Source organism: Lynx rufus, unplaced genomic scaffold (assembly GCF_022079265.1).
Source record: "Lynx rufus isolate CCGP_SWC_20201006 ecotype Redwood Valley unplaced genomic scaffold, mLynRuf1.p SCAF_3, whole genome shotgun sequence".
In the NCBI taxonomy this organism is placed as follows: Eukaryota; Metazoa; Chordata; class Mammalia; order Carnivora; family Felidae; genus Lynx; species Lynx rufus.
The window spans coordinates 164,745,947-164,818,035 of record NW_025814845.1 but is presented as its reverse complement, the minus strand read 5'-3'; the positions used below and the strand labels follow the sequence as shown (position 1 = coordinate 164,818,035).

Here is a 72,089-nt window from a genome sequence, read left to right as displayed (position 1 = left end):
AACACTGATCCAACTCAGTGAGCTAAATAGTGCCACCACGTGGAGAACCAAGCCACTACCCCCAGCTGTGCTACCCTGCGCCCTGTAGACACATTTCCAGTAGTGCAATTGCACCTGAGAATCAGAGCAGCAGGCTCCTCCTCCAGAAGACCAGCACAAACCCCTCACCCACACCAAGTCTACTGATCATAGTGTTGCAAAGCTTCAGCTCTAGGGAAAAAAGGATTTAGCTTCCTTTGGGGTTATTTGTTTGTTGTTTCTTTGTTTCCTTTTTTTTTTTTTTTTGGTCTTTGTTTTTGTTTTTTTTCTTTATTTTTTTATACAGAAAGAATATTTTTTTATTTTATTATTTTTAAAATTATATATATATTTAATTTTTCAAATTTTTCTAGTTTTCTTTTTATTTTCTACCTTTTTTTTTTCTATCAAACTTCTCACAGCAAATAGACCAGAACACATCTAGGATCTGGCTTCCTTTATGTATTTTATTTTATTTATTTTTTCTTTGATTTTTAAATTCCTATTTTCTTTTATTTTGCTTTTTTGGTTTTTTTTCTCTTTCTCTCCAAAATGACAAGACAGAGAAATTCACCCCAAAAGAAATAACAGGAAGAAATGAAAGCCAGAGATTTATTTAGAGATAAAGTAAGATGTCTGAACTAGATTTTAAACAACAGTTATAAAGATATTAGCTGGGTTTAGCTCTGGGCTGATGGCTCGGAGCCTGGAGCCTGTTTCCGATCCTGTGTCTCCCTCTCTCTCTGCCCCTCCCCCGTTCATGCTCTGTCTCTCTCTGTCCCAAAAATAAATAAAAAACTTTGAAAAAAAAATTAAAAAAAAAAAAGGGGGCGCCTGGGTGGCGCAGTCGGTTAAGCGTCCGACTTCAGCCAGGTCACGATCTCGCGGTCTGTGAGTTCGAGCCCCGCGTCGGGCTCCAGGCTGATGGCTCGGAGCCTGGAGCCTGTTTCCGATCCTGTGTCTCCCTCTCTCTCTGCCCCTCCCCCGTTCATGCTCTGTCTCTCTCTGTCCCAAAAATAAATAAAAAACTTTGAAAAAAAAAAATTAAAAAAAAAAAAAAAAGATATTAGCTGGGTTTGAAAAAACCATAGAAGACACTAGAGAATCCCTTACTGCAGAGATAAAAGAGCTAAAATCTAGTCAGATCAAAATTAAAATTTCTAAAACTGAGATAAAATCCCAAATGGAGGCCATAAAAATGAAGGTGGAGAAAACAGAGGAGCAAATCAGAGATATGGGAGTCAAATTATGGAAAATAATGAAGTTGAAAAGAAGAGAGAAAGAAAGGTCATGGACCATGAAGGCCAACTTAGGGAGCTCAGTAACTTATAAAAATGTAGTATCATTCATATCAAAGGGATCTTAGAAGAAGAAGAGAGAGAAAAAGGGGCAGAAGATTTATTTGAACAAATTATAGCTGAAAACTTCCCTAATCTGGGGAAGGACACAGACATTCAAATCCAAGAAGCACAGAGAATTCCAACTAAATTTAACAAAAGCCAATCATTGCTAAGACATATCATAGTCAAATTCACAAAATACACAGAGAAAGAATCCTGAAAGGAGTGAGGTTAAAAAAAAAAGTCCTTAACCTAGAAGGGAAGACAGATCAGGTTCACAGTAGACCTGTCCACAGAAACATGGCAAGCTAGAAAGGAGTGGCAAGATATATTCAACATGCTGAATGGGAAAAATATGCAGCCAAGAATTCTTTATCTAGCAAGATTATCATTCAGAATAGAAGGAGAGGTAAAGATCTTCCCCAAGAAAAACTAAAGGAGTTCATGACCACTAAACCAGATCTGCAGGAAATTCTAAGGGGAGGGGGGCAGTCTCTGAGTCGAGCAAAACAAAGACGAAAGCAACAAAGACTGCAAATGACTAGAGAACATCACCAAAAACACCAACTCTACAGGTAACACAATGGCACTAAATTCATATCTTTCCAATAATCATTCTGAATGTATATGGACTAAATGCTCCAATCAAAAGACATAGGGTATCAAAATAGATAAAAGAAAATATTCATCTATATAATGCCAACAAGAGACTCAATTTAGACTTAAAGAAACGTGCAGATTGAAAATGAGGAGATGGAGAACATCTGTTACCCTAAAGAACATCAAAAGAAAGCTGAGGTAGCCATACTTATATCAGACAAACTAGATTTATTTTATTTTATTTTATTTTATTTTATTTTATTCTTTTATTAAAGTTTGTTTACTTATTTTTAGAGAGACAGCAAGGGAGTGGCAGAGATAGAGAGAGAGAATCCCAAGCAGGCTCTGCACTGTCAGCCCAGAGCCCAATGCAGGCTTAAACTCATGAACCATGACCATGACCTGAGCCAAAACCAAGAGGTGAATACTTAACCAACTGAGTTACACAGGTGCCCCTGACAAACTAGACTTTAAACCAATGACTGTCATGAGAGATGAAGAAGGGCATTACATCATAATCAAGGGGACAATCCACCAGGAAGATCTAACAATTACAAACGTTTATGCCCTCAACTTGAAAGAACCCAAATACATAAATCAATTAATAACAAATATAAAGTAACTCATTGATAATAATACAATTAGGAGACTTTAACACTCCAGTTACAACAATGGACAGATAATCTAAGCAGAAAATCAACAAGAAAACAGTGACTTTGAATGACACACTGGACCAAATAGACTTAACAGATATATTCAGAACATTTCATCCCAAAGCAGCAAAATAAATATTCTTCATGAGTGCACCTGGAACATTTTCTAGAATAGATTTCATACTGGGTCACAAATCAGCCCTCAACAAATACAAAAAGATCAAGATCATACCATGCACATTTTCACATTACAACACTATGAAATCACAAGAAAAAATGTGGAAAGCCGTCATATATATGGAAGTTAAAGAACATCCTATTAAAGAATGAATGGGTTAACCAGGAAATTAGAGAAGAAATTTAAAAATACATGGAAGCAAATGAAAATGAAAACACGACAGTCCAAAACCTTTGGGATACAGCCAACACAGTCTTAAGGGGGAAGTATATTGCATTTCAAGCCTATGTCAAGAAGCAAGAAAAGTCCCAAATACACAACCTAACCTTACACTTAAAGGAGCTAGAAAAGGAATGGCAATTAAAGCTTAAAGCCAGCAGAAGGGAAATAATAAAAATTACAGCAGAAATAAACAATATAGAATCAATCAAACAAACAACACATAGAACAGATCAACAGAACTAAGAACTGATTCTTTGAATGAATTAACAAAATTGATCAACCCCTAGTTAGATTTATCCAAAAAGAAAAGAGAAAGGACCAAAATAGATAAAATCATGAAAGAAAGAGATTACAATCAACACCACAAAAATACAAACAATTATAAGAGAATACTATGAAAAATTATATGCCAACAAATTTGGCAATCTGGAAGAAATGGACAAAGTCCTAAAAACTCACAAACTACCAAAACTGAAACAGGAAGAAATAAAAAATTTGACAGACCCAAAACCAGGAAAGAAATTGAATCAATAATCAAAAACCTCCCAACAAATAAGAATCTTGGGCCAGAGGGCTTCCCAGGGGAATTCTACCAGATATTTAAAGAAGAGTTAATATCTATTCTTTTTAAACAATTCCAAAAAATAGAAATGGAAAGAAAACTTCCAAACTCATTCTATGAAGCCAGCATTAGTTGGTGTTTTGTTTTATTTTGTTTTGTATTAAATATAATTTATTGTCAAATTGGGGGAATTCTACCAGACATTTAAAGCAGAGATAATACCTAAACTTCTCAAGCTGTTCCAAAAATAGAAAGGGAAGGAAAACTTCCAGACTCATTCTATGAAGCCAGCATTACTTTGATTCCCAAACCTAACAGAGACCCCCCAAAAAAGAGAACTACAGGCCAATATCCCTGATTAATATGGATGCAAAAAGTCTCGACAAGATACTAGCAACTCGAATTCAACAGCATATAAAAAGAATTATTCACCACGATCAAGTGGGATTCATTCCCGGGCTGCAGGCCTGGCTCAATATTCGCAAATCAATCAATGTGATACATCACATTAATAAAAGAAATGATAAGAACCATATGATCCTGTCAGTCAATGCAGAAAAAGCATTTGACAAAGTACAGCATCCTTTCTTAATAAAAACCCTCGAGAAAGTCGGGATAGAAGGAACATACTTAAACATCATAAAAGCCATATATGAAAAGCCTACAGCTAATATCATCCTCAATGGGAAAAACCTGAGAGCTTTCCCCCTGAGATCAGGAACACAACAGAGATGTCCACTCTCACCAGTGTTGTTTAACATAGTGTTGGAAGTCCTAGCATAAGCAATCAGACAACAAAATGAAATAATAAAAGGCATCAAAATTGGCAAAGATGAAGCCAAACTTTCATTTTTTGCAGATGACATGATACTGTACATGGAAAACTCGAAAGACTCCACCAAATGTCTGCTAGAATTGACACATGATTTCAGCAAAGTTGCAGGATACAAAATTAATGTACAGAAATCGGTTGCATTTTTATACACCAATAATGAAGCAACAGAAAGACAAATAAAGAAACTGTTCCCATTCACAATTGCACCAAGAATCATAAAATACCTAGGAATAAACCTAACCAAAGATGTAAAAGATCTGTATGCTGAAAACTATAGAAAGGTTATGAAATAAATTGAAGAAGATACAAAGATATGGAAAAACATTCCATGCTCATGAATTGGAAGAATAAATATTGTCAAAATGTCAATACTACCCAAAGCAATCTACACATTCAATGCAATCCCAATCAAAATTGCACGAGCATTCTTCTCTAAGCTAGAACAAGCAATCCCAAAATTCATATAGAACCACAAAAGACTCTGAATAGCCAAAGCAATATTGAAGAAGAAAACCAAAGTGGGAGGCATCACAATCCCTCCAAAGCAGTAATCTACTACAAAGCAGTAATCTACTACAAAGCAGTAATCTACTACAAAGCAGTAATCATCAAGACAGTATGGTATTGTCACAAAACCAGACACATAGACCAATGGAAAACAACAGAGACTCCAGAATTGGACACAAAAATGTATGGCCAACTAATCTTTGACAAAGCAGGAAAGAATATCCAATGGAAAAAAGACAGTCTTTTTAACAAATGGTGCTGGGAGAACTGGACAACAACATGCAGAAGAATTAAACTAAACCACTTTCTTACACCATACACAAAAATAAACTCAAAATGGATGAAGGACCTGAATGTGAGACAGGAAACCATCAACCCTAGAGAAGAAAGAAGGAAAAAACCTCTTTGACCTCAGCTGTAACAGTTTCTTAGCTGACACATCTCCAAAGGCAAGGGAATTAAAAGCAAAAATGATCTATTGGGACCTCATCAAGATAAAAATCCAGCATTACTTTGATCCCAAAACAGACAAAGACCCCAATAAAAAAGAGAATTATAGGCCAATATCTCTGATGAACATGGATGCAAAAATTCTCAACAAGTTACTAACAAATCAAATCCAATAGTACATTAAAAGAATTATTCACCAGGATCATTGGGTTTTATGGGCTGCTGGGTTCATTCAATATTCACAAATCCATCAATGTGATACACCACATTAATAAAGGAATGGAGGGGCACCTGTGTCTCAGTTGGCTAGGCATCCAACTTTGGCTCAGGTCATGATCTCTCAGTTTTCGAGTTTGAGCCCTGCATTGGGCTAGCTGCTATCAACGTAGAGGGTGCTTTGTATCCTCCATTCCCCTCTCTCTCTGCCCCTCCTTGTTTATTCTATTTCTCTCTCTCTCTCTAAAAATAAAATAAACACTTAAAAAATTAAAGGATAACCATATGATCTTTTCAATAGATGCAGAAAAAGCATCTGACAAAATACAGTGTACATTCTTCATAAAAATCTTCAACTGGGGCACCTGGGTGGCTCAGTTCGTTGAGCATCTAACTCTTGATTTCAGCCCTGGTCATGATCTCACAGTTTATGACATCCAGCCCCACATTGGGCCCTGCACTTACAGTGCAGAGCCTGCTTGAAATTCTCTCTCTCCCTCTCTCTCTGCCCCTCCTCCAGTTAAATGCGCATGTGCTCTCTCTCTCTCTCTCTCAAAATAAATAAACTTTTTAAAAAATCCTCAAAAAAGTAGGACAGATGGAAAATAGCTCGACATCATAAAGGCCATATACGAAAGACCCACAGCTAATATCATCCTCAGTAGGGAAAAACTGAGAGCCTTTCTCCTACACTCAGGAACAAGACAAGGATATTCACTCTCACCATTACTATTTAACATGATACTGAAAGTCTTGGCCTCAGCAATCAGACAACAAAAAGAAATTAAAAAACATCCTAATTGGCAAGGATGAAGTCAAACTTTCACTATTTGCAAACAACATGATACTCTAGTAGAAAACCCGAAAGACCCACAAAAAATTGCTAGAACTAATACCTGAATTCAGGAAAGTTGCAGGATATAAAACCAATGTGCAAAAATCTGTTGCATTTCTGTACACCAATAATGAAGCAACAGGAAAAGAAATCAAGGAATCAATCCCTTTTACAACTGAACCAAAAACAATAAAATACTTAGAAATAAACTTAACCAAAGATGTAAAAGATCTGTATGCTGAAAACTGTAGAAAGCTTATGAAATAAATTGAAGAAGATACAAAGATATTGAAAAACATTCCATACTCAAGGGTTGGGAGCACAAATATTGTTAAAATGTCTATACTACACAAAGCAATCCACATATTTAATGCAATCCTTATCAAAATACCACCAGCATTTTTCATAGAGCTAGAATAAACAATCCCAAAATTTGTGTGGAATAACAAAAGACTCCGAATAGCCAAAGCAATCCTGAAAAAGAAAAACAAAACTGGAGACATGACAATTCTGGATTTAAAGCTATCTTTTAAAGTTTTAGTCATCAAGACAGTATAGTACTGGCACAAAAACAGACACACAGATTAATGGAACAGAATAGAAAACCCAGAAATGGACCCACAACTATATGGTCAATTAATCTTTGGCAAAGCAGGAAAGAATATTCAACGGAAAAAACACAGTCTCTTTCTTTAACAAATGGTGTTGGGAAAACTGGACAACAACCTGCAGAAGAATGAAACTGGATCACTTTCTTACACCATAAACAACGATAAATTCAAAATGGTTGAAAGACCTAAATGTGAGACCTGAAACCACAAAAATCCTAAAAGAGAACACAGGCAGTAATTTCTCTGACATTGGTCATAGGTTTGTCTAGGTTTGTCTCCTGGAAAAGGAAGCAAAAGCAAAATAAACTATTGGGATTACATCAAAATAAAAAGTTTCTGCACAATGAAGAAAACAATCAACAAAACTAAATGGCAATTTCTTGAATGGTATAAGATATTTGAAAATTGCATATCTGATAAATGATTAGTATCTAAAATATATAAAGAATTTATACAATTCAACAGACAAAAACAAATAATCAAATTAAAAATGGGTGAAGACATGAACAGACATTTCTCCAAGGAAGATTTCCAGATGGGCAACAGACACATGAAACGTTGCTCACCATCAGTCATCATCAGGGAAATGCAAGTCAAAACTACAACGAGATAATACCTCACACCTATCAGAATGGCCAAAATGAAAAACAGGAAAAACAATAGGCATTGGCAAGGATTTAGAGAAAAACGAATCCTTAATGCTCCATTGGTGGGAGTGCAAACATGTGCAGCCACTCTGGAAAACAGCATGGAGTTTCCTCAAAAAGTTAAAAATAGGACTATGCTAAAATCTAGTAATCATACTACTGGGTATTTATGCAACTAATACAAACTACTCATTTAAAGGTATACATGCACCCCTATGTTTATTGCAGCATTATTTACAGTAGGCAAATTACGGAAACAACCCAAGTGTCCACCATTGATAGATGAATGGATAAAGAAGATGTGGTATGTATGTATGTATGTATGCTATCTATGTATGTGTGTGTGTGTGTGTGTGTGTGTATATAATAGAATATTGCTCAGAAATTAAAAAGAATAAAATCTTGCCATTTGGAATGACATGAATAGAGCTAGAGAATATAAAGCTATGCAAAATAAGTCAGAGAAAGACAATACAGTATGATTTCACTCATACGTGGAATTTAAAAAACAAAACAGAGGAGCATAGAAAGAAAAGGAGAGACACACCAAGAAACATACTCTAGATCATAGAGAACAAACTGATGGTTACCAGAGGGGAGGAGATTGGGATACGGGTAAAATAGGCTATGGAGATTAAGGAGTGCAGTTGTTGTGATGAGCATTTGGTGATGTATAGAATTATTGAATCACTATATTGTACACCCCAACACTAATATAACATTGTTAATTAACTATACTAGAATTTAAAATAAAAAATAATAAATAAAATAAAAAGATGCACAGATTGTTAAACATTGTTTCTGGGTGTGTCTGTGAGAGTGTCTTCAGACAGTGTCAGTAAAGAAAATGACTTTTACCCATGCTGGTGAGCATCATTCAATATGATATGTGTTAATTGTTGTGTGTCTCAATAGAACCAAAAGGAAGACCTATATGCTTGACCTGAGACATTCATCTTCTGCCCCAGAATCCCTGGTTCTTGGGCTTTCAAATTCAGATCAGGACTTACACCATTGGTACCCAGTTTTCAAGCCTTTGGACTTGGAATGACTTCTATCACTTGTTTTCTAGGTTCTCTTAGAGAACCCTGACTAATACAGTGCTCTTCAAATTGAGAATATACCCTTCTATTTCTAATTTTTGGTGAGTTTTATCATGAATGGATACCAAATTTTGACAAATGATTTTTCATCCTCAATTTTTTTATGGTTGCAAATAATTTCAATTAATGGACATACGTATTGTTCACAAATTTGCTATTAAAAACAAAACTGTGATGAGTGGCACTATGCTAATATCTTTTTGCAGATGTGAATCTTCAATATAAAATTCTTAGAAGCAGGGATACTGGAAAAGGATATGCATTTATAATTTTGATAGGAATTACCAATTGCCCTCCATGAGAATTGTACCAATGCACTGTCTTGCCACAAATGTAAGAGAGTTCTTATTTCCTTTCAGGGTTGCTAACAAAGTGTATCTTTAAACTTTATAATTTTCCCTATATAAGTTCATATAAAGTGGCTTTTTGGTTTTTTTGTTTGTTTATCTCTAAGTATGAGATACTATCTTTCCATCTGTTTGAGGGTCTTTTTACATTTACTTTTCTGTTCCCATTTTTTGCCCCTTTTCCCTCTTTGCGTGTGTGTGTGTGTGTGTGTGTGTGCGCGCGCGCGCGCGCACGCGCGCACACGCGCGTGTGTGTGATTTAATTGATTTTTAGAAACTTGTTTTTTAATATCAATTTTTTTCAGCAATTTGTTATCTTTTGGTTTTTCTTTTGGTATGTGTGAAATTCATATTTCAGCTAATCTTAAGTGGGTCACATTTTTTCCATTATTTTTATAAGATTTTAGAAATGTAACATGAGAAAATACGGAAAACATTGTAATTTATCAATTCCTTTGAAAAATCATCTTGTGGAAAGATGTCCACTTATAATAATAGTGATCTATTCCTAATTTCTTTCATAACAAATATTCAATATAGCTTGAGTGTGTCTTCTTTCACCGGTATGAATAAAAAGGTATCATCCTCATTCACTCACATCATACCTTTAAGGTTACAGGAGCGGTAAAGATCAAGGAGTAGACTGATACTGTTTGTGTATTTAATTTACTTATTTTGAGCGAGAGCACAAGTGGGGGAGGGTCAGAAAGAAGTAGAGACAGAATCCCAAACAGGCTGTGCAACATCAGTGCAGAGCCCGTTGTGGAGCTTGAACTCACAAACTGTGAGATCATGACATGAGCTGAGATCAAGAGCCAGATGCTTAACCGACTGTGCCACCCAGACTGATACTATTTCATGTATATGGAGCTCAAATGTGCCCTTAGAGTCATGATCACCTTAAAATGATTAGTGCTCTAGTTTCAAATAGAATGCTTCATACCACTGATAATATGCTTGTCATTGGCATCTTAGCCCAAATTCACATCTAGAGGAATCCAAGGACCTCGTTTTATAACCCAGACTCTCCAACGTGGGGCTACTGAGAGATTAATTTTCTAGCCCTTAGATAACAAAGTGCTGAGTTCACAATGATGACCTCTTTATTTAATCTCTACTGTCATTGCTCTTGGGTATGACACTATCTCACATGATGTTGGCACACACAGAAAATAGTTATTTTTTTCTTTTAAAATTAACATTAACTATAAAGTGTTAAGATATGAATATTTTCCTTCCTTCTTTCTAACTTCTGCTTTCTATTTTTTTTAACCCCAACTCAATTCACCCTATCTTTATTTAGCTTTTTTAGGTCAGCGTCTCAGTTCCTTTTTGTTTTCTTCTTAGGAAATATGGGGAAATCTTTTCCTGAAGCTAATTATGTTCATGTTTGTTACATTCTTGAAAAATACATTTTTTTAGTGAAGGAAAAGCTTATGTTTATTTCAGTGTAAAAACAATGTAAAAAACAAAAAAAGCAAAATCTAAAACTACAGCATCATGAGAAATACATTTTAATAAATTAAAGAATATATTTTTAGAACATCCTAAATGCCCTGTTCCCAGAAAGAATGAATACTGGTCAATTTCTTTTTTTTTTTTTTAATTTATTTTGAGAGAAAGAGAGACCATGAGAGGGGCAGAAGAGTGAAGAGGGAGAGAATCCCAAGCACGGTCCACACTGTGCAAAGCCCAATGCAGGGCTTGAACTCATGAACCACAAGATCATAACCTGAGCTGAAATCAAGAGTCAGATGATTAACTGACTGAGCCACCCAAGCACCCCAAATGCTGGTCAATTTCAATTATACCCATTACTTGTAGAAACCTATAGAGGTAGAGATAGGGTGAAGTGAAGAGTCTCATTCATTTAAGCTACTAGTCAGAGTTTGAAAAGTTCTTATTCCTTTGCTCATTTGTTTTGTTTCTTAAATGAAAGACAAGCCGAGAAACAGACTTTTAACTATTGATAACAAACTGATGGTTACCACAAAGGAGGTGTGTGGGGGATGGGTGAAATAGGTAATGGAAATTAATGAGTCCACTTGTCATGATGAGCACTGGGTAATGTATGGAATTGTTGAATCACTATATAATATACCTGAAACTAATATAACTCTGTATGTTAACTATACTGGAATTAAAATTTAAAAAATAAAGAAAAAAGTATTCACGATAGTCACCATCCATTTATTTGTGCAACTATTTAACAAAGAGTTGTTAATATAAATGTAAGTATATTTATTTTTATACTCTGAGGGTTTTTTTTAAGTAGATATATAATGTAATCATTATTATTAAAGAAGCCCAGTATCCATCTCAGAAGGCAAGACAAACTATGTAAATTCATTTCTGGGAAAATAGAATGATGGAGGCAACATAGAGCCAGAGCACAAATATAACAGCATTTTCTAGCCCCTACTTCATAGCCAGATACCTCCCGCATCTTTAAATCTTACCTAATTTTGGTGAAGGACAAGGCAGTAAGTAAAGTCAGTGCTAACATGTACAGTGCCTTTAAATGAATTACCAAAAAAAAAAAATGCCCACTGTGGGCAGCTGAACTAAAAAAAGGCATCCACTTCTGGGCACACGAAGCATATGAAGATCCATGTCACACATAGCTTTCCTATCTACTCCCATAAGCCTGCTAAAACTTGCCATAGGTACTATGATCCTAGCACCTTACAAATTGCCTGCACGTAGGAGATGCCTACTAAAATTTGTCAGCCTAAAGTGACTCTACACTTTCCTTCCTCTGTACCTCCAGCTGTTAACAATATCATTTGTTACAGCTCAACACCAATGAATTATTTAAGTGACAGAGATGTCAAGGTTTTCTGATTGAGTCCCCACTGAAACCAGTGAAGCTTTCAAAAAACACCAGAGACTCCTGTGCACTAAACTTTACTGGGAAAATGTTTGGCCAAAGGTGCTACCAGACACCACACTATGAATGCTAAATTTAGCCAACCACAGATTAATCCCTTCTCCCTATATCTCAGGAATACCTCCATAGGGGCTGAGGTGCAAGATAATAGGAGAAACAGACACATGGCAGAACTCAAACGTCTCTCTTTTCCATCCTGATCCCTCATCTATGAGTTGTTATTGTGTATTCAGGCCTTTTTTTCCCTTAGGAGAATTTTTTCCTGCCAATATATTTCTGGTGGACCATTCTTATGTGCACTGACATGCTCAAACAGGCTTAAAACTTAGAAGGAAAACGATGACTTTGAAGCCAGACATGGGTTTGAATGCCAACTTGTCCACTTACTAGCTATGAGTCTCTAATTTCTAAGTTACTTAATTTCTCTTCTTCTCAATGTACTCATCAATAAAGGGGAGATTAAAATACCTTTCTTAGAGGACTTTTGTGATAATAAAACAAAGTGACTTGCACAGTGTGTGGCACATAGATGATGCAGAGAAAATGGTATCTACTATTTTTATTAAAGCAATATCTGAACAAATACATGCTACATTTATGCTGACTGATCCTAGTGGTAATGTGGTAATGGAAGAAAAAAGATTGATGGAGGGAGTTCAGAACAGTGAATGTAGTCATTAAAGATACAGAGAAGATACGGTGGTTATTCTAGGCAGGGAGAGCCACATGCGCAAAAATGTGTAAGTTACAGTAAGAAGCTTTGTTTGGAGAAAGATTAAGAGCCCATGCTGTCTGGGGCAGAGCTTCCATATTAGATTAATGAAGAATTACTTGGCTGAATTAGAAAAGTATAGGAAATACAATAATTTATTATCTACTTATCCACTTCCCTTGACTTGCAGTTTGGACCATTATATACCATTAAGGGGCTTAAAGAACTCCTAATTTCGATTTAGCTCAGCCTGATTCTGGAGATGGTCTTGGGATTACACCTCCTGGCAGCCACATTCTGGTAGTGTGAGCCTGGACTTTATGCATAACATTTCCTCAGCTATAATGGGGCAATGATACCAATATCAAGGATTATTATAAGGATTAGAAAATAAGATGCATGTGAGGGCCTAGAATCATAACTTCTAGATCTCAGGTGCAGATCATATGCCAACCCTCAGAATCTCATCTATGACATGATTTATGCCACCATACTATCCCCTTATAAGAAAACTAAGACTGTAAGGAAAATTTCACCATTCTTGGCTTACGAAGTCAAATTTCATTAATTTTATTACTGATCTTATTCCCTTAAACAATTTCTTCTGTTTTGTCCTAAGAATGAGTTTCATTTTTATTGTGAAATATTTGTGTATTACCTTTCACTAAATAATTGCCTTAATTTAGCAATTAAAAGATTTCGAAGCCTAAAAAAGAGTCTCTCTAGACTCTTTTGGAACCCTGTCAAAGGAATGGGAAAGGTCAGAGGAAGAATTTAGGTTTAGGTACTACCCTTAATCTCACATCTTAGGCAGATTTCCATAGTAGGTCCAGAAGCCTGGGATGAGAAGGTAAGACAAAAAAACAAAAACAAAAACAAAAACAAAAACAAAACAAAATCTTGAGCCATGATAAAATAAGGAAATCTCCACGAGAACTTTTGTGCAGGTTTTCTGAGTTTAGCCTGTTCAGAGTCCAAATATGCCAAAAAATTAATCATTATGAGTAAATAATCTGTGAGGATCATAGAACAGATTTGCCAATGTGACTTGATGCAGAAAGGGCAGCCTTTACAACAAATACTGTTGGAACAATTTGACTATGTTAAATAAAAGAGCAATCACCACCATAACAACAAAAACCTCTATCCATAGTTTGCACTGTATATAAAAATTAACTAGAAGTGGGCTAAATGTAAAATGGAACAAATTGCACATACACATATGTGCATGCACATACCTGCACACATATTTGTTCACATAAGGCAATAACAATTTAAAGTTTTGTTGTTAGTAGAGAGATTAAGTTTTGAGTAGAGGAATGGGATGTTATACTATATTCTGAAAAGTTCATGTGGTTGTTATATTATTACTATATCAATGGGTAACCAAGGCAATTGCAGAGAAAGGGAAGACTATTGCAATAATCCAGGTAAAACTTGATAGTGATTGCATTAACAAGAGTAAAAAATGGTCAGATTCTGGATATACTTTGAAACAGAGTTGGTAGGATTTCTTGACTTATTGACTATATCTGTGGGGGAAAAAAAGGATTCAAGATTAAATTCCAAGGTGTTCTTTCTGAAGAACAGGAGGAAGGAATTTGCCATTAACTAGGTGTGAAAAAATAGGAAATTAGTAGGTTTTATAATCAGTAGTTATGTTTTTAACATGTTAGATTTTAAATGCCTATTAGAAAGCCAAGTGGAGACATTATTTTTAACTTTATTAAGGAATAATTGACAAATATATATCTTTAAAGTCTGCAATGTGATAATTTGATGTACATATACATTATAGAATAATTACCAAGATCAAGATAATTAACACACCATCACCTCAGATAACACAGTTAACTCTGTGTGTGTGTGTGTGTGTGTGTGTGTTGAGAATGCTTAAGATGTACTCTCAGTAACTTTCAAGTACACAATACCATATTTTTAACTATAGTCACTATGCTGTGTACTAGATCCCTAGAACTTCTTATAACTGAGTTTCCAACTGGGGATTTTTAAATTTTTTTAATGTTTATTTATTTTTGAGAGAGAGAGAGACAGCATGAGCAGGGGAGGGGCAGAAAGAGAGAGGGAGACACAGAATCTGAAGCAGGCTCCACGCTCTGAGCTTTCAGCACAGAGCCTGACACAGGGCTTGAGCTCACAGACCATGAAATCATGACCTGAGCTGAAGTCAGAAGCTTAACCAAATGAGCTACCCAGGTGCTCCCCCCGCCTGCCCCCCTACCCCCCCCCTCCGCCCCCCACCAACTGGAGATATTTAATTAGCAATTGGGTATATGCAAGTCTGGAATTTAGAAAAGAGATATAGGTTGAAGATATAAGTTTTGGATTCATCATCAGACACATGGTGATTAAAGCTATGGAACTAAATTAGGATCATTTTGAAGAAAGGGCTGAGGACTGAACACTGGCACACTCAAACTTACAAAGGTAAGGAAGATGAGCAGGAACAATCTCATTGAGGAAATTGAGAATGAGTAGATAAGTAGAGAGGAGGATAATAAATAGTTCCAGAGATTAATGAAAAAGTGTTTCAAGGAAAGAGCAACTAGATGGATCAAATTATGCTGGGAAATCAAGTAAGCAAGAGGAGAATTACCATTGGGCTTAGCATCATGGTAATCTTAATAAGAGTAAGGTTGGTAGAATAAAAGTGACATTTTGATTAGACTTTGAAAAAGGGGGAGTAGAAAAAGTGAGTAAAGACAAATCAGACAGTTTTGTCTTAAAGGAAGACATAGAAATAGAGATGGACTGGGATCAAAGAAATTTTGTTTTGTTTTTAAGCAGAAACTTTTATAGTTTGCTTTTGTGCTGACAAAATGATTTAGCAGAGAAGCAAAAACTGAGGGGCAGAAAAGAACAGGGACAACATTAGAGCAATGTCTGGGTAGGAGATACACAGGAATATACAATGAATATACACAGGAGATACAATGCAGGAATTGGCCTTAGATAGGGATAGGGAAAACATCTTATATCAGGAGAGAAAGCAGAGTACATGGACATAGTAGCAGGGAGATTGGTAGATTGAGGAGTGGAATACATGGAAGTTCTCCTTATGATTGCATCTGTATCTTCAGTAAAATAAGAAGCTAAGCCATCAGCTGTGAGTGAAAAGAAGTGAGGAGTTATTGAGGGTTGAGATTAAATAATCATCTGGGAGAGTAAAAGAATGTTTGTAAACGTAGAATTACTGAGCAGTCATAAGGGACATTTTAAATGACATGGTGACAAATTTAAAGCGAGATAGTGACCAGAGATGTGTGTGTGTGTGTGTGTCTATGTGTGCCTGCACACATGCACTCTCATGTACATATTTGTGTGTTTCCAGTCACACTCTGCTGTTCAGATGCAGTCATTGAGAAAGTGATAATTTGGATTTATTCAGGGTTTGCATTTTGCTGTAGGAAGTTCAATTCAGGGACAGAATGGCAAGGACCTTGGAAGTTTGGGTAGTAGAGCAAAAGTGATGTTGGGCCTTAAAATCTGAGTAAGGATCAAAGTGAGAATATGTAAGGAAGCAAGAGATGGATAAATCAATGAACTGGAGGTTCAAAAACATTTGAAGAATTGTTGGGGTGGGAACAGTAGATTGATTAGATAGAAAGACAGGAAGTAGTGGTCAAAGACGGGAGAACTTGAAATGGAATATATAATCACTAAGCAACATCCTGTCATTATAGATTAATTTGAAATTACCAGAATTTTAGATAAATGAAATAATACAGTATGTACTCTTACCTGGCTTCTTTCACACAGCCATAATTATTTTCAGATTCATTCATGTTTTTGAGTGTATCAGTAGTTCACAATTTTTTTTTACACATTCACATGTTGATAATTACTGGGCAGCTTCCAGTTTCCAGCTAGTACATATAGATCTGTTAAGAACATTCCTATCAAGTCTGTATGAACGTATGCTCTCATTTGTCTTTGGTAAATTCCTAGGAATAGATAGGCTGAACTATATGGTAGGCATTTGTTTAGCTTTTTAAGAATTTGCAAAATTGTTTTCCAGCATCCATCTGTTTCCTTCTGTTTTCCAAAAGTCTTTCCCTAATGAACAAAAGAGAGGTTATGTCTGGAACATTTGTAACTATCTGTCTCTAAATATCTTAGGAGGTTACAGATTTTATAAAACCATACTTATTTTAGTTTAAGGTAACTATGAAAGCAAAATATATGACGCATATCACTTAATTTTTTTAATTTTACATTTTTTAAATGAAAGATCAATACAACTGACAAACCTCTATAAAAACTGACAAAGAAAAGAAGACACAACTAGAAATATCAGAAATGAAACAGAGAATATCACTAAGGACATAAAAGATATCAAAAGAATAATAAATACTATAAGTAACATGAAACACAATATTTTTATTGAATTACAGTTGACATGCAATGTTACATTAGTTTCAGGTGTACAGCATAGTGATAGGACAAGCATATGTATTATACTATGTTCACCATCAATGTAGTGACCATCAGTTACCATGCAACACTAGTACAATACCAATGACTATATTCTCTGTACTGTACCTTTTATTCCCCTGACTTTATTTATTTCATAAGTGGAAGTCTATACCTCCAGTTTCCCTTCACCTACTTTGTTTATCTCTCTATCCTCCTCACCTCTGGCAACAATCTGTTCTCTGTATTTATGAATAAGTTTCTACTTTTTGTTTGTTTATTCATTTGTTTTGGTTTTAGATTCTGGATATATGTGAATCATATGGTATTTGTCTTTCTCTATCTGACTTACTTCACTTAGCACAATATGCTTAGTCCATCCATATGGTTGCAAACAGCAAGATCTCATCCTTTTTATGGTTTCCAGTGTGTGTGTGTGTGTGTGTGTGTATGTGTGTATACTCTCTCTCTCTCTCTGTCTATATATATATATATATACATATATATATACAGTATATATGTATATATATATAGTATAGTATATATATATAGTATAGTATACATATAGTATATACATATAGTATATATAGTATATATATAGTATAGTATAGTATATATAGTATAGTGTATATATAGTATATATATACTATATACTATATATATAGTATATATACATATAGATATATATATGGTAGATATATATGGTTGTGTATATATAGTATACATATATGGTGTGTGTGTGAATATATATATCTTCTTTATGCATACACACACACACACACACACACACATATATATATATATACACATTTTATTTATACATTTATTTATTGGTAGGCACATGGGCTGCTTCCATATCTTGGCTATTGTAAATAATTTTGCAATGGCATAGAGGTGAATATATCTTTTCAAATTAGTGTTTTTGGCTTTTTTGGGTAAATACCCATTTGGGGTACCATTGGATCATATGGTATTTCTATATTTATTATTTTGAGGACTCTCCATACTGCTTTCCACAGTGGCTGTACCAACTTATATTCCCACTAAGAGTGCACGAAGCTTCATTTCTCTCTAAATCCTCACCAGCACTTGTTTTTCTTGTCTGTTTAATTCTAGCTATTCTGACAGGTGTAAGGTGATATCTCACTGTGGTTTTGATTTGCACTTTCCTGATGATTAGTGGTGTTCATCTTTTCATGTGTCTGTTGGCCATATGTATGTCTTCCAAGTTTATTCTTGTGGCTGCTGAGAAGAGGTGTTAGTCTTTCACTACAATAGGCTTCTCCATAGGGACACTCACAACATGGTTTCCTCCAGAGTGAGTGACCCAAGAGCAGAGACAGCACGACAGAACAACCAAAACAGAGCTTGTGCTTTTGTAGCCATCACTTTTAGAAATGACGTACCTTTTCCAACTGTTACTGTTCACATAGGTCAACGTGGGAGGTGACTACCCAAGGATGGGAATATCAAAGCATGGGAATTTTGAGGGCCAATTTAATGGCCAATTGCTACACTATTCCAGTTGTTCTATATATGTGTTTGATCTGCAGACACATAGTTCTATGCGTACAATACTGTGATAACAAGGGGCACCTGGGTGGCGCAGTCGGTTAAGCGTCCGACTTCAGCCAGGTCACGATCTCGCGGTCCGTGAGTTCGAGCCCCGCGTCAGGCTCTGGGCTGATGGCTCAGAGCCTGGAGCCTGCTTCCGAGTCTGTGTCTCCCTCTCTCTCTGCCCCTCCCCCATTCATGCTCTGTCTCTCTCTGTCCCAAAAATAAGTAAACGTTGAATACTGTGATAACAAAATAAAGAATTGAGGTGTAATTAACTACTGGTATCCATGGTAGAGAGTGTACTTAGTGGGAAGCTTCACCATCACATGCATGCTGTGTCAATAGTCACAAAAGGTGTGATGGGATTAATGTAAATCCATCTTATCCTAGTAGAAGTCCCAGAATGTATCTTCTAATGGTGAATTAACTGTGCTCTGTATATGAGGCAAATTTAAACCTAAGCACATATTTTTAATGTATTTGGGAGGCCAGATAATGTAAACATAAGTTATTAACCAGTAAAAATCCATTCTAGTTTCATGTGTGTATACTTGCAGTATAACATCAGGCAAATCACTTAACCTCTCTGAGCTGATTATATCAACTAAAAAATGAGAATATTGTATTAAGTGATTCCTAAAAAGATGCTACTTGTAAAAATGTGTATTTGATGACATTCTAAATATAGGAAATTCCCAATAAGATTCATTTAGAGGATGGTTATCTTTATGATAGCATTTCTACAGTATGATCAATGCATCATAAATGGGCCCATTTATGTCTAACTGAATCAGGGCTAAAATAAAACATCTTTAATAGAACAAGGATATGGCAGTGTTTACTTATAACAAACTGATCGCTTCTCGGCCTTTTGGCTAAGATCAAGTGTACTTATAACAAACTGCCATGTGTTGGGCCTTTGGATAAACAAGGCTGGTGTTAGAGGATACTAGATAAACACTGCAGATTCCTTCTGTAAGGGCAAGAGGGGAGTGCCCCTAAATTATAGTTTTCATAGGTTATATATGTAAAGTGGTTGTGTCTATCCCCACAGTTCTATGCATATACATTTTTAAGACCTTTATTGAGACATGCTATAAAAGTCACCTACTTTAAGTGTATAATATAATATTTTTTAGTGAAGTACAGAGTTGTGCACTCATCACCACTATCTAATTTTCATCATCCCAAAAAAGATCCTTTATATCCATTTGTAGTCAATTGTTTTTCTAACTCCCATTCCCAAGCAACAGCTAAATCTACTTTTTGTCTCTATAAATTTGCCTTTTCTGGATTTCATACAAATGAAATCATACAATATGGAGTCTTTCATATCTGGTCCTTTCATACAGCAAAAGTGTTTGAGATGCACCCAATTTGTAGCAGATATCAGCAGTTTGTTCTTTTACTTTTCAACAATATTCCTTTGTATGAACATACCACATTTTCTTTATGTCTTCACCCATTGATGGATGTTTGGGTTCCTTCCCATTTGGAGCTCTTATGAATAATGCTGCTATGAATATTTTGTGTTAAAGCTTTGTGGAGATATGGTTCACTCCTCTTGGGTGTGTGTATACCTAGTAGTGGGATCAGTGGGTCATATGGGTTAAACTCTATAATTAATTTTTCAAAACACTGCCAAACTATTTTCCACATCGGCCACACCACTTTACATTCCCCTCAGCAATATATGCAGGCTTACATTTCTCCGCAGCCTCACCAACTCCTGTTATTATTTGTCTTTTTGGTTATATCAATATGCATTGATGGGCTGTGAGCAAAATTTAAACTGGAGAGTCTCTTCCTGTCAGGGAGACCCCAGTCCAGAAGGTCTTATGCCTAACTAACCATGAAATTTTGGGTCAGTGGCCAATGAAACAATTGTTTTCTAGATTAAATTCTTCCTGATTGTACTAAGAAGCAATCCCTACGTAGATGCATATATGGCTGTATGTTATTCTTTTCCCCAAAAAAAGTTTATAAAAAATTCACCTTCCAATATCAAATAGTTGATTTTATCGCACAAACTCACTTTGTAGGTAATAATTAGACCTCAGAAATAAAAATAATTCATTCTAGAAAATGGTCAAAAATTTTTAAATTAATCTAATATTTTACTACTTAAAAAGTAAGTGTAGACAAGTAAAATTCATGTATTTTATTTAGGGAAAAATCTGTATTATTTTCTTTTATAGTTGGTTTAAAGGATCTCTAAGGCTTTGTACAAATGTAAATATAAAAATAAAACACAATGTGCACTGTAATTCTTAGAAGCTATATTTTTTTCACCAAGCAGAGTAATTTTACTCAGCAATTTTAACTCAGTAAAAAATATGCTGAATGAATCTGTCCTAAGAATAAATATCTACTTAGGGGACTAAAACAATACAAAATAATGACTTAGTGTTAAAATAACATTTTGTCAATTTTATTAAAAGCAGATTCCATTTCTGAGCATAGTTAATTAAGTTTCCTTAAAGAAAAAAGAAGCCTACTTTATGGTATTATTTCATCAGAGTAAGTTGGCTCATTGAGACTATCACTGATAAAGACATGTACAAAAGTTAGCACCACCTGTCTATAAACGCAGATAGTCACAGCCATTCCAATATATATAATCTCCCTTTACTTATACACACATATATTTACAGCTAATAAATAACATTTAAAGCCAAATCATTGTTAATATACATATATAGTGAAGTCTGCAAAAGTCAGAGTTCCTAGGCCCATACACTGATTTGATCCATATTTTCTCAAGTTTATGTATCCTTGTTCAAAACCCAAATTCAGGAAATTAATGAATTAGCAATAAAGGGGGAAGACAACAACAAATCTCCAACATTTTATTTTTAGAGAAAATTCATTCCAAGTTGGCTGACATTAATCACAGTGTTTGTATTACTTTATATAGGCATAACTATATTTCTCGAAAGAAAGGCTGAAGTTTTGGCATTTCTGGAATAATTTCTACTCCGATATGTCCCAATACTATATCTCTTGATTTTTTACTTTCCAAGCTATGCTGAATAATAAACACATATGCAGGGCTTCATATGTGAATATATGTTAAGATATCCACACACGTTTACAGTTTGGATTCCCAGCAAGAGCCTTTGAGATATTTAACTTCTTTATCAATTCATATTAATATAGAGAAAATCATTCTGAAAGTATGATACCTAATTTATAAATAACTGTTCACTCACTATTGACTAGTTGTTAAAAACAATAACTCTCATGGCATTTCATGTAACTATGGTGATTGAGGATTCTTTTAATTGCCCATAATGGTTTTAACCACTGTTTATGGAAATATACTTTTTCATCTCCTAACTTAGTAAAAATGGTCCTTGTCTAAAACTTGCATGATTCAAAATTTGATCTTGAACACATATTTTCTTATCAAAACCAGGGAAGAAAGAGACATCCTCAAAGTATGACTAAAGCATGACTGAGATAAACCTAAAATTGAATAGGGCTTATAAGATATTGAATGACCCCAAACTGATGAAAACAATTTCAGAAATCTGATAATGAAATTGTGGTATCATTTTCTTTCCCCATGTTTAAAATTATGTGTGAGCTGGCAATAGCAGGCTCATAGAAGATGCTGTTAAAATACAATCTTGAGACAAAGGAGGGGGAGAGATTAAACTATAAAGCCTATTAAGACTGAATTGATCTAAATTTTATATTTCTTTTAATTAGTAACTTAGAAATGATGCAACCAACTGCAGGGATGTTTTAAAGTTTCAGTGATTTATCAACTTCATCTTCTATTCCTCTCTCCAAGTCACTAGTCCCTGGTTAAATCCTGGAAAACACAGAAACCAAAAAAAAAAAAAAACACATATTTTGCACTAATGGGTGCAACTCATGCCACCAAAAAAAAATCATTTTCTATATTCAGACTTGGAGAAAACTTTGAGAAGGTATCAGTCCAGAAAATGCAGAATTTCAAATAAAATATGAAATTCTACTCAACTTTAGGCTATTGACTAAACTTACTATATAAAGAAGGTTTATTATTTTACCATGGGCCCAAATGGCTCTCAATTCTTTCTCAAAGGACAAAACAGTGATTTTCAAATCTGCTATCTTTTGATGTTGGAGGATGTGCTATTTGGCCACTATACACTTCAAATTGAATTAGTCACTTTTTTTTTTTTTTTTTGTATTTGAGATTATATCCTAAAATAACAAAGCAGAGCTGGGATTAATACTCAGGGAACTTGTCTTTGAAACATCCAAAGCACTGGGCATCTGATGTAAAAGTTACTCCATTCTTCATGGAATTCGTGTTCTGTTCTTCCTTCTGTAGATTTGCCCAGTTTCTGAGAAAAAGCAGAAGAGAAGGAGCAATTTATTACCTCTTTAGTGTTCTACAATCATCCCTCCTCCCACCTTCATGATATAAAAGCATTCAACTGGAAGATCAGAACAAAGGTTGTGAATATATACCCAGGAAAGATGTGGACGATGGATCACATGTGGATAATGGCAGGCTTGTAGGAATGAAAGACACTCTAATACCTACTTAGCTATATCCCAATAAGGACTATCATTTTCAGAGGACTGAACCAAATGATTTCAAACAAGATATAATTTAAGATTTCTTAATTCTAAAACTTGCCAAATGAAATGGCTGATTATTTTCTTTTCTTGAGGAATGAGACTTCTGAAGAGTTTTATCAGAAGAAAAGAGACAGAGAACTTTTGATTAATATAGTCACAGAAGAGAAAAACTGCAGAATGTTACAAGCCTTGTTCATAATTACTTCCGCATAAAGTTTAGATGTATAAAAACAGCTGCCTAAATATCTGTGGTCTCAGTAATCTTATTATCAGATAAGGAATGTACCCTTAGATTTTCTCATATATTATTGTGACTTATATAAATAGTATGACCAGAAATACTTTTAAAATAGCTGGAGATATTTCCTAATCTTTCAGGTTTTGCTTTTACATTTACACAGAGATTTAAAGTTGTATTTGATTTGGGGAGAACATATAAGTATATGTGATTTTGTGTATGTTTGTATGTGACATAAATGCATGTTTAAAGCTTCATATAGGATTCCTTTTCTAAAAGTTAAAGTAAATGTGAAATTGTCTCAGATTTTTGATGAGGGAAAACAAAGCAATGAGCCTCTGAGTAGAACAGTCTCCACTTAGGTAAATATTCAGTTATTCTGCCTGGCTGAATACCATTAACTAACTACTCTATTTCAAATTTATCTTGAGTGCTCTTACATTAATGTTTTTCATAAAGTGGCTTCATCTTATCGTTCAAAGTATGTCATAATTCTATTTTTGTAAAAAATGAAAAATATATAAATATTATATATACATAGAGAAGGTCTAAAACAATATACATTTAATGTTAATTGGGAGTTGTCCCTGGAGGAGAGAGTCAGAGTGATTGTATTTTCTTTTTGCCTATTTTTTCCTAATCTATATATAATCCATAATTACCCATGGATAAATTACATCATAAAATAGAAATTTACAATAATAGAGATATTCCCTATAGGGTTTTTAATATGATTTTCTGATTAGGAAATTCTCATTCTGTACTTTTTTCTATAAATGTAACTGAGAGAAGACAAACCAGAAGTAAGTGTTTTTCCTACATCAGGATTATGTTGTGCCTAGCCTTTCCCCTCTTTTCTTGTGCCACTGGTTTGTATGACATGATCAAAGTTTTCCTCCCCTTTTACTTTAACCCATTAGTACTCAGAATCTGGCAGGAGAATGAGCAGAGAAATTAAAGTAGGATAATGTGAGAATTCAGGAGGGGCTGGGAAAGGTCACATGTGAATCTCCACTTAATATTACACTCTAGAAAGATTCAGCTGACAACTGTCATGTGGATTAGTCTTAAAGATCATGTAGGTAAGGGCCAGGGGATTGTTTTGAGATAGAAAAGAGAACCATCTCTTGAATTCTAACTCCATTAGCTCCCCATCTTTGGTGATTTTGAGATGGGTACTTGATGGCTGCCCTTTTGGCTCTCTGTCCTAGAGTCTGCTGCCACTTGGAGCATCAAGAAGGACTATGTGAGGGCATCTGAGTGGCTCAGTTGACTAAGCATCTGATTCTTGATTTCGGCTCAGGTCATGATCTCAGGGTTTGTGAGTTCAAGCCCCACATGGGGCTCCATGCTAACAGCATATGGAGCTCTGTGTTGTCAGCACAGAGATTCTCTCTCTCCCTCTGTCTCTGACCCTCCCCCACTTTTTTTTGCATGTGCGTGCATGCGCATACTCTCTCTCTCTCTCTCAAAATAAAAATAAATAAACTTAAAAAAAAGAAGGACTATGTATTGCAGCTGATGTTTTGCTCCCCTGGGTACATCTGGGGAGGGGCTACACCCTCAGCCATGATTATAACTATTGTGTCATATGCTCTGTATATGGGATCCATAAAGTTAGCAGAGATACAATACAGAAAATGCAGCAGTGAAGATTTTGTGGCAGCCCAAAAAGTAAAATAAAAGAACAGAAAGAGGAAGAAAAAAGAGGAAGTATTGAGAAAAGTAAATGGGTAAGTCTGATGTGTAAATATGGAAGGGCTAAGAAAGACCACCTGAAGATTCTAACAAGAATCAGTGCAAGTCTTTAGTCATAAGATGAAGAGCAATGTATGAAGCAGTGTCCCTCAGAGGGCAAGCTCAGGATATCCAGAGAGCTTTAGTCCATAATGCTCACCAGCCAGACTTTTTATTCAGGGACTTGTCATGGCATTTCACAAATACCACAGATGCCTTTCCTTTCTGCAGATGAGATACTTTCTCCCTGGAACAGAAGATTACCCTGTAGAATAAAATGGATGTAAACATATAAGGGAAAATAGAAACAACTGTTCACAAATATATGGTTTGGTCAAGGATCTTTAAATCCTACATGATCAGTCTGATTAATTGTTTTGATATTTTTAATAGTTCACTGTTTAAAGTTAGGTCATTCTGGTCAGCAATACATCTGAATCATAGGGTTATTTGAGGGCCTAATCACAGTTCAGCAATAAAGGTAGTCAATCTGGACAGCTTGGAGCAACCTTAAAATCACAAGGCTTTCACCATGAGATAATACAAGATCCACTTTACCACTTCTTTGTATCTACATTAAGGAATTCACAAATCATCCTTCAACTGGCCCTGTTAGAGAAACAAATGCTCTGCAGAGCCTCTCCATCCACAACCTCCTTTTTGTTTTGTTTTGTTTGTTATAAAAGAAAATGACCAGAGGGAAATAATTTATCAATCCTAATTTAAAGAGTCATTTTTATATGAAATTTATTGTCAAATTGGTTACCATACAACACCCAGTGCTCATCCCAACAGGTGCCCTACTCAATGCCCATCACCCACTTTCCCCTCTTTCCCACCCCCCCCCCCCATCAACCTTCAGTTTATTCTCAGTTTTTAAGAGTCTCTTATGCTTTGGCTCCCTCCCTCGCTAACTTTTTTTTTTCTTCCCCTCCCCCATGGTTTCTGTTAAGTTTCTCAGGATTCACATAAGAGTGAAAACATATGGTATCTGTCTTTCTCTGTATGACTTATTTCACTAAGAGTCATTTTTATTACCAATAATGGAACACTATAGTTTGCAAAAATCCGTATAAATTTAGTGTACAAGTTTTAAAACCCCTGGGGCTCTCTATTCAATTTCTTTATAGATATATGTGAGGTGGGGTTGGGGAGATGGATGAAGATACCTTGGAATCTCATTCTTCTTGAAGATGTTGGTTTTAATCTTTGAATGTCAAAGTGACATCTCTGAGGTTCTTTCCACAACTGTTTTGTACTTGCAAGAAACAGTGCTAAAATAGGGGCATTTGTACCCCAATGTTTATAGCAGCACTCTCAATAATAGCCAAATTATGGAAAGAGCCTAAATGTCCATCAACTGATGAATTCATAAAGAAATTGTGGTTTATATACACAATGGAGTACTATGTGGCAATGAGAAAGAATGAAATATGGCCCTTTGTAGCAACGTGGATGGAACTGGAGAGTGTTATGCTAAGTTAAATAAGCCATACAGAGAAAGACAGATACCATATGTTTTCACTCTTATGTGGATCCTGAGAAACTTAACAGAAACCCATGGGGGAGGGGAAGGAAAAAAAAAGAGGTTAGAGTGGGAGAGAGCCAAAGCATAAGAGACTCTTAAAAACTGAGAATAAACTGAGGGTTGATGGGGGGTGGGAGGGAGGGAGGGTGGGTGATGTATTGAGGAGGGCACCTTTTGGGATGAGCACTGGGTGTTGTATGGAAACCAATTTGACAATAAATTTCATATATTGAAAAAAAGAAACAGTGCTAAAATAGAAGCTGAGATCCTCATCTCAGCTCTCGGTCAATAATCGTGACCAGTTCAGGGCTTATGTTTTCTTTCATGAAATTCAGAAATACTATTACTTCCCTAGTAATGATAGTAAAAGAACACTCCTCCCCCAAATTATAGGTGTAATTATCTAGATGATATAGTTTTAAATACAAAGCTTACTAAAGTTCCACCTGAACGTTGAAGGCTCCAAGAGTACCCTCCCAAGGTAATGACAGGGTAAGCCTAACGTGAATGGAAAGAAATTGATTTAATTACTTTTTTTGAGTCTCTCCTGCTTTTACTCTGATCTTCTCAATAGTAAACCCAGGGCTGCTCCACCAGTCTGACCAGCTGAAGTATGAATCGCTCTTCCATTTGAGTTTCAACATTAGCAGTTCCCCAATATCCACCTCCGTGTAAATTAGAAAGGAGTATGTCTTATTCGCAGAAATTTCAGGCCTGAATAAAAAATCAGCATATTTGGTTAGTTCTGTGTGGTTTTTTTGGGTTTTTTTTTTTTGTTTTTTTGTTTTTTGTTTTTTTGTTTTGTTTTGTTTTGTTTTTTGCTTTTTTTTTTTTTTCATTTTTCTTCCTCCCAAGGCATAAATAGCTTTGTTGTTTGGGAGATATCTTAAAAATATAAAAAGTGTCCAAAAAAATATTCCAGATGAAGATCAATGGCACTTAGTGACTTTTAAAAGACATCTACACCCTTTTAATGTATTCTAACTTTTACACTAAAAGTGTGAACTATTTAATACAATTCTTAAGAAAAAATCCATAAATGAATCATTCAGAGACATTATATTCATTTTCATATATCCCCTTTGAATCTGTACTGCTATGTGAACATTTTTACTTTGTTACAATCATAGCATACATAAAATTTTCTATTCTTTCTTTGCTTACTTCATATTTTACCTTCCATTTTTCACCATGTTTTACCTGTTTTTCTATAATTATAGGTTTTAGAAACTAGATAGATTTTAGTGACTTATTAAACCACAATTCATTTAACCATTGCCTCAATGTTGGGTACTTATTTATTTCTAATTTATGCTATTGTATGCACAATGTGAATATCTTTTGTCATAAAGTTTTTTTTTAATTTTTTAATGTTTATTTTATTTTTGAGAGAGAGACAGAACATGAGTAGGGGAGGGGCAGACACACAGAATCCAAAGCAGGCTCCAGGCTCTGAGCTGTCAGCACAGAGCCCAACGCAGGGCTCGAACTCACGAACCGCGAGATCATGACCTGAGCCGAAGGCAGACGCTTAACCGAATGAGCCACCCAGGTGTCTCCATAAAGATTTTTTTAAAAAAAATTCTGTTGTGGGGTGCCTGGGTGGTTTAGTTGGCTAAGCATCTGACTTTTGAATTTGGCTCAGGTCATGATCTCACAGTTTGTGAGATTGAGCCCTGTGTCAGGTTCTGTACTGGCAGTGCATAGCCTGCTTGGGATTCTCTCTCTCCTTCTCTCTCTGTCTCTCCCCTGCTCATGCTCTTTCTCTCTCTCAAATTGCATAAATAAAACACTTTTTAAAAATTCTGTTGAATATCTCTTTTTCTACTCTTCTTCTGTTCTAGGGACCAAAGGCAGTTAGCAGTGCCATGATAAACCCACATGCTGGAGGTAATGCCAAGTGGTTACTCACAGGGTGAAAGGAATGTTCTCACTCTCAGCCACAGTGCCATACAGAGAAATCTCAAAGACCTGGTTGGTCTGTGTATCACTCTCAGTCCCAGAAAAATGTATCTTTACTTGGTAATGGAAGACTATAAGGAAAAAATTGGAACAAGTGCTAATCAGTTTTTATGGAAACATCACAGCCCCCAAATAAGCAGGCAATTCAGAACCACAGACTACCTCACTAGTGATTAAATAAGAAGTGCTCACACACAACCATCACTGTGGCTTGGAAAGATTTCTTCACGTCTGCACAGTGTTTGTTACTCAAATTTTCAGACCTTGAATTCCACTCCTTTTTAGAAAAGTGTGATTTCAGTGCATAGGAAGAATCTAGGTATATCTGAATTGTCAAGCAGCCCTAGATTGTAGTCATCTTTGATTGGGTACAAGGGAAATCAAATCAAGAAACCAAACTACACATGATTCTTTCTTCATGAACTATACCCTTCCTTGGTCATCTTGTCCCTGAATATCTGTATAAAGCATATTTGGCATTTGTTAATGGAACACTGTGATTGTGTTTTTTCATGCTTTATGAGTATGTCTGACACTCTACCCTATGTGTAAATTCCTTCAGGTCAGAGGATCATGTTTATCCTCTTTATCCCCCCATCATCTAGCACAGAGTAGGTATTATAGCAGGCTCACAATAAAACTTATTCATTGAATCATCAGTGAGGCTATAAAGACTGCCAGTTCTTAAAGTGTTTGGCAGAGCTTCTGGAAGCAAGTACTTGAACTTCTACATCATCTCCTCCCTGTTCTATCTCTACTAAAACCCCTGTGTAGATGGAATGGAGGGAGGTTAAGGAGATAAGAAACACAGCAGGCTTAACACACAGCTACTAACGAGTAGAAGAGAAACTGTTTCTCTTCAGTGGAGCCCTTGCAGGACTCACCATAAACCAGAGCAGGAGAAGTTGATACTGCTGCAGTGACCCCAAGAACAGTGATGGAACACTGCATGGCACTGAGCAGGATCCCTGGGGATGAGTAATACCCACCAGGTCTCCAAAAGATTCCACCCTCCTCTCTACCTCACACACATTTTCTCATTCTGAAAAGTCAGGGAAACTAAGGGTTTCCTCGTTGCTTAAAAGGTTTCCTTGAACTATTGCTGCTCTAAACCTCTGGGCAACCAAATGCACCTCTACAGAAGTTCTAACACACTTTACAAGTGGGTGCCTCTATCAGATACATTTTTACCTTGGAAAACTGTATTTCAGTATCATCCCTTCCCCTGGACTTCTCCCTGGACTCCACATAAATTAGCTTTTCTGGATTAGTTCCTCTTGCTAGATTTACCTAATTATCTCCTTTCTTGTCTCCCCTCAATCTGTATAAATCTTGCTCTAAATAAGCTGCCAAGTTTGAAATTCACCTGGGAACAAATTAATGACAAAATGGAAATATCTTACAGGTTTGGTATATTCTCTCTCCCAGGAATAGTTGAATTTTAAAATACAGATAGCTCTTGCCTAAAGCAAACTTTAGGAGTTGGCAAACCTTTTCTGTGAGGGGCCAGATGGTAAATAATTTAGGCTTTGTGGGCCATACAGTCTCTGTCCCAATTACTTAACTGTGGTAGCACAAAATCACCCTTAGTCAATTAAAAACAAAAAATGAATGTGTGTAGTTGTGTTCTAATAAAACTTTATTTACAAAAGCAGGTAAGGGGCTAGATTTGGCCTCCTGGGCCTTGGTTTTCTGGCCCTGGATAGATAGATGGTTTCAAATGAGCTCTGAGCCTGGTTCTAATGGGCTAGCCCATGCTAATGGTCACAATTACAGAGAAGGGTGGCAAGCAAGACTATTACAGAGGTTAATGCAGGTTGTACCCTGGGCCTTACTGGCAATGTGAATTGAGAGCTTCAGTAAAATGGACCAGTACAACTCCCTCTCTAGCAACAGAAATACAGTGAGGGTTCAGGGTTTAATAAAATCATTGCACTACTTCTGTTGTAATGGACAGACTCAGTACATGTGATGCAATGAGTGTGATAAAAAAATATGATCAAACTGATTTTCCTCATTTACAACATTCTCCAGCCTACCTTTGTAAGGCATCTGAGACCGAGTCTTCAGGTACATTTTGCTGCTTCTTTTGGCTCTGACCTTATTGATCTCATAACCCAAATTGTTGCAACGGTTTTTTCTACAACTCAGGCAAAGCCCTTTCTCAAAGGCTTCCTTTGAATTGCACCGGTAGGCCTTACTCGGGTTTTCTTCATTCAACAGAGAATCAATAAAGAGATGAATGGAGCGCTCATGGGAACACTTCACTAGCTGGTCCACATCTGGAGAACAAGAGACAAAAAGAAAATTTAATTCCATGAAAGTCCACAATGAGTGTTTCATCTCACATGTCTAAACTAGTTAAATGTGGTGTCAGAATAAAATTACCTAAGAATCTAGTCCTATGACTCCTTGATGTAAGTCCCATTTAAGGAGGTACTCCTTGAGTTTCTTACCTATCTCTAAGAGTGTTAAAATTGCAAATTTGCAGAGAACTTTTGACTTTTCTGCTGTCTTATATTTGTATGTTTATGAGGATCTAAGTAAGAGACATTCAAGGCAGAAGTTGACTTCCCCCAGTTTGTCAGATCCTTCTTTTATATTGAAAACATAAAATACTTCTACATGGACCTAGAAACAATATCACAAAAGGCAGAATTATTAAATGAATAGTATTTTAACATAGATACTATGTATAATTGGAGGTTGTGTCACTACTGATTTTTGCATTAAATGAATCACAGAAATAATCAGTAATGTAATAAAAGTGTATCTATTACCATAAGCTTCTATAACAATTAAAAATAGTAGCATTATGCTGTAAGTCCTATAACATGTGCACAAAAGACCTATAGTCAATATCTACAGGTAAGTTTAATTGCCCACAAAGGATGCAAAGATCCCTTAAAACAAATTATAAATTTAACACAAACATGATTATTGAAGTAAATATTAAGACAATATTAAATTATATTTTCTTCTTTAAATTTTGGAATATTTATTTTTAGAGAATGGCGATTTGTTTCTTATTTTTACTTTCTCTCTAAAAGGCTAACAAAATTAATTTGGACTAATTAACATGCCCTTTATTTTCAATCAATTCAAAATAAACCTTATGGTTTCAAAACTATATTCAGAATATAACAACATGTGCCAGAAGTCATTTTATGCTGCTATTATCCAAGGCAATGGAGTTTTCTTGTATAGATCTCACCTTTCTTTTCTTTTATCTCTGGAAGCTCAGTACTCACTCAGTATTGTAGTCTATAATATAATACATAAAAGAAAAAAAATGTTTGTCTATCTGATCAAAGGAAGTACTAAGGTATAAAGGCGATTATGCTGAATATGATAGCTTCTTCAGAAATTATCTTGGCTAAATGTGTATACTTTAACATACACATTTGCATACACATTGCATACTTGTGGGGAATGGGTAGAAGACTGGGTCAATAAGAATTAAGAACAACACTTATGTTTAATTAACTTCTAAATCATATTTACCTCCAAGGCCTCTCTCTGCAATCACACGGATAGCTTCCCCAATGTTACATCCTGGTTGAAAAGTGCCTCCATTAGGATAAATGTCAACATGTCCTACTGGTTTCTGGATTCCAATACTTCGGCCAGGTGACCCTCTGGTGAATGTGTGTAAGACATCTACAAAATCTGCATCATCAGGAGAAAGGCGACTTGGAGCTTCTGCATATTCAAAGTTAGGTCCAGCTGGATCTAGTCCTTAATGAGGGGGAAAAAAAAGACCTCACATATTTTTTAATTCCCATTAATTTTAGTCTCCATTAGCATTAGACAATGCTAATGTCACCTTGGCATTCGATTGTTCATCATTTGAATGTAACTGGCAGCCACATAGATTTTTATTAGCTCCTTATCCTAGTGATTGGATCATTAAGTTACTGAGAGTCATAGAAGTAGGCTTAGCTCTTTCTGAAAGGAATTTGAGTCTCTGAAACTTGCTATTAAATAGCAGTTTCATTCAGAACAGCTAGATCTCCTTTTGTAAATTATTTTTGAACCTGTTGAGAAGGACTTCAAAAAGTGGTGAGTTCGTTCCTTTTCTTTATGCATGCCAAATCATCTACTACCTTTGCCCTGGTTGACTGTCTTCTTTTTTCCAAACAGGCTCTGGTGTTGGTCCTTTTTCATTTATCCCAGTACTGATGTGAAATGTGACATACATAACACCAAAGCACAGAGCCCAGGAGGATGGAAATGAGCTTCCCAGAGACCACTGGGCTTTTTGTGCTTAACTCTGCTCTTTCTTCTGACAGTAGGTGGTATGTCTAGGACAGCTAGTGCCCATATTCTCTCCTTCTCCAGAAAAAAAAGTGCTCCCATAATATAATCAAATGGCTTGGCAAGCAGAGAGGAACACCACACACATATAGATATATTTGACAAACATTTTTATTCTATTTCCAAATGACAGGCATCTCGACTCTTCTGTGATAGACTACTGGCACTGCTTTCTTACCAGTAATTCTATTGACCTTCTTATTGGTCAGACTTCCTGCAATGCCAGCAGCATGGGCTCCAAGGCTGTATCCCAAGAGATGGACATTGTCCAGAGGATAGTGAAATTCCTCCTTTGGAAGAGAAAAAGAAAAAAGGGGTTCTTACAGTTCTGTACGAAAGATCAAAACTAAATGAAAAATATTGTTTTGGAAATGCAGGCTATACTGAAAATTAATTCTACTTATTTAAATTTTGTGGTATAGATGAAAGAAACACTTTAGTGTTGAGATTTTCTCTTTCTTTAACAACATATTTAAGTTACAAACTTTTTCCATACATCTGATATTGAAATGTATGGAAATATGAATTTTCATTTATCTGAAAATATATGTATGCATGTACATGTGTATGTATAGCTGTATATTTATATGTAGATATATGTATATGTGTGTGTATCTATATGTAGATACACACATATATTAAATATATATTTAACTTTAAGCCAGTATTCCCTACTCTAAATACCCTACATCACTTTATTCTTTAAGTTAGCCAGGAAATGTCTTAAAACCAGAAAATATTATAGCAGGAATGGATCGCAGACACATATAGTCCATCCTCTTTATTCAATAGATAATAAGCCTGAGGTCGAGGCAGGTGATCTGATTTTCCCAGGTTCACTTTCCTGATAGGCAAAAGAGTCAAGAAAAGAGCTTTAATCTTTTTTTTTCTTTAGTTTTAGAGACAGGGAGTGTGCTCAAGTTGGGGAGAGGGGGAGAGAGAGAGAGAGGGAGAGAATCTCTAGCAGGCTCCACACTCGGGGCAAGAGCCCAATGCGGGGCTCAATCCCACAACCCTGGGCCCATGACCTGAGCTACAATCAAAAGTTGGACACTCAACCGACTGAACCACACAGGTACCCCAAGAACTTTTATCTTCTAACAGTCAGTCCAATAAACACAGCTTATTTTTTACCTCCACATATCTGGCTTAAATATTTTGGCCCTGTCAGAGTATTAGCTTCCTTTCAACCAATGCCAACATACATTTCAAAGATAATTTTCAGAGGATGACCTCAGGAAAAAAGTGAATAAAAGTGGCAGCTAAGTCAGAAGTCCTGACCCTTAGCCATCTCATATCTACAGACTTTTCTTGCCAGCTTCTTCCCAGCTCAAATCCATCACTCCCCTAGCCCTCAACAAAAATCTGGATCTTTAATCTACACTAAGCAATAGGTATTAATACTTTCATGAAAGAGATTGGTATTCTAATGGGTCAAAGCCAAGATAACATTTCCATGTGCCAGTCAACTGGTAAGGAAGGATTTGGCTGAACCTGACATCTTCCCTTTGCCCTGAAATAACAAGTTTTTGTCTGTTTTGCCCAGTCACTTCTTGGTCTCACCAGATCTATTCACTATGAGAATATCGATAGGGAAGGGCAGGACTATGCTTTGGCTTTACAGTTTTATCATTCTTATCATAATACTGCTTTCTGGCTGAAAAATAACCATGCTTATTCTGAAGATTTGAATTGCCCCAGAGGAAAAGTAACAAAGACCAGCCATTTGTCCCACTCTGGCCAAGAGATCTGTTTTGGACATGTAAGGCTTCTTCCCCCAATCTTACCGCCATCCAGTTGATAAACTTGGCCACATCCTTTCCCACCAGCTTGGTGTATCCCGCAGACACCGGATAATGCTGCTGGGCCCGTGACAGCCAGTCCACCACAATGACATTGGAATCTGGTTCCCTCTTGTACAGAGCAGCCACAAGTTTTGGCACCCAACTCTCATACATTCCTGTCACCTGAAAAGGATGATGCAAGCTTTCTTAAAATACCCACATACAACTTGTTATAGATATGACAGCCTAATATACTTACGCTGAATGGAAAGAAAACAAACAAATCTGAAAGGTTGTCCATTAACTCAGGAAGAAAACTCAAACTATGCAAAACAGTGTTCAGAGACTTGTGACTCCCCTTTATGAGGCAAATTTGAGTATGCCAAAGAAGGGTGTTGAGGTGAGGAATGGCAGACTAGGGTTTACACCACCAATTTTTAAAAGCTTGGTTTATGAATTCTGTAAAACCAGTAATTTATATGAAAGATCAATCTGAATAAGTTAAAATTTTGCACTGGAGCTATAGACTATTTTATAATAATTTAATTCAATTACTTTCAACTAGGCTAATAACTTATTCCCAACAAAATTAGTTTGGAGGATGTGAATGCACTCTTTTTTTCTTAAGAGTCATTTATTTACATACAACATTTGATGTGCTGATGAAAAAAAGTTTTAAGCACGCTAATTCTAACAGAAGGTAAATTTATTTATCAATCTGTTTGTTAATACATAAGAAAATGATCAGTTTCAGTTCAGATTTTTTTTTACAGTTTTCTCAAATTCTTAATTTTCAGAGTGGAAATTAATGAGGTTTAATAGTCAAATTTCTCAAATTAGATTGGCTCTGTTTGGAGATAAGGAGACTGCCAACTGTAATTCTTTATCTCTTGTTTAAGAAAGCCCCAAAATTCAAAGTCAAAAGAACTATAGAGTTCTCACATTAACTTTTTTAATGTAAAATTTTAATTTATGCTTTCAGAGAGGACATCAGACACTTCTGCAAAGATGCACACTTTAAAATAATCAAAACACATTTTTAAAAAAGCACATTATAAAATTCTCCACCATCTTTCCATGAGCCTGCATGTAGCAGTAACTTGATTCAAATCCCCAAATCTCCCCACCTCTACCATGACCTGATAGAAATCATATTGTAGCCATAGTAAAAGTTACTCAAACACGTACTCAACAAAGAAGGTTCTGAAATATATGTTTAAGGCAGCTTTTGAAGGGAGATCTATAAAACCTATATTCTTCTTAGAATAATTCCAAAAGCAAATATAGGAGTCTTGAATTCCCAAACCAGTGGGCTTCATTTGGAACTTTGATCTTATATGGTGGATTCTTTCAGATTTATGCTTCCATTTTGTTTACTTTATTCTCTAGACTAAAACTATCAAAACCTGAGTTCTTGTTTCACTCCTGACACTAACAACTGCACAATTTTTCACCTCATTGCTGTGGTAGGAAAAAGCAAGCCTGAAACTCAGGAGATCTTGGTTCCAGTCCCAGCTCTTCCAATAATTACTTCTATGAATGTAGGCACTGTTTTAACCTTTTAGGACACCTACAAAACAAAGGAGTTGGATTCAGATGATCTTGAAGTTACCCACCACCTCATAAATGTCTTCTTGCAACCATTCTGACTTCCAGTCTACCTGCAGTGATATAATTAAAGCTATTGCCATTTCAAGCATAAAGAGAAAAAGAAAAAAAAAGAAAAAAAGGTACAAAGGTGACGTTGGCTCATTAGAAACTCATTTAATAAACCTTCTTTGAACATGTTTCGGTGAGGCTGCTTTAAGTCTAAGCACAGTCTGGGTCTTTGAGGAAACAGGCTAGAACACCGACCTAGCCTCAAATTCCTGTGAATTGGTCCTGTCTTCTCTTCTCCTCTCTTAGTGGTTGGGGGTTTGCCACACTTTTCAACTGCCTTTCAAGAGAGGATGATGTCAGTTCTTCAGAATGAAACATTAACCACTCCTCCTTTCAGCTGGCCTGAGGGCCTCCTACCACAATGAGAACTCTGTGCTTAGTGCACTGGTCTATGAAACCTAAGCAGGTGGCAAAGCTCCAGGACAGCTGTGTCTAAACAGCTTTCTGGGATGTGCCCTAAGCATACTACATGCTAAGCATTCTTTTGTATTTTCCATGGCAAAACTAAAGAATTTCCCCATTTCCCTTAGTCTTATGACCTTGAGTTGCTGAACAGCTTACCTCAGATAAGGCAGAAAAATCTTGCTTGCTCTAAGCTCCTATTATAAGTTTTTCCGTACTATCAATGTTTCCAAGTTAAGCAATCTATCAAAGAGCAAAAAACCCAACTTATTCCTACAGTGACTGATACTTTTATTAACTGTCTAAAAATGAATCTACTCCTTTCTCTTTTTTTAATCATAGGAAGAACTTTATTTTTTGTATTATTTTATTTTATTTATTTATTTTTTTAATAAGAGATTTATTGTCAAATTGGTTTCCATACAACACTCAGTGCTCATCCCAACAGATACTCCTTTCTTTTTTAATTCAACATAAAATACTGCTGTAAGTACCCCTGAACAAAGGGGTGTAAAAGAAACTTTCTTTAACTCTAAAAAGTTTTTCTAGGGTCTTTTTCTAAGGTTCCTTAAATCAGCACAAAGTTTTTAAATCTTTGATTCTCAGATTCACAGTTGAACTGAAGCCTTTCTATGGCTAGATTAGTTACTGAATAGACCAACCAGCTAGCTTTTTATGATGAAAGTCAGTCCCACAGCCAATGGCCTAGCCTCTGAGCTCAGGCACTCAAAATGTCAGGACACATGATATGAAGAATATGGTGGGTTTAGTGGGCAGAAGGACCCATAATAGAAATTGGCACTATATACTGATACTGGGTTAGTTATGTCATCTTTGCATGAGAAGGAACTATGCTTTTTAAAAATTCTTAAAGCATCAAGTTCTCTTAGGGGATAAGAATGTGAGGTCTGAGACATTCAATTTATTGTGCCATATAAAATGTTTATTAAGCTTATTATACTTTTTACAAAGGTATTAAAACTCTATATACAATCAAAACATCTCTAAAACTACCAACAATTACTTTTTCTTATTGAATCTCTTAAATATAAAAAGATCCATGTTAATAATTTGAATATATAATTTTATCATAAGATATGTAATTTATGTTAACTTAGTAAATAGATGTTTAAAAAATAAACATCCATCTAAATTCTGTTAGTAGTTGCCTTCATCTCCATAAAGTTATAGCAATTATCCTATATTGTTAATAAGAATGGTACTTAAGTTACACAGGAAAATAAGTCAAGACTAGAAGTCTATCAATCCTTCTCTAATTCATCTCATTAGGATATATTTAGTATCTTTACTATATTCACAAGCTCCGACATAATGGAAAGATAATTTCTCTTTAACGTCCCATTTTATATAACTCCTTTTTATATAAAAGATGAAATCTGCTAACTGGGGTTTTAAAATATTAAAAACCAACTGAAGTAGTTAAGTAAGAACTGAACCATGTAAAGTGACTGCCACATATTTAGAGAGTACTACTTTATTCACATTATTTTGTTGTTGTTTTCTTTTTTTTAAGCTTTAATTTAATTTCCAGTTACTTAACATACAGTGTAATATTAGTTTCATGTGTAAAATTTAGTGATTCAACATTTCCATACAACATCTGGTGCTCATCACAAGTGCACTCCTTAATCCACATCACCTATTCACATTCTTTAAATGTAACCACAGTTTTCACCTTTTCTAATCATTTTGCATGACACTTCCCTGGCTAGCCCTCTGTCATCTATAAAAAAGTTCCCTAAAGTTTACAATTGGAGAATGTTGGAAGTAGAGGGACAACTAGTCTAACCTCTTTGTCTTACACATCAGTCAACTGAGGCCCAGAGATAAGAAGAAGTAGCATCAGTCACTTCACAGAGCTGGAGAATGGCAAAGCCAGAGCCAGAATCAATACTTCCTCACTCCACTCTAACCCTCTCCTCCCTCTGACAGGTTGTTTCCCTTAGGAAAGCATGTGCTTTGGCAATGTGCTACATGAATCAGGATCATACCAGGTGTGTACTGGTTTCCTAAACTAAAAATGTACATTCTGCTCTGTAGGTGAGCAAAGCCTTGTTTTCCCAACTCACAAGAATGGCTGATTCAAGGGCACCAACTAGGGACTGTGGTAAAATGAAGGTAGGCACTATCTGGGGGAAAATACTCATGAACCTGTGATTTTAGATTCCATAATCCCACCCTGAGCCAGAATTGCCTGTACTCAAGTTTAAAGTAAAGCCATAGGAGGGGCGCTTGGGTGGCTCAGGTCATGATCTCACGGTCCATGGGTTTGAGCCCGGCACCAGGCTCTGTGCTAACAGCCCAGAGCCTGGAGCCTGCTTTGGATTCTGTGTCTCCCTCTCCCTCTGCCCCTCCCCCACTCATGCTCTGTCTCTCAAAAAGTGAATAAACATTAAAACAAATTTTTTTTAAATAAAAATGAAGTAAGGCCATAGGAAAGCAAGCAGAAGTACAGGATATATGAAGACTCATCACGGGGTTCCCAACAACTCATCACGGGGTCAAGATGCCTGGGTCACCCCAATCTCTTTTCTAAAAAGACTGTCTTACCGTCCAGCCATGGATCACCACAAAGGTTTTGCTGGTGTGGTTGAAGTGGCAGTTAGCCACAGATTCTGTCACTCCAGGAATGAGGTGGCAAGTATCTTCAGCTATGTCTTCAGGGGTCCTTAGAGCAAATTTACTTTCGATATCTATAAAATCTCTTCCTCCTGTAATTCCTGAAAAGGAAAAATTGGATAGGTGGCTAATTGGAGGGTTGTTTGCTTTATTTGTTGTTATGGTATGTTTTAGGTTTATAAGCAACTACCACCAATGATATTTTTATTTCTATTTTTTTTAATAAATGTAGATTGAAAGAGAATGACTTGGGGTGCCTGGGTGGCTCAGTCAGTTAAGCAAGAGAATGACTAATTCTCCATTAGTAATAGAAGTTGACAGAGACCAGAATCCAGGTCTCTTGGTTACAATTCAAAACTCATTCTTCTAAAGAACATTGGCTCATGGCTCTTGCATTGTAAAATTCCACTTATTTCATATATTATTTTTCACCCTCTTTCAATATTGGATTATATCAACATAATGCTTTTCCCAAAATGTTGTATAATAGGCTTGAGAAAAGGTTGTTTCCTTTGCAATAACATAACTTTAAAAAATAATAGCAGTAAGAAAATTTGGAAGCTTGAGGAAGTTTTTATATGAAGTTATTCCCACCCCCATAGCAAGGTACCTCAGTTAAAAATATTTTTGAAAAATCATTTAGTGGGTTGTTCAAAAATGCATATACTATGTGGGAACTGGTTAATACTTTACCCAAATATTTTTTCTATTATTTCTTATGTCTTTACTGTCTTTTACACAAAGTCATAGCTTATAGCTTTGTAGTTACAAAACTACAGCAAAGCAGGTTTGGGAAAGAATCCACTTTGATTCTTCATAGTCAATCCCAAAGTGAATAAGGAGAGAAATAAACTTCAGCCTACCATTTGAATCTCTTGACAATAACTCTAAATTTTGATAAACCTTCATCTAATACCACAGTGAATGCTTGAAATAAATTTTGCTGCAAATAAAATCAAACTCTTCTACAAAGCAAACACAATCAAAGGGAAGTTATATTAGGGGAAATTATTTACTTTCTTGTCAAGAAAAAAATTAAAAAGTATTTACTATAAAATGGTAATAATTTGTAGATTTTAGATTCCTCTACTTAAAACCCAGATGATAAATAATTGGTACTTCTAATTTCTTAATCTAAATTTACTCTTTTCACAATTCAAATGCTGAAAATCTGTAATTTCAAATAACATTGCAAAAGCCAGGCCAAAATAAAAACAAGAATGATATGGTATAATGAATATACAGGTATTCATGTAGCTAGCTGAGTACTGGTCAACTTTTTCCTTTTTAATTATTTTCTAAAATTCCTAAAGCAATATTGTGGCTACTTGCTAAGTCATTCATTATAGGTGACAAGTTGATATCTCTCTCTCTCTCTCTCTCTCTCTCTCTCCCTCTCTCTCTCTCATCTCTAGCACCTGAACATTCTAAGATAATTTATTCAAATAAGAGAGTGTGGTAAACTATTGCTATTTAAGGCTTTTTTTATTTACAGATAGTAAAATTGCACTTGAAAGCCATTCACCCATCAAAAATACACTTGGCCTTCCATCTTATTTGAAGATGCAGGTCTTCCTTTTCCTTCCTAACCAGGTAGTACTCTGATGGCCTTATTATTTGCCTGATAGTAGAAAAAAATGTAGATTTTTAAATCTTATTCTGCTCTAAATACCCAAGAAGGTTTTTTTTTAATTGTTAGGAAGCGCTTTAGAAAATTTCAAACTAAATTAGTTTCACCTTGTCTCATCTCTCCACATCAAATAACTCATCCCTCCTCAATAATCTTATTTTAACATATTTGATTATCAATCTTTTCAAAGTAGAAATCATCCAAGTGACCTGGCAGACATATCCCACCCACCACCTATTTGTTAAACTGTTAAGACTACTGCTTTACATAGCTCCAGAGGATGCCACTCACTTTGGTCTATTTTCCCCTAGAGTTATGCAACATGATGGCCCTAGAGTTGCTGGTGGTTTTGAAATAACTAAGGATATTCTCAGAAATTATTAAGGCTAGCTTTGTGAATTTCCATGAGAAAAAGTCTATTAAATTCATAGATTCTATACAGATTATCTGCATAGCCCATTGAGAGGTCCAATTTTCCACTACCAACATTTCCTGTTTGGTACATAACTTCTACATTTAAAAAAAAAAAGGAAATTCATACATTCTCAAACAAATTTGTATTTGGAGACTTTTATTTCACTTCTCAAGGAGATTAGTTTTTAAGTTACAGAAAGCATAATGAAGCATTTGACAGGAAGATTGCACCACTCTATATGCTATGTGCTGTTTTCAATTCTATGTCAGTTCTATACATGATCATAAATGGTATTAGTGTTTAGTCAGTTTTTCTTTCTCTTTGGCATTCTGACAGAAATTTTCACACTGCTGGTGTTTGTAAGAGTGTCTCAGCATCCTAAAGATGAATGTACTTTCCAAGCCTATCTTTTCACACAATTGATATGGGCCAGCTGTTACTTTTAGTTGTTCCAATATACACTAGAATTGCTCTTGCCAGACAGATGAAGTAATTTTTTTTTAATTTTTTTTTCAACGTTTTTATTTATTTTTGGGACAGACAGAGACAGAGCATGAATTGGGGAGGGGCAGAGAGAGAGGGAGACACAGAATCGGAAACAGGCTCCAGGCTCCGAGCCATCAGCCCAGAGCCTGACGCGGGGCTCGAACTCACGGACCTCGAGATCGTGACCTGGTTGAAGTCGGACGCTTAACCGACTGCGCCACCCAGGCGCCCCCAGATGAAGTGATTTGACTCAATTGTTACTAAGGGAATTACTGATTTCCATACATGAAAATGATATTAATGACTGCACTTATCTTTCTAAGGGGATAAAGATCTTTTTTTATCAGATCCCCTTAGAAATTAAAGCTACCTTAGGGTAGTCGGAAGGGGGCTGCCTAAGGTATATTCCTTTATAAGTGCTTCCATTCTGAATTCAACTTATCATAGCAACGTAACCACTCTGACTTGTTCCCATCAGATGGCTTTATTCAGCACTAAGGTAGGACTTGGATACCAGGCAAGTTACAAGTTAATGTATTTCTTGACTATGTAATCTTTATTTCTAAATTCTTAAATAGCTAAAATTCTAAGTGTATAAACAAAGACAAGGTATTTACTTAACATGGATAATAACTCACAGAGATGAAATTAGATTGAGAGGTGAAAGCGCTTTAAAGGTAAATTTATGGAGGGTATGTTATTGTTCCTAGGAAAGAAGAAATATTGAGCATCCCAAAAAAGATATTCTTTTTTCTTTAATTCTATTTTTTTTAATTTACATCCAAATTAGCTTATACTGTAACAATGATTTCAGGAGTAGATTCCTTAATGTCCCTTACCCATTTAGCCCATCCCCCTTCCAACAACCCCTCAAGTAACCCTCTGTTTGTTCTCCATATTTAAGAGTATCTATGTTTTGTCCCCCTACCCTGTTCTTATATTATTTTTATTTCCCTTTCCTTGTGTTCATCTGTTCTGTGTCTTAAAGCCCTCATATGAGTGAAGTCATATGATATTTGTCTTTCTCTGACTGACTAATTTCACTTAGCATAATCAGCTTTAGTTCCATCCACCAGCATTCTTCACAGAGCTAGAACAAACAATCCTAAAACTTGTATGGAACCAGAAAATACCCCAAATAGCCAAAGCAGTCTTGAAAAAGAAAACCAAAGCAGGAGGCATCACAATCCCAGACTTGAAGCTGTAATACAAAAGTGTAATCATCAAGACAGTATGGTACAGGCATAAAAACAGATACTCAGATCAATGGAACAGAATAGAGACTCAAGAATTGGACCCACAAATGTATGGCCAATTAATCTTTGACAAAGCAGGAAAGAATATCCAATGGAATAAAGACAGTTTCTTCAGCAAGTGGTGCTGGGAAAACTGGACAGCGACATGCAGAAGAATGAACCTGGAGACCACTTTCTTATACCATACACAAAAATAAACACAAAATGGATGAAAGACCTAAATGTAAGACAGAAAGCCTCAAAATCCTCAAGGATAAAGCAGGCAAAAACCTCTTTGATCTTGGCCACAGCAACTTCTAACTCAACGCATCTCCAGAGGCAAGGGAAACAAAAACAAAAATAAACTACTGGGACCTCATCAAAATAAAAAGCTTCTGCACAGCGAAGGAAACAATCAGCACAACTAAAAGGCAATGAGAGAGGATATTTACAAATCCTCTCATTACAAAAAAGAATGAGAGAAGATATTTACAAATGACTCTCAGATAAAGGGTTAGTATCCAAAATATAAAGAACTTACCAAACTTGACACCCAAAAAACAAAGAATCCGGTGAAGAAATGGGCAAAAGACATGAATAGACACTTCTCCAGAAAAGATATTCTAAAGGCAGTTCACAGTTACCAGATGGATAGGATAAGCATGCATTTGAAGATGAGGTACAAGAGTTCAATTATAATGCAATTCCCTTTAAGTTTCTAATCACCCCCCCCCCCTCAACACACACACACACACACACACGCACACCTAAAGGACTTCATCAGTAATTCACTTCTCTCTGAAACTGATAGTCATACTTACTGACTCAGGCAGCTTCTGCAGAGTGCCAAAAACCAAATTGAATGGGTAAAAAAAAAAAAAAAAAAGTTTGGTGAGGGGAAAAAAAGTCAACATCCTATTTGACGGAATTGATTAGTCTTTTCCAATGTAGACACCTAACAGATTTGCTTTTCATTTGTATGGAAAAGATGTTTGTGAAAACAGAAGCAGTAAACTAGATAGCCCAATTTCTCCTCCCAAAATAAAGCAAAGAAGGAAGGCTAAGCTAAAAGTACACTGCCTGAAAGAAAGTGAAAATTTCCCATTGTTAACTCTTCCCCTGTGTCTCACTCCCACCTTTCAATACTACTATTCATCCATCCCTCCAGTGCTGAGCTCTACTCTATTTATGTGGAATCTGCTATTTTGCTGTCATCACCCATCACATTTAATTCACATGTTAGCCTGGAAATTCACTATGGCAGGTCAAATAGAAGTGCAGTTACTGAGCACTGACCCATATGCTCCTTGCTTAGCTCTTCAAGTTTCCTAATGAGGCTCTGCAGAGACTGAGGTGGCTCCAAGAACAAAGAGCCTGAGGGCAGTGCCTCATATCCTTACTTTCATCTTAGAAAAAAATCAAGAATAAGTAAAGTCAGAGCCCAGAGAAGGTGCTGCTTACCATTCTCTCACACTTGTATCCTTTGGCTATGAAATTCTTACATTCCTAGATGAATTCATTTGGAGGAGAAAAGGGGTGGAAATTTGCTGTGATGGGAGAGGCATAATATAAAGGGTGGGGGGTGGTGGAGTGAGAGTGGGAGGGAAGGATAGAAGGGATTAATTTCAAGTGTACTTAAAAATGATTCTTCCCTTAATACATTTACAGCCAGGAAAAGCACGTGTTGGTTAAAATCCATCAGTCACAAAGTGTCTACTTAAATCAAAGAGTATGAATTAGAGGCACTTACAAGAATTTTTTTTCAAGATTTTATTTATTTTCTTAAGTGATCTCTACACATAATGTGGGGCTCAAACTCACAACCCAGAGATCAAGAGTTGCATGTTCCATCGGCTGAGCCAGCCAGGCACCCCAGCCTAAGAGAATTTTGAGTGCAGTCTGAACTCATTTTAGAGTTGAGGAATCTAAAAACCAGAGAGGTGACACTGACTAGACCAGGAATTTAGGGTCATGAATTGCTAAGGAGCCAGCAAAAACAAACTGTGGACAACACATATTCGGGTGTTTATGGTAAAAGGAACATCACACCATGGTGTATTTTCTTAAATAAGAATTTGGAGTTTGTTCCTACCATTTTCTTGGAACTATGAAGGGAACATGACACTATATAAGATATTTAAGACTTTCTAATTGAACCTCCAATATTCTTAAACTGATCTGACAGAAAAGATACTTTTTTTATTCAATCATATTAATGAAATCTACTTTTTTTAAATAACCCTAACAAAAATGTTCTATCACAACACACTGCTGAAATAAACTTTCAACTGAAAAGTCAATGGACAAACTTAACTATAACTTGAACGTCTGTGGACATGCTACCTGAGAGCACATCCAAGCGACACTGACCTAACTGCAATTTTACCAGGGAAGAGAGAAAAAAATGTTGCCTCCTTTTATAACTTGCTTCAGTTGGTTTTTGGTTGTTGTTGTATATTAGATGAACCAAAGTTCAAGGGCAGGCCTGCTGCCTCCATAGTGGAAGGGTCTGGAGCTGGGCCTGTGTGTTCCCTACAATAAAGAAATTCACATCTCTCCTGTAGCACCTTAACCCTAGCAAGCCAGGGACTCCAGGGTGGTGACTGAGGTTCAAGGGTAAACTCCCTGAAGCCCCACTGCTAGCAGCTGCTTCTCAGGTCAGAGCAGGACTGAGTTCCCAGGACATTAAGGGTAGCCAATTGCAAAACCTGTAACCCCCAAGTCAGTGGCGACAGACAGCTAGTCCCTGCGACAAGTTATCAGGAGGGTCAACTCTTCCCTAGGTTTTCTGGGTGCTAAGAAAAGTTGCATCTGCAAGAATGGAAGCTAGGGAGGGGTGCCTGGGTGTCTCAGTCCCCTCAGGTCATGATCTCAAAGTTCCTGAGTTCAGCCCAGCGTGGGGCTCTAAGCTGAAAGGGACTTGCTTGGCATCCTACGTCTCCTCTCTCTGCCCCTCCCCGACTCATGCACGCTCTCTCCCTCTTCAATAAAAGAAAGAAAGAAAGAAAGAAAGAAAGAGGAAGAGAAAGGAAGAAAGAAAGAAAGAAGAAAGAGAAAGAAGAAAGAAGAAAGAAAGAAAGAAAGAGGAAGAGAAAGGAAGAAAGAAAGAAAGAAGAAAGAGAAAGAAAGAGAAAGAAGAAAGAAGAAAGAAAGAAAGAAAGAAGAAAGAAAGAAAGAAAGAAAGAAAGAAAGAAAGAAAGAAAACTGGCGAGCTTCCCAGCTCCGGAAGGGGTGCAGGGTGCTGGCACAGCAGGACTCGCTGCCACCTACGCGACTCAGTCTCCCACTACGCTGTCAAGGCAGAGAGCTGGTGCCCGGTGCTTCTAAGATACCCACAACGCTTCTTCCCCTCCTCTTCGTGGCCTTCTCTTACAGAAGCCGCCACTCTGTCGGTGCTCACGAAGGCCGGAGCCCGGGTCGCGGCTGCGCCAGGGTCACCTTGACCCGCGCGCCTTTCATTCCAGAGCCCGCATGCGAGAGAGTTATGGATCTCCACCATTTAAGTCCTTCCTCCGACCTCTCTTTGTCCGCCCCTCATGCTACCCGCTACTCTTCGTCTCTGAGCCTACGTACCCGGAAATATGGCCTCAGCCAGATCGGAAGGATCAACGAGGGAAAGACTCCAGCAAGACTCTAGCAAGATCGGAGGGAGAATTCCCTCCCTGCCCCTCCCGGATCCCAGCCCAGTGACTCTTCTCCCGGCCTGGCGCTCTGGCTAGGAAAGTTTCCAGGGTGCCTCTGCAACCCCTTTCAGTTTCCTCCTTCCCATCCTTGTAACTTGTGGAAGTGGCCACAGAGTGAAGTCTGCAGGTGGAGGGGAGTGTACACGCAAAACTTACTGTCGTCGGCAGCCACCCATCCACGGGTGGTGGTCAGACTCTGGAGCCATATGCCCAGAGCCATCAGGAACAGGGTTTTGCTCTCCATCTCCGGGCAGGGCTCTCTGTAGGAGCTACAGGGCTCTGGCAGGAGCGCGAACACTGTTGGACCAGCTGAGCCTGAGACGGGAGCAGGCTGGAGGCGCGGTTCAGCGTGAGGCAAGTTGCCCTTTAAAACGGAGGGCAGGGCAGTTAGAAGTTGCAGGTTCCCTCTGAGGAGGAGAAGGGAGAATGGAGTCTGACACTGTTTCCACTGCACGGCTGCTTATGTGACTGGAAATATGCAAATAAACCTCATCATCTATTGGCTTTAAAATCAGAAGTTGGGGGGAGGGCTCTAAATTCTCTTCCAAGTATTTGAGCAAACTGTAATGAGTATCAACCCTGCCAGAGAAAAGAGGGGGAAAGGGCAGAAGGGAGAATTTACTTTCTCTGTAAAGTTCCTATTTGCTTTTCCTAAGGATTCTAGCTCAGAAAGGCCCCCTATCCACGAAACACAAATTTATATGGATTTATGTTACTCTGCAATCACCAGTTTTCCAAAGATGGGAAATTAAACTGTTAAACTACATTTCATAAGTATTTAAACTACACTTGTCTTTTAATGGATCCTGTTTGTGACTTGCAGTGTTTTTGTTGTTGTTTGTTTTCCCCCAAAATTCTCCCGGACAATGTCAATTTAGGGATCCATGGACACACATTGTTCCGTGGCTCATGCTTGCACAATCTTGTATATTAACATTGGCAAAATGGATTAACATACCTGGCGCAGAAAAGCCCTCTTGCTTTAACCAGTTTTTAAGTTTTCTGTCATGAAAATTATACCCAATCCGCAAACTCATAAAAGAATTCAAGGATGACATTTTATCCTCACAGACAGAATATTGAGGTCAAACAACTTAAAACTAGATTGTCGTGTGAACTGAAAGAAGCCCATTTTAAAAAAAAGAAAAACACATATTGTATGTGTTTATAGAAAACACATTTATATAAAATATCCACAAATAGGCAAATCTTAGAAACAAAGTAGATTAGTGTTTGCCTGGAGATGGGGAAGAGTGGAGGAGTTTTGGGGGGAAGGTGATAAATAATATTCTAAAATTACATTATGGTTTTAGTTAAATATACTAAAAACATTGACTTGTTTATATACCTAAATTTATGGTACCTAAACTACATCTTAATAAAACTATTTAAAATGTTCTATTGGGGCACCTGGGTGGCTTAGTCAGTTAAGCATCCCACTTGTGCTCAGGTCATGATCCCCATGGTTCCAGAGTTCCAACCCCACGTTTGGGGCTGACAGCTCAGAGCCTGGAGCCTGATTTGGATTCTGTGTTCTCCCTCTCTGTCTGCCCATCCCCCCCCTCTGAAAAATAAATAGACATTTAAAAAATGTTGTATTGAGGTATGCAAGTAAAATAAGAATAATGAAATCATATTGCATATTTTTTTCACCAAAATGTTCATAATACTTACAAATATCTTTCTATATGTAAAGAATTTGCATTAGCATATGGGTCAGTGCTCAGTAACTGCACTTCTATTTGACCTGCCATAGTGAATTTCCAGGCTAACATGTGAATTAAATGTGATGGGTGATGACAGCAAAATAGCAGATTCCACATAAATAGAGTAGAGCTCAGCACTGGAGGGATGGATGAATAGTAGTATTGAAAGGTGGGAGTGAGACACAGGGGAAGAGTTAACAATGGGAAATTTTCACTTTCTTTCAGGCAGTGTACTTTTAGCTTAGCCTTCCTTCTTTGCTTTATTTTGGGAGGAGAAATTGGGCTATCTAGTTTACTGCTTCTGTTTTCACAAACATCTTTTCCATACAAATGAAAAGCAAATCTGTTAGGTGTCTACATTGGAAAAGACTAATCAATTCCGTCAAATAGGATGTTGACTTTTTTTCCCCTCACCAAACTTTTTTTTTTTTTTTTTTTACCCATTCAATTTGGTTTTTGGCACTCTGCAGAAGCTGCCTGAGTCAGTAAGTATGACTATCAGTTTCAGAGAGAAGGTGAATTACTGATGAAGTCCTTTAGGCATGTGTGTGTGTGTGTGTGTGTGTGTGTGTGTGTTGAGGGTGGGGGAGTGGTTAGAAACTTAAAGGGAATTGCATTGTAATTGAACTCTTGTACCTCATCTTCAGATGCACGCTTATCTATCCATCTGGTAACTGTGAACTGCCTTTAGAATATCTTTCCTGGGATGCTCAATATTTCTCCTTTCCTAGGAACAATAACATACCCTCCATAAATTTACCTTTAAAGCGAAATAAGTCATACAGAGAAAGACAGATACCATATGTTTTCACTCTTATGTGGATCCTGAGAAACTTACCAGAAGACCATGGGGGAGGGGAAGGAAAAAAAATAAAAAGGAAAGAATAAATAAATGAAGTGCTTTCACCTCTCAATCTATACTTTAAAAAAAATAAGTAAATAAAATAATAAAATAAAATAAAATAAAATAAAATAAAATAAAATAAACATGACACCAGATTTGGAGCGGCCTGTGCTGTTATGCTGCATGTCTACAAGAGTTGCAGAGATTTCCAGGAAGAATGAACTCATAGCAATTCAGCCTGGTAAAAAAGGAGACAGTTGGCTCCAATCAGTGGACAAGCAGTGGACAGGTGGGTGTGGTGGCAACGCGCTCTCCTGATTGGCTGTTCTCAAGGCCTGAGTTGTTCTGAGGAGGCCCAAGTTGGTCTCCACATGTTAGCAAAGTGCCTTAGTGAAATGCCTAGTCCAAACGTCAGCAAAGTTATTTGATTACCCATAGCATGACGCATGACTGTTTCCATAATTGGCATTTCCTTTATAACAGATTTTAAAAGCTTCAGATTAAAAAAGCTAAACTTTTTATAAACGTTTGACAAACCAGCACTCAACAGCACGACGCTTGCTCCTAGTATAAGTTTAAAATAATGTAAATAAAAAGTTCAATGGGCATACCTAAAAAAAGGACCAGAAACTCCAGTAGTGAAGTTCTGTCTGCATATCCTCTATTATTTAGATTAAGGGACTGCTATTTGCACACACTGAGCATTTTACAACCCTTTCTGTGTTTAATCACTACAAAAAAATACCCTGGACTTAATAATATTCCCATTGCACAGTTGAGGGAAGATGAAACTCAAGGAAGAATAAATAACAGTAACCACAAGTCATAAAATACGTTTTTTTCTTTGGCAATCCCAAGAAAGAAAAAAATGTATTTGATGGTTATATGTTAATCATGCTGCAATTATAAGCTAGGAAAGGCTGAGAAGCAGATGTTTGTTGTACATGCATAATTTAAGGCATATATTTTTTGCATATTTTTTGTTACATTAAAATATGATGGAATGTCTAGGGTCTAAAAGAACATCTATACTGAAGTAGATCTGGTCTCTATCACAAAAATTACATTTAATGTAGAAAAGAACTTGGTTAATGAAAATAAATATATATAAATATATTTAAATAAATAAATATATATAAATATAAACTTATAAATACAAAAAGTACTTGAAGTCTACTGACTTTTAATAAGAAAAAATAAAACCAAAATGTTAACCAAAAATGGTCATAAAAGACTTTTCCAGTGCCACTTAACCATTAAATTGTAGACGGGGAGGAGTACAAGTTGCATCTGTCAAGGATGGTGATGTGACAGTGAGAGTGAGGATGAAGTTGAGATCATAGGTCTGGGATGTGGTGCCTGAGACTGGAGTTGTCCTACTGGGCAGTTGTTAAGTGGGGATGCTGGTCTTGTAGACTTCTTTTATTTATTACCTAGCAAAGCTATTTTGAAGAAATTCCAAGTAGCAGTTCAAAAGATGGCTAAATTCAGAGAGTATAGCTCTCCATTGGTAAAGTGGATGTTGTATTTTCAAAAATATAAACTACAAATAAATATTATATTTAGCCAATTTGCTACTGTCTCCTTCCTTTACCAGGTTTGAATAAAGGAACCAGTGTTATTTTCTTTGCTTTGGGGTGAAGGAATTGTGGAGTGTGGAAAGAATTGCTTCAAACAATAGAAGTATGGTGTTAAATAATCCAGACACAGTTTAAGGATTTTAGTTTTCTTGAGTTGGGGATATTCTACCCTTCCCTTATGCTAAAAACAAAAGAAAGCAAACAAACAAACAAAAAAATAAAAATAAAAATAAATAAATCATTAAAATCATTAATGCTTTAACATTAGCATTAAAAGATTTTTCTAAATAAAGTTCAGAAGAGAAATAAAAGATAATTTTTAAAAGAAAGAGAGAATAACAATAACAAAAGCCAATGCATTTCAATGGCATGTCTTGGAACAAGGCCTTATGTTGAGGGAGACACATCAGGACATACCAGATAGATGCTGTCACAGCAGAACTGTGACTGGCTGAAGGGGAGAAGGATGTAAGTCTTTTCTAGAAGACAGGTCATAAAAAACAAAAAAGGAATGTCCCCACAAATAACCTACTGGACTTATAATCCATGTTCATTTATAAGTAGTTTTATTTTAAATTTTTTTCAAAAAAAGAAAACTTAAAATTTAAATCCATGTAGGAAATAAAAGAACACTTTTTTGAGACTTAGTTCATGACTTGAATATGTAAGACCACCAGTGTTTTTCACTTAGGGCTTCACATTCTGAGGTAACTTCAGACAAAACATCAAAGCCCTAAGCTGAAAGTGAGCTAAGTCAGACTCAGCACAAGATATGTTTGAAGTGCCCCCTGCTGACTTCCTGGTGACACTAACATCTCCAAAAAGCTTTTTCAAGGGCCTTCAGGCAGAATTGACTTGAGTAATCATTAGGCTCTTTTATTACTTGAGGTTTTCTTGTTTATTTTGTTAAATTATATGTAACATGAAGGAAAGTATTGTTCTTGTTACCTCTGTGGTACTTCCCACAGCACCAAACTGCGCTGGGAAGTTAAGAGGTTCTTGGTCAATAGTTGTTGGGTGAATTAATAACACTGAGTAAAAGATAATACAGTGCTAAATAGGGGAGACAACAAGATTTTTTTTTATGTTTAATTTTTACTGAATTTTGTAGTTATGAAACTTGTTGTCATAATCTAGTCTAGTTAAGCCAAATTATTTGCGTTAGAGAAACGAAGGACAACTTTTTTCTGACTGGAGCTTTCTGCTGGCCTCATATATTTTGGTTCTTCCTTTTAATTAGCCTTTTATTTAAAAATGTAATATATTCTTGGGGCGCCTGGGTGGCGCAGTCGGTTGAGCGTCCGACTTCAGCCAGGTCACGATCTCGCGGTCTGGGAGTTCGAGCCCCGCGTCAGGCTCTGGGCTAATGGCTCAGAGCCTGGAGCCTGTTTCTGATTCTGTGTCTCCCTCTCTCTCTGCCCCTCCCCCGTTCATGCTCTGTCTCTCTCTGTCCCAAAAATAAACGTTGAAAAAAAAAATTTAAAAAAAAATAAATAAAAATGTAATATATTCTTGACCAAAATAAAACCACAAAAGACAAAAAATTTAAAGCAGTCCAAAAGTGTGTGCAATCAAACAAAAATCTTTCTCTGACCTCATACTTTGTCTAGAAGCAACTACCCATAGCAGTTCCCTTTCTTGTTTACCTTTCTAGAAAAGTCTATGCATTTACAAGCATAAATGTGTACATATGTATGTTTTATTCATCTACAAAGTCACATCTTTTTACCGTAATGTGAGCACACCATAACCACTGTTTTGCAATTTTTTTTTATTTAATATGTGACTTATAGATGAGCTTATGAAGAAGAGTTCCCTGTTTGAAAATTTTTATGGCCATATAAGTTTTTCTTACATAGTTGTACCATCATTTATTAAACCAGGCATTGTTCACAGTTATTTAGATCTTTTGATAATATAAGCTAGGCTATAATGAAAAAAAGACAAATTCTTCAAAATTATTGAGTAAAAAAGTATGAATATTTATCATCTTAATAAGTAAAGCAACTTGTCCTTTAATGAAACTGCACAAATTTATATTCCTACCTACAGTGTAGGAGAGTTGAGTGATTGTGGAAATTCCGGCCGTCACTATGTATTACTGAATTACTTAATCTCTAGCAACCTGGAATGTGAAAAATTGTTTCTCATTTTAATTTTTATTTTAAATAATAACACTAGTTCTCATGTAGCACTTGCTATATGTGCCATTATAAGAGCTTTTCATATATGACTAATGTAATATAAAATACCTTTATTAAGATATGTCATGTGTCATCCAATGTATCCATTTAGAACATACAATTAAATTGTTTTTAGTATGTTCACAGAGTTGTGTGAACATGACCTATTTTAGAACATTTTATTCATGTCCAAATAAGGTCTGTACCAATTAACTGCCATTCCCCTCTTCTCCCTCCCCCAGTCCCAACCCTAAGCTACTTTCTGTGTCTATAGTTTTACCTATTCTAAATATTTTATAAAAATGAAATCACACAATATGTGGTTTTTGTGGCTGGCTTTTTTCATTTAGTATAATATTTTCAAGGTTCATTCATGTTGAAACATGAGTGAGTACTTCATTTCTTTTCATTGGCAAATAATATTTCATTGTATGCATATAACATATGTTATTTATCCATGTATCAATTAATGAATATTTGGGTTATTCACACTTTTTGGCCATCATGAGTAATGCTGCTAATACACATTCATGTACAAGTTTTTGTGTAAGCAGTATGTCTTTAATTCTCTTGGGTATACATGGAGGAGTAGAATTGCTGAGTAATAATGGTAACTAACTCTATTTCTAAGCCTTTGAAGGATGCCAGATCATTAAGTAGCTCTTTATTTACAGAGTCTCCCAGATTTCCCTCTGAGAGTTTGTCATGACCTCCTTCGCTGCAAAATAGTATTCGTTTATTGAGTATTATACATATAATATGATGTTATTTAGTGTCTATTAATTGCATGAGATTATGCCCTCACAAAGTTGAGGATGAAATCTCAATCATAGCTTCTGTTTCCTTAGCACTAAACATAGAGTTGGGTACCATCATAGGTAATCAAGCATTTATACGAACAAATGATTGAATAGAGAAAGAAAGGAAAGAAAAGTTTAAAAGACAAAAATCAGTACATACTGCAAGGCATTCATATTTATCTTAAAATTTATTTTCTAGTTTCTTTAGCAAAATAGTTAAGTAAAAAATCCATAATTAAAAGGATAAATTAAATAAACTTATGGATTACTGAACATGACAGTGTAATGCCATTCACAAATGAAGTAAAGGGAAATGCAAATCAGAACCAAATCAAGAGGATCTATCTGAGCTTGCACTGTCATAAATATTTGCAATTATATGGTAGTGCTTTCTACTTTTATTACATGACTTAGATACGTTTTAGCAATCAATATAATTTTATAAGTGATTTTTTTTCTCCTACTTCTATTGATATTTTAGTAAAAAACTAACCTTAAAAAAAACTAACCTTGCCATTTTTATGATTTTTTTTGTCATCACTAGTAGAGTTAGAGTACTATTTTATCAAAGATTATGTATATGTTTTCCAGTACATACTAGGCATTTATCCAAAGAATACAAAAATGCTGATTCAAAAATGGCACACGCACCCAGTTTTTATAGCGACACTATCAACAATAGCCAAATTATGTAAACAGCCCAAATGTCCATCAACTGACCAATGGATAAAGAAGGTGTATTGTGTGTGTGTGTGTGTGTGTGTGTACACACTCACACACACACATGCACACACCTATATATAATGGAATATTACTCAGCAATCAAAAAGAATGAAATCTTGTCATTTGCAACAATGTAGATGGCACTAGAATGTATTATGCTAAGTGAAATAAGTCAGTCAGAGAAAGACAGGTATCATATGATTTCACTCATGTGGAATTTAAGAAACAGATAAACATAGGAGGGGGACACTTGGGATGAGCATTGGGTGTTATATGTAATTGATGAATCACTAAATTCTACTGCTGGAAACCATTATCACACTATATGTTAATTAACCTAGATTTAAATTTTAAAAATTAATTTGAAAAATAAAAAGACCAATAAAAACACTATAATATAGGGGCATCTGACAGACTCAGTCAGAAGAGCATGTGATTCTTGATTTTGGGGTTGTGAGTTTGGGCCCCATGTTGGGTATAGAGATTACTTTAAAAATAACTTTAAAAAAAGGACTATAATATAATTTATCAGCTATTATTCTATTAGTCTTTAGCTTAGAGTTCCCTTGTTTGTGAAGCTAAAATTACATAAAATTGGGGTAAAAAATATGTATATGTTGTTCAGTATCAATTCTAATACTTTTTGTTCAAGATATGTAAACAATTTAATAATAATACATTGTGAGAAATGTGAACAGTCTTCACTATTATAAAGGCTAAATCATCATAGTCAGAATTGAGAATTTGCTTAGATCTGGGCAATTCTCAAAGAACCACCAGGAAAGTCAGCACGCAAATTGATCTTCGGAATTATTTCTAAAAGCTTTATTCTCTGACTTCACACACCAATTGCCATATGTCCTCTCACTACATAGAGATTTAATTGACCCTTGCCCAAAATTCTGCACAACCATCCCAAACCAGTGCACATACCCTACTCTAGATGCACTTTTTGGACTATTTCAAGCTACAGGTCAACCCAGTTGACTTATTACCTAATAGCATTGAAAGAGGGGTATAAATCTGCCAGGACCTTGAGTCCACATTATTAAGGGCTTTCTCTAGAGGCCATGAACCCAGTTTGTCTGCTTGACTGGCCAGGAGAAAATAGGCAATCTCATCATCTCAATCCTGCCTGAATGCAGACTTTTCCATCTTGGACTTAGCTGTAGTAGATTTAGTGAAAAATTCCAAGGAAAGCAAATCTCATTGGATCTTGATAGAGAAGATTGAGACTAGGTGGCGAAGTCCACAGTGAAAGGAGAGGAGATCACAAAAGTGGGAACTCTGGGCCTATTCCTGGTTGCTAGGATCCTGGCACAGGGATCACTGTCATCAGCAGTCTCAGCTGGAATGCTCTATTCACTCAAGAACTGCGAATCCTTATCTGTAATGTGCTGAAACAGACTTATATCAGCTTGCTAAAGCTGATTGTTAAATCTTTAGGAATTATGTAAGTAGGTTGATGACATTTGTAGCTTTAAATAAGCCACTAAGGGAGTATTTACACCACAGAAATTGGCAAATAGTACAAAGTTTTTTTGTTTTTTTTGTTTTTTTCACCAAGAGAGTAGGCTAAATATTTACCAGTACAGCATTTATTCCTACCCTTTAAAGCCATGTAATGCACAGGTTCTCTGGGTGCCCGAGTGGCTCAGTCAGTTAAGCCTCAGACTTCAGCTCAGGTCATGGTCTCTGAATTCAATCTCCCAGTAGGGCTCTGTGCTGACAGTTTAGAGCCTGGAACCTGCTTCAGATTCTGTGTCTCCTCTCCTCTCTGCCCCCCCCCCCACTCGCTGTCTCTCTCACTCTCTCAAAAATAAATAAACATAAAAAAAAAATAGGTTCTCAACCAAGAGTGATTTTGGCCCACAGGCAACATTTGGTAATGTATGGGGACATTTTTGTCAAGAAAGCTGGCTGGGGCGGTGTTACTGCCATCTAGTGGGTAGAAGCCAGAAATGCTGCTAAACATCTTTATACAACTCAACATAGCAAAGAATTATCCAGCCCAAAATGTCAATAATTTTGACACTGAGAAACCTGGTATAAACCTTAGGAAAATAGAGCTTCCAGATATAATATGCTCATCATCATGCTCATTAAGACTCTACCCAGTGGTAGAACAGACTAGGATATTCCTGTATTCTCTCCTTTCTCATTTAAAGTCTCATGGGTCCACCTTCAATCATTGCTAGTGCTGGTTAAGTTTAAAATTTAAACTTGCAGGTGCTTCACACCTGAAATGTTGTTGTCTCTTCTGCATCATTCATACCTACCGTATGGCAGCCCTGCCCACCTCCCAATGACTTGTATCACATTGCTTTTTTCTACCTATCCTGGTAACGTTCTGCTACCTGTAACCACCCTTCCTACTATCTTAAAAAAAAAAGATACAGCTTTTTTGAGATATAATTTACATACCACGCAATTTACCTATTTAAAGTAATAATTGAATGTCTTTTAGTATATTCACAGAGTTCCATGACTATTACCACAATCAGTTTTAGAACATTTCCATCATCTAAAACCCAAACCTCAAACCTATAAGCAGTCAATCCCAATTTCCCCCAAGCTCCTCATCCCTAGGCAGTCACAAATATACTTTTGATTTCTATAGATTTTCCTATTCTCAGTATTTAATATGAATGGAATGATATAACATATGGTTTTGTCATCATGTTGAATCATGTGTCAGTACTTCATTCCTTTTTTATGGCAGATAATATTCCATTGTGTGGATATACCACATTTTATCCATTTTTCAGTTAATGGGCACTTGGATTGTTCCAACTTTTTTGGCTATTTTGAATAATGCTGCTATAAACATCCATGGATACATGTTTTTGTATGGACATGCATGTGTTTTTACCTAGGAGTAGAATTGTTGAGTCAAATGGTAACCCTGTGTTTAATTAGTTGAGGAATTGCCAGATGACTTCCTAAAGTAACTGTACCATTGTACATTCCTACCAGCTGTGTATAAGGGTTCTAATTTCTCTATATCCTCACAAACACTCATTATTATCTGTTTTTTTATTATAGACATCTAAGTTAGTGTGAAGTGTTATTGTAGTTTTGATTTACATGTACCTAATAGCTAATGATGTTGAGGATCATTTTGCGTGCGTACTAGCCATCTGTATATCTTCTTTGGAGAAATGTGCATTCAGATCTATTGCCCATTTTTCAGTTGGATCATTTGTCTTTTATTATTGAGGTATAAGAGTTTTTTCATGTATTCTACATATAAATTCTTTATCACATATATAATTTGTGATTTTTTTCCCAGTTCTGTGGATTGTCTCCTCACATTCCTGATGGTGTCCTTTGAAGCACATATTTTTGTTGTTGTTGTTTTTAATATTGATGAAGTCCAATTTATGTATTTTTTATCTTCTATAATGTGTGCTTTTGTTGTCATATCTAAGAAACCGTTGTCTACTCCAAGTTTGCAAGAATTTATCCCTGTTTTTTTCTAAGAGTTTTATTGTTTTAGCTCTTACATTTTGATCTGTAATCGATTTTGAATTAATTTTTATGTATGCTGTCATATAGAGGCCCCAGCTTATTGTTTTGACCATGGGTATCCCATGCTCCACAACATTTGTTGGAAAGACTATTCTTTCCCCAAACCTATTTAAAAATATCATTTGACCACAAATGTGAAGATTTATTTCTGGACTCTTGATTCTATTTCACTGATTATATCTCTGTCTTCTAGTCTGTACTATATTGTCTTGATTGTTATGGTCTTGCAGTAAGTTTGAAAGCAGGAAATGTGAATCATCTAACTTTATTCTGTATTTTAACCTTGGTATGGTTATTCTAGGTTCTTTGAATTTCCATATGTTATTTATTTCTAATTTCATCCCACTGTGGTCAGAGAACATATTTTGTATAATTTAAATTCTTTTAAATTTACTGAGACTTATTTTATGGTGTAGCATATGGTATATCCTATTCCATGTTCACTTAAGGAGAATGAATATTCTGCCACTGCTAAGTGAAATGTTCAGTAAGTGTCTGTATCATATATATTTTTAATTTTCTGTGTATTATGATGTTTGGGCATCTTAATATTTCTGGCTGAGGAGAGACTGCCCCTCACTGGGATAGCCAATTCTTAGAAATAGCAAAAGACCCAGCTGGGGACATGCCTTTGATAATGCAAACTAACCAATCTAGAGCCATATTTCCTCCATCTAGCCTGGTACCCAGGAGGCAATATTCCTCTGTCTTAATCATTCCCAGGCCATACACTAGGCAACTAGAGATCATGCTTAAAGCTCAAAGCCCACCAAAATTACTCAATGAGTTTTTTTAATTGTGGTGAAATACATATAACATGAAATTCACAGTTATAAGCATTGTAAAGTGTACAATCCAGTGGTATTAAGTACATTCACATTGTTGTGCAATCCTCACCGCTAAGAATCTCCAGAGCTTTTTCATCATCCCAAATCAAAACTTTGTACTCATTAAATTATAACTCTCAATTTATTCTTCTCCCCCGCCCCTGGTAACCACTACTATAATTTATTTCTCTGTGATTTTGACTATTGTTGGTCCTTCATATTAGCGGAATCATATAATATTTATCTTTTTATGGCTTATTTCTTTTAACACAGTGCTTTCAAGGTTCATCCATGCTGTAGCATGTGTCAGAATTTCTGTCCTTTTTAAGGCTGGATAATATTCCATTGTACGCATATACAACATTTTTTTCATGCATATTTCCATCAATGAACATTTGGGTTGTTTCAACTTGTTGATGTATAAATATCTATTTGAGTCCTTACCTTCAATTCTTCTGAATATATACATACCTTTAAGTAGAATTGCTAAATAACACAGTAGTCCTATAATTTTTTTTGAAGAACTGTCATGCTGTTTTCACAGAAACTGCATCATTTTACATTCCCACCAACAATGCACAGGGTACTGATTTCTCATACCCTCACCAAGTCGTGTTATTTTCTGTTTGGGATTAGTTTAGTTTAATTTTAGTTTATAATAGCCATCGTAATAGGTATCAAGTCTTACCTCATATTTTCTTCTTGGATGTTCTATTGTTGTGCATTTATCCATAATCCCTTTCCCCAGGTGTCTGTGAGTCTTAGTCTTCCTAAAACATTACTGATGCTTGTCCCTACCTGAGATTTGAGTTAGGAGAAACTGAAACTAGTCCTTCGTGAAACCCTCTGGTTAGAATACAACAAGATCTTTTCTGCTTCCTTTGGTTCAAAGGAGGGATTGGGAACTGGGCTGCTGCATTCAGTGGTCTACCATATGTCTTCATCTGTAATCTCTTGCCCCAGGCATCTGGGTTTAAGTCTCCCGTTAGTTTTCCTGAGCCTTCTGCCTGAGATATGAGTGAAGAAAAAGAGAGCAGTTCTTCAGACTGCCCCCATATAGGTTAGAATCTTCCAAATATGGTCTGCTTTACTCCTTTCACTTCAAGGGAGGAAACTGGGAATTAGACTGCTTCCTCCTCTACACCAAGCCTGTCCACATGGAACGTGTGGAAGAGGAGATAGGGAAAAGGCAAGCAAAACATCACAAAATTTCCTACTAATTTAAATGTCTTTTTTCTTGAGTATTCACTTGGTTGCTATAGACTTGTAACTATTTTTCAGAGCTCCTATTAGTTTCTTTTAGCAAGGTTTTGATTGTATCTTAATGTCTTCATGGAAGTACGAGGACTCAGAGTTTCCTCCTGTGCCATTTTGCTGATGTCACTCCTCTCCAATAGGTTTTGACCACCCTAATCAAGATATAGAATATTTTTATCACAGCAGAGAGTTGTCTCAAACGTTGTACAATTTTATATAAATGAAATCAGAGTATACACTCTATCATGTCTGTTTCTTTCAGTCAAACTAATATTTTTGAGATTCATGCATATTATTTTGTATATGAGTAGTTTGTTCCTTGTTATTGCTGAGTAATATTTCACTGTAGAAATATGAATTCATGTTTATCTAATCACCTGTTGGTAGATATTTGGATTATTTCCACGATTTTGCTATTACACATAAGGCTTTTATGAATATTTATATATGTTCATATATATATATACATATATATATACACACATATATATATTCTCTTGGGTATATAACTAGTAAATAACTAGATCATAGGGAAGTTTGTTTAAGAAACTGTCAAACTGTTTTCCAATATAGTTGTACCATTTTGGACTGCCAGCAGCTAGTTATGAGAATTCCACTTCCTCCATATTCTCATGCTTTATGTATTTGGTCTTCTAAGCTTTAGACATTCAAGTGTACAGAGTGATGTGACATAGTTGTATTCTACATTCTCTGATAATTAATGATTTTGAGCATGTTTTTCATGTGCTTATTGACAATTGGCTATCCTTTGTTCATGCATTTTGCCTAATTTAAAATTGTGTTGATCTTTTTTATTATTGAATTAAATTGATATATTCTGACTAGGTTTTTATCAGACATACTTACTACAAATATTTTCTCTCAGTTTGTAGTGTGCCTTTTTATATTATTTACAGTCTTTTTTTTTTTGAAGAGCAGAAGGTTTTAACTTTAATGAATTCCAATTTATCTTTCTTTTTCCTTATTTAGTTTTTTTTTTTTCTTGAGGAACTCTTTGCCAACTGGAAGTTTACAAAGATATTTTACTATGTAGTTTCATAGAAGGTTCATAGTTTTCACTTTTTTATTAATGTCTATAATCTATAATTTTATAAGATAAATATATAGTTTTATTATTTTCCATGTGCATATTAAATTATTGTATCATTTCTTAAATTGTTGCACCATTTGTTAAAAAAGACTATTCTATCCCCTTTGGCACCTTTTCTGAAAATCAACTGATCTGGTATGTCTGGTTTCTACAAATTGTTGTTTAATTTCTTTGTCTACACTTATTCCAAGACTACACTGCCTTTATTGTAAAATTACAGTAAGCTTTGAACTCATGCCACTTAAGAACTCTCTTTTTTTTTCTGGTAATACTGCTGACTTTCTTGTCAAGTTTATCTCAAAAACTATATTTCAAATGCAACTGATTACAAAAACATTAATAATGATAAAGAAAAAGAAAAATTATTTTTACTTTAATTTAATTATTTTATTTTATTTTTTATTTTTTATTTTTTATTTTTATTTTTATTTTTTGAAATGACAAACACAATTTTTATTTTTTTTCTTTTTTTAATATTAATTTGTTGTCAAACTGGTTTCCATACAACACCCAGTGCTCATCCCAACAGATGCCCTCCTCAATGCCCATCACCCACTTTCCCTGCCCTCCTACCCCCGATCAACCCTCAGTGTATTCTCAGTTTTTAAGAGTCTCTCATGGTTTGCCTCCCTCCCTCTCTAACTTTTTTTTCCCTTCCCCTCCCCCATGGTCTTCTGTTAAGTTTCTCAAGTTCCACAAATGAGTGAAAACATATGGTATCTTTCTCTGTATGACTTATTTCACTTAGCATAATACCTTCCAGTTCCATCCACGTTGCTGCAATAGCATGATTTCATTCTTTCTCACTGCCAAATAGTATTCCATTGTGTATATAAACCACAATTTCTTTATCCGTTCATCAGCTGATGGACATTTAGGCTCTTTCCATAACTTGGCTGTTGTTGAAAGTGCTCTTATAAACATTGGGGTACAAGTGCCCCTATGCATCAGCACTCCTGTATCCCTTTAGTGGAGATAAAGCAATTGCAAGTTGGGAGTAGATAAAGGATTGAAAAAGAGCCAAGAAGAACAAGGAGGATGGCCAAGTTGAAGGAGTAATGGTGCTCCTGGATGCATTTTTGTAAGTCTTCCAAGAATTTGACTAGATCTCAAAATAATATACTTTTTTAAATTAAAAAAATATTCCTAGGAATATAAAAAAAATATTACAAATTCCTAGGAATTTACACAAAGGATATTTTTTAATTTTTAAAAAAGTTAATATACTTTTTTTAAATTAAAAAATATTCCTAGGAATATAAAAAATATATTAAAAATTCCTAGGATTTTACCCAAGGGATATTTTTTAACTTTAAAAAAAGTGTATTATTTTGAGATCTAGTCAAATTCTTGGAAGACTTACAAAAATGCATCCAGGAGCACCATTACTCCTTCAACTTGGCTGTCCTCCTTGTTCTTCTTGGCTCTTTATCAATCCTTTACTTACTCCCAACTTGCAATTGCTTTATCTCCACATAAGAAACCATGCACTTCTATATGTTACACTCCTCATCCCTAATTCTGAAATGACCCAAAGTTTATCTTGACCAATTATAGAAACTGATAGCCAGTTATAGAAAATGACCCTCTAGATATAGGAATATACACAGTATAATGACAGAACAGTGCCAGAAATATTAAATCATATGTTCAACTCTACCAGTGTGTCTGCATATACCACCACACTATATAGTCGGCAAATGGCATCTGTGAGCATTTTCTTGAGATGCTTTTCAAACATCATCTAAATATCAACTAAAAAAATAAGCTCAGTGAACTCCAAACACTAAAGTCATATGTATATTCTTAAATTTTTACTTTATTCTGTTTTACTTCTTTGAATTTTTGGTGTTGAAAGGATTATAAGAGATTGATATCCTGTCTTATTTTTTGAATGAGAAAACCAAGCCATCAAGCAGTGTCCTGCCTGTTGCCACCAAACTTATTCATATCAGAACTACAACTCAAAAGGCCAATGCTTTGCTAATTTTTATTTTTTATTTTTATTTTCAGCAGAAAGTCTCCTTTATTCCTCTTATAAGACATGGTATTTTTAATTTTTAAATAAGCTTATATTTCTTTCTTATATTTTTTATTTTTATTTTCAGCAGAAAGTCTCCTTTATTCCTCTTATAAGACATGGTATTTTTAATTTTTAAATAAGCTTATAAGTTTTGTATATCTAAGACCCAATTTTTCCAAATCTTTTTTCTTCAACATTTTTCTCTGTTTGCTAATACACTTGGTATTTTCAGCCTTGTAATTCCCCAGAGCCCCCTACTCCCACCCCACCTCACACTTGATTTTTATTCCCTCTGGTTCCATTTCTCTCTCTCTCTCTCTCTCTGTATCATCAATTCAATTTCAAGAATTCATTTATGTCTTTTTTCCTTCCTCAGCATTTTCTTGTCTCATTCCTATTTTCTCTTTATTCTTTTAAAACTATCTTCACAACCTCGACCTCTTCCTCAGCATTCCTATTCATCTTGTCACAATCCTTATTTTTTCTTCTTTTTTCTAAAAAAATGTTTATTTTGAGAAAGAGAGAGAGAGAGAGAGAAAGAGAGAGAAGCAGAGAGAGAGGGAGAGAGAGATCTCACAACCATGAGATCTCACAAACCATGAGATCATGACCTGACCTGAAATCAAGAGTTAGGTGTTTAACCAACTGAGTCACCCAGGCACCCCAGCTGACTTTCCTCCTTTAATTCTGTTTGTATAAGATCATTTTTAGCCCTTTCTTTATATTTTTAATTGAGATATAATTGACTTATAGTATTATATTAGTGTGAAGTATACAACATAAGGATTCGATATTTGTATGTATTATGAGATGGTCACCACAATAAGTCTAGTTAACATCCATAACCACACATAGTTACTAATTTTTTTTCTCATGGTAAGAATTTTAAAATTTATTCTCTTAATAACTTCCAAATAGACAATACAGTATTATTAAGTATAGTCACCACGTTGTACATTGTATCCCCAAGACTTATTTATTTTTCATAATTGGAAGTTGGCCGCCTTCTGTTCTTTGTATTTATGAATTTAATTTTTTGGTTTATATAAAATCATGCAATATTTGCATTTCTGTTTGATTTATTTCACTTAGCATGATGCCCTCAAGTTTCATTCATTTTGTTGCAAATGACAAGATTTCTTTCACTGTATAGCTGAATAATATTCTGTGTGTATATGAATTTATATATATATATATATTTGTTAATTATTCATCAGTGGACACTTAAGTTGATTTTATGTCTTGACTATTGTAAATAATGCTGCAATGAACATGAGTGTATACACCTTTTTGAGTTAATGCTTTTGTTTCCTTTAAATAAATACACATAAGTAAAATTGCTGGATCATATATGGTAAATATTTTTAATTTTTCTAGGAACTTTCACCCTGTTTACCATAATGGCTGTATCAAGGCACAGAGGTTCCCTTTTCTCCACATGCTCACCAACATTTGTTATCTCTTGTCTTTTTGATAATAACTATATTAACAGATGTGAGATGATAGCTCATTGTGGTTTTGATTTACATTTACCTGATGATTAGTGATGGTGAACATATTTTCATGCACCTGTTGGTCATCTTTATACCTTCTTTGAAAAACTCTTTATTCAGGTCCCCTGCTCATTTTTAATTGGATTGCTTGCTTTTTTATAATTGTATGAGTTCTCTATATATTTTGTTTGTTAATGCCATAATAAACATGTGATTTATAAATACTTTTTTCTGTTCTATAGACTGCTTTTTCATTTTGAAATGTCTTTTTGGCTGTGCAGATGGTTTTATTTTGATGTAGTCTCACTTGTTTATTTGCTTTTATTGCCTTTTTTTAATTTTCTTTTTAGTTTCAGGTGTTGAATTTTGTGATTCATCATTAACATACAACCCCAAGTGCTCATCACAACAAATGTCCATCTTAATACCCACCGCCTATTTAACCCACCTACCTCCCCCTCCAGTAACCCTCAGTTTGTTTCCCATAGTTAAAAGTCTGTTTCTTACAGTTTCCCTTCTTAGAGTGCATTTGGAAGAAGTGTCACTGGCCTCTCCGGGGACAAAAAGTTGGCAGGTGCCAACATGCTACCCTGTTCATTAGCATATGGCAGCAAACCTTGGTGCAGCTTTTTGCTGTGCTTTACCATAAACTCCAAATCACTACATGGTCATTCAACTGCTTTTCTGGGACAAACTGGAGTGAAACACAGCGTGGCAAGACCAGAGGATCATTGCAGGTCTACATTATGTCGGGTCTCTAAAATTTAGAGTTTTGAAACCCAGCCACACGCCTGAGATAAAACACAGAAGAACTGTGCTGCCTGGAAGGCAAACAACTTGGACACTGATAGGGTGAAGCCAGGGATCCGATGGAAGTTGGGAACAAAAAAGTGGAGATTGTTTGCTCTTCTGTGATGGCTTCCTGAAAAATGACAGGTGTGACCTCTCTACTCCAGGGGGGAGCAAGTGGGTCCATGCCATTTTCTTCCCACGCACCAGCACTAACTGACCTTAGTGAGCAGCACAGCATCCCCAAAGAGGGGGCACATCTTTCTTAGACAAGTCTGCCTGAAACAAGCACAGTAGGCCCCTCCCCTAGAACACCAGCACAAACCCCTCACATCCACCAAGTCTACCGATCATAGAGTGCTGCAAAGCTTCAGCTCTAGGGGAAATGGCATATAGCCTCTTTTAACAAGCAGACCAAAACTCACATAGTTAAAACTTGCCACATGGTAAACAAAGTCCAAACACTTCCCACTGCAGGCAAGGAGAAACTGCAGAGGACTGACCTGAGGGAAGGAGTAGCCAAAACACAACAGCAGAGTGCACACTTTGAAACACTTCTTAAAGCACCATGTTCAAGACAGTATTGGGTCATAGCCATTATTCTCTAAAGCAGGAAACACAACAGATTTACCTACCACAGGTCTAGGCAAAATATCAAGACAGAGTAACTTATCAAAAAAAAAAAAAAAAAAAAAAAAAGAACTGGAAGATGCCATGACCAGGGATCTAATCAGAACAGAAGTAGTATGTCTGAACCAGAATTTAAAACAACAATAAGGACACAAGCTAGATTGAGAAAGGCAAAGAAGACAGTAGAGAATCACTTTCTGCATAGATAAAAGGACTAAAAACAAGTCAAGCTGAAATTTTAAATGCTATAACCAAGAAGCAAAACTGACTGGATGCAATGATAATGAAGATGGAAAAAACAGAGAAGGAATCAATGATATATAAGATAAAATTATGGAAAATAATGAAGCTGAAAAGAGGGAAGAAAAGTATTGGATTAAAATGTAAACTAAGGAAACTCAGCCACTCCATAAAGCCCAATAACATTCCTATTGTAGGAATCCAGGAAGAAGAGAGGGAAAAAGTAGAAAAGGGTTTATTTGACAAAATTATAGCTGAAAACTTCTCTTATCTGGGGAAAGAAGCAGACATCCAAATCCAGGAAGCACAGAGAACTCCCATCAAATTCAACAAAAGCTGATCAAACTAAGGTATATCATAGTACAATTTACAAAATATAGAGATAAGGAAAAAATCCTGAAGCCATTTCTTTTAGGGAAAAGAAATCCCTAACCTACAAGGGAAGACAAATCAGTTTAGCAGTATAGCTCTCCACAGAAACCTGGCAGACCAGAAGGGAGTGGTATGATGTATTCAACATGCTGTAGGGGAAAAATATGTAGCCAAGAATACTCTATCCGCAAGGCCGTCATTCAGAATAGAAGAGAGATAAAGTTTCCCAGACAGACAAAACTAAAGGAGTTAGTGACCACTAAACCATCCCTGCAAGAAGTATTAAAGAGGACCCTTTAAATGTGGAAGAGGGGCGCCTGGGTGGCGCAGGCGGTTAAGCGTCCGACTTCAGCCAGGTCACGACCTCACAGTCCGTGAATTCGAGCCCCGCGTCAGGCTCTGGGCTGATGGCTCAGAGCCTGGAGCCTGTTTCCGATTCTGTGTCTCCCTCTCTCTCTGCCCCTCCCCCGTTCATGCTCTGTCTCTCTCTGTCCCAAAAATAAATAAACGTTGAAAAAAAAATTTTTTTAATAAATAAATAAATAAATGTGGAAGAAAGACCAAAAGCAACAAAGGCTAGAAAGAAATACATAAAATACCCTTTGTATTTAAGAGTCTCTTATGGTTTGCCTCCCTCCCTCTTTTTGTAACTATTTTTTCCCCTTCCTCTCCTCCATGGTCTTCTGTTAAGTTTCTCAAGTTCCACAAATGAGTGAAAACATATGATATCTGTCTTTCTCTGACTGACTTATTTCACTTCTAGTTCCATCCACGTTGCTGCAATGGCATGATTTCATTCTTTCTCACTGCCAAGTAGTATTCTGTTGTGTATATAAACCACATTTTCCTTATCCATTCATCAGTTGATGGACATTTAAGCTCTTTCCATAACTTGGCTATTATTGAAAGTGCTGCTATAAACATTGGAGTACATGTGCCCCTATGCATCAGCACTCCTGTATCCTTTGGATAAATTCCTAATGGTGTTATTGTTGGGCTGTAGGGTAGCTCTATTTTTAATTTTTTGAGGTACCTCCACACTATTTTCCAGAGCAGCTGCACCAGTTTGCATTCCCACCAAAGGTGCAAGAGGGTTCTCATTTCTCCACATCCTCACCAGCATTTGTTTCCTGATTTGTTAATTTAACCATTCTGACCCATGTGAGGTGGTATCTCAGTGTGGTTTTGATTGGTAATTCCCTGATGATGAGTGATGTTGAGCATTTCATGTGTCTGTTGGCCATCTGGATGTCTTCTTGGAAAAGTGTCTATTCATGTCGTCTGCCCATTTCCTCACTGGATTATTCGTTTTTTCAGGTGTTGAGTTTGGTAAGTTCTTTATAAATTTTGGATACTAACCCTTTATCTGACATGTCATTTGCAAATATATTTTCCCATTCTGCTGGTTGCCTCTTAGTTTTGTTAATTGTTTCCTTTGCAGAAGTTTTTTATCTTTATGAGGTCCCAAAAGTTCATTTTTGCTTTTAATTCCCTTGGCTTTGGAGATGTGTCTAGCAAGAAATTGCTGCGGCTGAGGTCAAAGAGGTTGTTGCTGTTTCTTCCTCTAGGATTTTGATGGTTTCCTGCCTCACATTTAGGTCCTTCATCCATTTTGAGTTTATTTTTGTGTATGGTGTAAGAAAGTGGTCTAGTTTCATTCTTCTGAATGGTTTTTGATGGTTTCCTGCCTCACATTTAGGTCCTTCATCCATTTTGAGTTTATTTTTGTGTATGGTGTAAGAAAGTGGTCTAGTTTCATTCTTCTGCATGTTGCTGACCAGTTCTCCCAGCACCATTTGCTAAAGAGACTGTCTTTTTTCCATTGGATGCTCTTTCCTCCTTTGTCAAAGATTAATTAGCCATACATTTGTGGGCCCAATTCTGGGTTCTTTATTCTATTCCATTGTCTATGTGTCTGTTTTTGTGTCAATACCATACTGTCTTGATGATTACAACTTTGTAGTAGAGGCTAAAATCTGGGATTGTGATGCCTCCCACTTTGGTTGTCTTCTTCAATATTACTTTGGTTATTCGGGGTCTTTTGTGGTTCCATACAAATTTTAGGATTGTTTGTTCTAGCTTTGAGAAGAATGCTGGTGCAATTTTGATAGGGATTTCATTGAATGTGTAGATTGCTTTGGGTAGTATTGACATTTTAACAACATTTATTCTTCCAATCCATGAGCATGGAATGTTTTTCCATTTTTTTGTGTCTTCTTCAATTTCCCTGATAAGCTTTCTATAGTTTTCAGCATACATATCTTTTATATCTTTGGTTAGGTTTATTCCTAGGTATTTTATGGTTTTTGGTGTAATTGTAAATGGGACCAGTTTATTTCTCTTTCTGTTACTTCATTATGGGTGTATAAAAATGCAGCCAATTTTTCTACATTGATTTTGTACCCTGAATTTGCTGAATTCATGTATCAGTTATAGCAGTCTTTTGGTGGAGTCTTTCAGGTTTTCCATATAGAGTATCATGTCATCTGCTAAATGTGAAAGTTTGACATCTTCTTTGCCAATTTTGATGCTTTTATTTCATTTTGTTGTCTGATTGCTGATGCTAGGACTTCCAACACTATGGTAAACAACAGTGGTGAGAGTAGACATCCTCGTCATGTTCCTGATTTCAAGGGGACAGTTCTCAGTTTTTCCCCATTGAGGATAATATTAGCTCTCAGCTTTTCATATATGGCTTTTATGATGTTTAGGTATGTTTCTTCTATCCTGACTTTCTTGAGCGTTTTTATTAAGAAAGTATGCTGTATTTTGTCAAATGTTTTTCTACACCTATTGACAGGATCATATGGTTCTGATCTTTTCTTTTATAAATGTGATGTATCACATTGATTGATATACAAATATTGAGCCAGCCCTGCAGCCCAGGAGTGAATCCCACTTGATTATGGTGAATAATTCTTTTTATATTCTGTTGAATTCAAATTGCAGTATCTTGTTGAGAATTGTTTCATCCATGTTAATCAGGGATATTGGCCTGTAATTCCCTTTTTGTGGGGTTTCTGTCTGGTGTGGGAATCAAGGTAATGCTGGCTTCATAAAATGAGTCTAGAAGCTTTCCTTCCATTTCTATTTTTTGGAACAGCTTGAGAAAGATAGGTATTAATTCTGCTTTAAATGTCTAGTAGGATTCCCCTGGGAAGCCATCTGGTCCAGGACTTTTATTTGTTGGGAGATTTTTGATAACTTATTCAATTTCTTCACTAGTTATGGGTCTGTTCAAATTTTCTTTTTCTTCCTGTTTGAGTTTTGGTAGTAAGTGGGTGTCTAGGAATTTGTCCATTTCTTGCAGGTTGTCCAGTTTGTTGGCAAATATTTTTTCTTTTGTCCAGATACAGTCCTATGCTTCCCGAGCCTCTCTTTCTCTTCCCTTTGTCTCTTTGCAGAAGGGGCTTCCTCCTCTCTTTCATTTTATCTCTCCCAGTTTGCAATCACACACTTTTGGCCTGTCAGGTTGTCCTTATGGGTCCCTGAAAGTACTCTGTGTCTTTGCCTCCTGGACTCTTGGAGTTCAAAGTCCTTTGGCCCCAACGCTGCTTTGCTTGAGAGACAAAGGAGCTTCGGATCCTCCTATTTCTCCACCATGTTGGCTCCACCAACAATTTAATTTTTAATTAAAAATTGAAATAGAACTGGTTTCAAAAAGATTTCTAAATTTGTAACTGCTTTCAAATGCAAACAGAGCTAAAGGCTAGGAAGGGGATTTTATTGCCAACAACTTACTCTATTGTTCAGAACCTAAGAATCTTTAAGTCCCTGCCACTGACATTAATAACAAGTGAAGTGTTAAACTATTGCTAACCCCCAGAAAGAATCATTTACAAGTACTAACTTAGATGTGTCTAAGAACACCAAATAAGAGAAAGACACCAAAAGACATTTGGATTAGAGACGGCAGGGCAAAGAGAGGTGACAGCTAAAGAGTACAGAGTTTCTTTTTGAGTCAATAAATATATTCTAAAATTGACTGTAGTGATGGTTGCAAGATCTGTGAATATACAAAATACCATTAAAATTTGCATTTTAAGTGTGTGAATGGTATGGTTTGTGTTATATCTCAATAAAGACAAGAAAGCAGAACAGAAAGTGGTCAGATTAGCTGACCAAGAAGCTGTCTCTATCAGCATAGCAGGGAGTCCTTGCTATTCCCGTCAAGCAGTTTATATGAAGTCAAACACAGGATAACTCCACCATATTTCCTATTATTCTTTTCCAAATGTAAATTGTCACTGAAGGTTTTTTTTTTCTTGCATAGATTAGGTATATTAGTGTGTGTGTGTGTGTGTGTGTATGTGTGTATGTGTGTGTGTCTGTTGAGGAGGAAGCAGGATGAGTGAAGATAATCAAATTTATTTTTAGTCACTAGTCACCAGACCTTGAAGACATATCTGGACATAACAACAATAAAAATCCCTATCATCCAGAGAAGCTAAGCTTGGAGCTGGTCACAAAGAGGCAAGACCCTGGGATCTCCCATGGAAGGAAAGTGAAGTACCTTTTCTGTTGCATTGTTTTAAGTGCAATTGTTTTCACTCTTTTTTACTTTCAAAATCCCTCCCTATCCCAACTGATTTCTCACCCTTAACAACTTTCTTCATTTTAGTGCCTTTTTTTTAAGATTGTTGAGCATACTTGTCCTCCAGATAAGAGTCCATACTTACATTTACCAACTTCAGAGGTTGAGAAACTAAATGAATTTCCTAAAGACATTTATTGGGGTGGACCCGGTACTACCATCTGTCTCTCTTGCCTGGAAGCCCAGAGTTCTTCTCATTAGAACAATATCCACAGTGAAGAACAGAGGATTCAAAATAGTAGTTTTATTTTTTTCCTTTGATCTTGGATCTCTCTAGTTCTTTCTTCTAAATCTTTAATCTTTCTGTAAAATGCCAAAATATCTAGAAAAAGTGAAAGATCCAGTTGCCTGTGTGTTTCACCTACATATCTT

At 36.0% G+C, this 72,089-nt stretch overlaps 1 protein-coding gene across 1 annotated transcript; it reads right to left on the bottom strand.

The window, feature by feature from the left end:
* Positions 1 to 22,938: 22,938 nt before the first annotated feature.
* On the bottom strand, positions 22,939 to 47,282 carry LPL (lipoprotein lipase). The gene is made up of 10 exons (XM_047092112.1): positions 47,171 to 47,282; positions 39,497 to 39,666; positions 34,868 to 35,047; positions 33,259 to 33,370; positions 32,268 to 32,501; positions 30,803 to 31,045; positions 28,714 to 28,834; positions 27,333 to 27,515; positions 25,434 to 25,538; positions 22,939 to 23,057 (listed from the first exon to the last, which is right to left on the bottom strand). Coding segments are annotated over exons 1-10 (1,437 nt in total). The 5' UTR covers positions 47,259 to 47,282; the 3' UTR covers positions 22,939 to 23,056.
* Between the last annotated feature and the right edge of the window lie 24,807 nt (positions 47,283 to 72,089).

Excerpts from the sequence above, each read along its gene's own strand:
- LPL (XM_047092112.1), bottom strand. The coding sequence starts at position 47,258 with ATGGAGAGCAAAACCCTGTTCCTGATGGCTCTGGGCATATGGCTCCAG. Across the intron at positions 27,516-28,713 it reads GAGAACATTCCTTTCACCCT|GCCTGAAATTTCTGCGAATA; the intron begins GTGAGTAACCAC and ends TTTTTTATTCAG. Across the intron at positions 25,539-27,332 it reads GCAGGAGAGACTCAAAAAAA|GGTAATCTTCTGTTCCAGGG; the intron begins GTAATTAAATCA and ends TTTATTCTACAG.